General features: G+C 39.5%; 1 protein-coding gene and 2 non-coding genes across 3 annotated transcripts; all 3 read right to left on the reverse strand.

Annotated features, from left to right (window-relative positions):
• Positions 1–8,828: 8,828 nt before the first annotated feature.
• LOC130952480 (small nucleolar RNA R71) lies at positions 8,829–8,936 on the reverse strand. The gene has a single exon (XR_009074659.1). It is a non-coding gene; the product is annotated as a small nucleolar RNA R71 (small nucleolar RNA).
• Positions 8,937–19,917: 10,981 nt separating this feature from the next.
• On the reverse strand, positions 19,918–20,021 carry LOC130952158 (small nucleolar RNA R71). The gene has a single exon (XR_009074338.1). It is a non-coding gene; the product is annotated as a small nucleolar RNA R71 (small nucleolar RNA).
• A 10,265-nt stretch (positions 20,022–30,286) lies between these two features.
• On the reverse strand, positions 30,287–31,732 carry LOC130949823 (uncharacterized). Its single transcript, XM_057878444.1, has 2 exons — positions 31,450–31,732; positions 30,287–31,269 (listed from the first exon to the last, which is right to left on the reverse strand). Exons 1-2 carry the CDS (start codon positions 31,730–31,732, stop codon positions 30,287–30,289), a joined length of 1,266 nt encoding a protein of 421 aa, XP_057734427.1.
• Between the last annotated feature and the right edge of the window lie 22,815 nt (positions 31,733–54,547).

Raw genomic sequence — 54,547 nt, forward strand, 5'->3', positions numbered from 1 at the left:
CCCAAACATCAAACTTAAGTTTGGTGTTGGGCAGTCACCACCTACCAAGGAGGATAGTCCCAAGAGGAAGATGCATATGGGATGGAGAAACAATACAACCCCTACCCAAACAAGCAAGGAGAATCAAGCTCATCACAATACAAGAAAGCTTGTTAGGAGAAATTCAAATCCGAGGACACTAATCTCCTCCTCTTCTCCCATGGAGTCATTTCTGTTAACCAATTAGAAGAAGAGGAAGAAAGTCAGCAATCGAGTGTCAAACTAATGACATTAAAGAAGCACTTGTTGGGAGGCAACCAAACTATGAGTAGAGTATTTCTGTTCTTATTTCTTTTGTTTATTTTAGTTTATTTTTAGATTTTTCCCTTGTTTTTTAATGTTTGTGATCATGTGCAATAGTTAGAATAGAAACAAAAATAGTCAGAGTTGGAAATAGAACACCCTAGAACAGAGACCTTGCTGGCGTTGAACGCCAGACAAGGGGGCCAAAGTGGGCATTCAACGCCCATGAGGGGCAGTAAAGCAAGGATTGAATGCCAGCCAGGGAGCACATAGTTGGCATTGAACGCCATCCAGGAGGCAGAGACCTGGCGTTGAACGCCAGGAAGGAGCACCCCAATGGGCGTTCAACGCCCTATAAGGAGCATCAAGCTGGCGTTGAACGCCTGTCAGAAATAAGGGCTGGACGTTCAATGCCCACAAGAGAGCAGGGGATTCGGATTCCCTAGCCTCTCAAGACCAATGGGTCCCATTGAATCTCCACCTACACCACTTACCTCACCCTCTATCTCTGCCTCTTTCTTCTTCTTCTACTTTATTCTTCCCTCTTTGTTCTTATTTGCTTGAGGACGAGCAAAGTTCTTAAGTTTGGTGTTGCAAAATCTTTGCTTTTTGACTTCTACCATCCCTAAGTATGGCACCAAAGACTGGTGAAACCTCAAGGAAGAGGAAGGGAAAGGCACTTGCCTCCACTTTCCTTACCTCATTTGTCACCTATGCAATTCAGCTGGAATTGTCATAGAAGAGGACAAGCCCATCACAAAATGAAGGATGGAGCATGTTAGAGAGTCGTCACGTGAACCACAGTAAGAGCATGTAGAGCCACCTCAATAAGAAACCCATTGAGGTGCCTTAAGGGATGTATTTTCCTCCCCAAATTTTTTTTAGGATCAACTAAACACCTCTCTAGGAGAGTGGAGTTCAAACATGGATCAGCTGAGATTAGACCACCAAGAGTAGTCTACCATCCTCCATGAGATAAGAGAAGATTAAAGAACCATAAGGGAGGAGCAACAGAGGCAAGGGCATGACATAGAAGAAATCAGGCACTCCATTGGATCTTCCAGAAGGAGTAGTAGCCGCCATCACTAAGGTGGATTCATTTCCTTAATTCCCTTTGCCTATGTCATTTATCTGTTTTCCATGTATTTTATCTTATTGTCTGTTTCTACATGCATGATCATCTTTATATTGATGTCTTAAAGCTATCAAATATTCCATGTATCTCTCACCTTGCTTAAAAGAAAAAAATTTTTAATAGAAAAAGAAAAGTAAGATGCATAAATTTCGAGTTATATATTAAGAATAGTTGAATTATTTGATGTGGTGGCATTGCTTACATTTTTTGAATGCATGAATGAACAGTGCATATTTGATGTTGGACTTAAGAATGTTGGCTCTTGAAAGAATGATGATGAAAGTGAAGTGTTATTGGTAATCTGAAAAATCCAAAAATTGATTCTTGAAACAAGAAAAAGCAACAAAAAGCAATAAAAGAAAAAAAAGAAAAAGAAAGAAGCAAAAAAAAAATGCAAAAGAAAAAGAAAATGCCAGTAGCTCTTTAAACCAAAAGGCAAAAGCACGGGTCCAAGGCTTTAAGCATCAATGGTTAGGAGGGCCTAAAAGAAACAAAATCTTGACCTAAAAGTTCAAATGAGCTCCTTCCCTAACTATATGCTTGTGGTGTGAAGGTGTTAAGTGAAAAGCTTGAGACTGAGCAGTTAAAGTTGTGATCCAAAGCAAAATGAGTGTGCTTAAAAACTCTAGACACCATTGACTGGAGATTCTAGCAAAGCTGAGTCACAATCCGAAAGGGTTCACCCAGTTAAGTGTCTGTGGCATTTATGTATCCAGTGGTAATACTGAAAAACAAAGTGCTTAAGGCCACGGCCAAGACTCTAAAGAAGTTGTGTTCAAGAAAAAAAAGGAATTAAACTAGGAGAGTCAATAATATTGATGAGCGGATATTTTATATACTTTTTGGCATCATTTTCATATAGTTTTTGTTATGTTTTGTTTAAGTTTAATTATATTGTCATAGGTTCAAAAGTCTGATTCAAAGACAGAGAAAGCACTGCAAATGCTATTAGGATCTGACCTTCTTGCACTCGAAAGATCTTTTCTGGAGCTATAGAAGTCTAAATGAAGGGTTCTCAAAGCTAACATCCAGGGCCTTCCACAAATATATAATAGTCTATACTTTGCTTTAGAATAGAAGGCCCAAAACAGTCGTTCAACGCCAGCCATCTACCCTATTCCAGGCGTCCAATGCCCAAAGAGGACTGGCCAGCGTCCAACGACCAAAGAGGACCCCCAAGTAGAATTTCAATGCCCTAGAGCCATCCTAGCACGTGGCTTACTTTTTTACTTAGCCCAAACACTCTCCAAGTGGGCTCCAGAAGTGGATTTTTGAACTAAAAGACTATTTTACCCTTCTTATGTAATCCTTAGTCATTAGTTTAGTATTTATTTGAGAACTTTTACACTTTCTAAAGAGGACCACCACTTTTATGTTTCACATTGTATTTCCCTATCAATATGAGTTTCTAAACCTCCTAGGTTGAGGCTAGGCGCTTTGCTGAATTTTATGGATTAATAAAAGTACTTCTGTTCTATTCTAAATTTGTGTTTGATTCAATTCTAAGATGTATCTTCATTCTTCATCCTTATGAATGCATTGAACCGGCACAAGCTTATCTCATTCTACATGGGTTCAGAGTGAGTCTTTCATCAGACAATAATAAACCACTAGCTTGATTATGCATCTCTTAGATGGCTAATCCACGACTTTGTTGGGGACTTCTCGAGACACCAATTCAGTTGAGGCATGGGGGGATTAGAGTCTTTGCGGTAAAGGCTAGAACCACAAGGCACAGCATTCCCTGATCCAGAGGATTTGACCTTGTCTATGGCATTTTGAGTAGGATCATCAAGGGGAATGAACTGCAGGACCTTCACCCTCAATCAGACTGGATTCGCACTAACCCTAGGGTTCAACACTGGAGGAGAATCAGTGACCTCTTGATGAGTGGATAATTTATACGCTTTTTGGCATTATTTTTAGGTAGTTTTTAGTATGCTTTAGTTACTTTTTATTATATTTTTATTAGATTTCTTGAAAAAATTATATTTCTGGACTTTACTAGAGTTTCTGTATTTTTCTGTAATTTCAAGTATTTTCTGGCTGAAATTGAGGGATCTGAGCAAAAGTCTGTTTCAGAGGTTGAGAAAGGATTGCAGATGTTGTTGGATTTTGACCCTCCTGAACTCGACATGGATTTACTAGAGCTACAGAAGCCTAATTGGTGCGCTCTCAATTGCGTTGAAAAGTAGACATCTTGGGCTTTCCAGCAATATATAATAGTTCATACTTTGTCTGAGATTTGATGGCCCAAACTGTCATCCAAATGCCCACCAGAAACCCTTTTCTGGCGTAAAACGCCAGAACTGGCACCAAAGCTGGAGTTAAACACCCAAACTGGCACCCAAGCTGAAGTTTAACTCCAAAGATGGTGATGCCAGGGCATCTTGGCTAGTTTTACTAGCCATTTTTTGTATGCTTTAGGTTGGTTTCATGTATTTTCTTAAAAAATAAGCAAGTATTTGGTTGAAAATGCAATCATACCATGATTCAAGCTAATATTGTGAATTTTGAATGATTTTATGAGAATTATGCATAAATTGAATGATAAATTGGATGATGCATGATCCCATGATTAAGAGCAAGACTTTGATGTACTTTGTTTGATTGATTTCAGGCCAAAAGAAGAAGAGAAGAGCCACGTTAGTGGCTACGTTAGTTACACTAACGTGGGCACTAACGTGGAAGGAAGGAAGTGGGAACGTTAATGGCATTAACTTTGAAGAAGGGCCAACGTTAGTGGAAAAAGTGAGTGCCACTAACGTTTGCGAAGGTGCAAAAAGACCCACGTTAATAGCCACGTTAACTAAGTTAACGTGGTAGTTAACGTGGAAGGAAAGGGAGATGCCAACGTTAGTGGAAAAAGTGAGTGCCACTAACGTTGGCGAAGCAAAAAGACCCACGTTAACTTCCACGTTAACTAAGTTAACGTGGTAGTTAACGTGGAAGGAAAGGGAGATGCCAACGTTAGTGGAAAAAGTGAGTGCCACTAACGTTGGCGAAGCAAAAAAAGACCCACGTTAACTTCCACGTTAACTAAGTTAACGTGGTAGTTAACGTAGGCAAAAGTCCCACCTGGCAGCCTGACCATGCCTTCTTCAAACACGCATAACTTAAGCCACAAAGCTCCAAATGAGGTGATTCCAGTGGCATTGGAAAGTAGGATTCCAGAGCTTTCCAAGCATATATGGCACTACATGGTTGACACTAAATTTGAGGGAGAAAACCTGCCTCAAAAGTGCAAAGATGAACATGGTATCAACCTGTAGTAAGGCCAACTGACCTCTTCACCTTCCAAGAAGTATAACTCGAGCTGTAGAGCTCCAAATGATGCGCTTCCAAAGGCGTTGAAAAGTAGACATCCAGATATTTCCAAAATATATAATAGTATTGGTTGGACATTAAGTTTGAGCCCCTGATCGCTAGCGTTATTGTGACTCACATTTTCCATTAACGCTAGTCGCTAGCGTTAACGTGACTCATGTTTTCCATTAACGCTAGCGACTATGCCAGCGACCATGTCCACTTCAAAGGAGTATAACTTGAGTTACAGAGATCCAATTGTGGTGATTTCAGTTGCGTTAGAAAGATGACATTCAGAGCTTTCCAGAGATATATAATAGTCTATAGTGGGCATGAAATTGAAGCACAAACAAGAGGCATCTTCTAAGCCCCAAAAACACCAATTGGGCAGCATTTCACCATGGGCCTTGACGAGCGGATAATTTATACGCTTTTTGGCATTGTTTTTAGTATGTTTTTAGTAGTTTGAGTTGAGTTTTTAGTATATTTTTATTAGTTTTTAGTTAAAATTCACTTTTCTGGACTTTACTATGAGTTTGTGTGTTTTTCTGTGATTTCAGGTATTTTCTGGCTGAAATTGAGGGACCTGAGCAAAAATCTGATCCAGAGACTGAAAAGGACTGCAGATGCTGTTGGATTTTGACCTCCCTGCACTCGAAGTGAATTTTCTGGAGCTATAGATACCCAATTGGCGCGCTCTCAACGGCGTTGGAAAGTAGACATCCTGGGCTTTCCAGCAACATATGATAGTCCATACTTTGCTCAAGATTTGATGGCCCAAACCCTCAGAATTCCCAGCGTTAAACGCCGGAACTGGCACCAAAATGGGAGTTAAACGCCCAAACTGGCATAAAAGCTGGCGTTTAACTCCAAGAAGAGTCTCTACACGAAAATGCTTCAATGCTCAGCCCAAGCACACACCAAGTGGGCCCGGAAGTGGATTTTTATGTCATTTACTCATCTCTGTACACCATAGGCTAATAGTTCTCTATATATAGGACCTTTTACTATTATATTTTAAAATCTTCTGATCTTTGAAAACTTTTGTTCTTTAGATCTTTTGATCACTTTGGGAGGCTGGCCTCACGGCCATGCCTAGACCTTGTTCTTATGTATTTTCAACGGTGGAGTTTCTACACACCATAGATTAAGGTGTGGAGCTCTGCTGTACCTCGAGTATTAATGCAATTACTATTGTTCTTCTATTCAATTCCGCTTGTTCTTTGTCCAAGATATCACTTGTTCTTCAACTTGATGAATGTGATGATCTGTGACACACATCATCATTCTCACCTATGAACGTGTGACTGACAACCACCTCCGTTCTACCTTAGATTGAGTGAATATCTCTTGGATTCCTGATACACGATGGATGGTTGATCGCCTGACAACCGAGCGCTCGCCTGACAAACGAGCCAGCCATTCCGTGAGATCAGAGTCTTCGTGGTATAGGCAAGAACTGATGGCGGCATTCAAGAGAATCCGAAAGGTCTAACCTTGTCTGTGGTATTCTGAGTAGGATTCAATGATTGAATGACTGTGACGTGCTTCAAACTCCTGAGGGCGGGGTGTTAGTGACAGACGCAAAAGAATCAATGGATTCTATTCCGGCCTGATCGAGAACCGACAGATGGATAGCCGTGCCGTGACAGGGTGCGTTGAACATTTCCACTGAGAGGATGGGAGGTAGCCACTGACAACGGTGAAACCCTTGCATAAGCTTGCCATGGAAAGGAGTAAGAAGGATTGGATGAAGACAGTAGGAAAGCAGAGAGACGGAAGGGACAGCATCTTCATACGCTTATCTGAAGCTCTCACCAATGATATACATAAGTATCTCTATCTTTATCTTTATGTTTTATTCATCATCTATACCCATTTGAGTCTGCCTGACTAAGATTTACAAGGTGACCATAGCTTGCTTCATACCAACAATCTCCGTGGGATCGACCCTTACTCGCGTAAGGTTTATTACTTGGACGATCCAGTGCACTTGCTGGTTAGTTGTGCGGAGTTGTAGTGATCACAATTTCGTGCACCAAGTTTTTGGCGCCGTTGCCGGGGAATTAAATGTCCTAACTACAGTTTCGCATTTGTTCCCTGCAATAACAGTGCCGTGTTTTGATCCGGCAACAACACCAAGTTTTTGGCACCGTTGCCGGGGATTGTTTTGTGTATGGACAACTGACGGTTCATCTTGTTGCTTAGATTAGGTATTTTTCTTCAGAGTTCTTAAGAATGAATTCTAGAGTTTCATGATGATCTGTTGAAATCTGGCTGGCTGAGAAGCCATGACTAATCTTATTGGACCGAGGTTTCAACTGATCGTCACAATAGCTTGTTGATTTCTATCAATCTTGCTATTGGAGCAATGATCTGCTAAGGCTTGGCTGGCCATTGGCCATGTCTAGTGTTTTGGACCGAAGCTTTCTTTGAAAGCTTGGCTGGCTGTGAAGCCATGTCTAATTCCTGGACCGGAGTCTTAGACTAGCATTGCAATGATTCCTGGAATCCAAATTAAGAATTCTGAAACCTTTATTTTCCATTTTCATATAATTTTCGAAAAAAGCACAAAAAAATTACAAAATCATAAAAAACCAAAAATTTTTTATGTTTCTTGTTTGAGTCCTGTGTCTAATCTTAAGTTTGGTGTCTTGCATGTATTGTTTATGTGATCTTGGTTCTACTCTCAAGTCAATAGTACAGGGAACTGAAGATTCAAAACATGCAGCAGAGGAATTGCACAGAAAAAGCTGGGCGTTCAAAATGCCCAGTGAAGAAGGACAGACTGGCGTTTAAACGCCAGCCAGGGTGCCTGGTTGGGCGTTTAACGCCCAAAAGGGTAGAGTTTTGGGCGTTAAACGCCAGAATGTGCACCATTCTGGGCGTTTAACGCCAGGATGGCACAAGAGGGAAGATTTTGTTTTTCAAATCAATTTTCTCTTAGTTTTCAAAATCTTTTCAAAATCAAATCTTTTTCAAATCATATCTTTTCAATCAAATGTTTTCAAAATCAATTTCTTTCCTTTTTCAAAGATACTTGCTAACAATTAATGATTTGATTGAACATTTCAAGTATGTTGCCTTTTCTGTTGAGAAAGGTTTAATGTTTGAATCATATCTTTTCTTGTTAGGCAAGTCATTCATTTTTAAAATCAAATCATATCTTCTCAATCACATATTTTTAAAAGACCAATCATATCTTCTTAACCACATCTTTTTTAAAATAGTTTTCAGTCAAATCTTTTTGATTTCTAATTTCAAAATCTTTTTCAAAAATCACTTGATCTCTTTCCCACTCTTGGTTTTCGAAAATTAATTAGTGTTTTTTCAAAATGTTTTTAAAATCTTTTACTTAATTTTTGAAAATTACTTCCTTCTTCTCACATCCTTCTATTTATGGACTAACACTATTCCTTAATGCAAAATTCGAACTCCATCCTCTTTGATAAGTTCGAATTTTCTACTTCTGCCTTCTATTTTTCTGTTCCTCTGACACCTCAAGGAATCTTTATACTGTGACATAGAGGATTCCATATTTTCTTGTTCTCTTCTCCTTCATATGAGCAGGAACAAAGACAAAGGCATTCTTGTTGAAGCTGACCCTGAACCTGAAAGGACCTTGAAGCGAAAGCTAAGAGAAGCTAAGGCACAACTCTCTGTTGAGGACCTGACCGAATTCTTCAAAGAAGAAGAACCCATGGCAGCCGAAAACAACATCAATGCCAACAATGCAAGGAAGGTGCTGGGTGACTTTACTGCACCTACTCCCGACTTTTATGGGAGAAGCATCTCTATCCCTGCCATTGGAGCAAACAACTTTGAGCTTAAGCCTCAATTAGTTTCTCTAATGCAACAGAATTGCAAGTTCCATGGACTTCCATTGGAAGATCCTCATCAGTTTTTAGCTAAATTCTTGCAAATCTGTGACACTGTTAAGACTAATGGGGTTGACCCTGAGGTCTACAGACTTATGCTATTCCCTTTTGCTATAAGAGACAGAGCTAGAATATGGTTGGACTCACAACCTAAAGAAAGCCTGGATTCATGGGAAAAGCTAGTCAATGCCTTCTTGGCAAAGTTCTTTCCACCTCAAAAATTGAGTAAGCTTAGAGTGGAAGTCCAAACCTTCAGACAGAAGGATGGAGAATCCCTCTATGAAGCTTGGGAAAGATACAAACAATTGATCAGAAAGTGTCCTTCTGACATGCTTTCTGAATGGAGTATCATAGGTATTTTCTATGATGGTCTATCTGAACTGTCCAAGATGTCTTTGGATAGCTCTGCTGGAGGATCTCTTCATCTGAAGAAGACGCCTACAGAAGCTCAAGAACTAATTGAAATGGTTGCAAATAACCAATTCATGTACACTTCTGAATTACCAAGATATTGACTCAACAAGTCAATTTGATTTCTCAAAGTCTGTCTGGAATGCAAAATGCACCAAGCAGTACTAAGGATGCTTCATCTGAAGGAGAAGCTTATGATCCTGAGAACCCTTCAATGGAAGAGGTGAATTACCTGGGAGAACCCTATGGAAACACCTATAATTCTTCATGGAGAAATCACCCAAATTTCTCATGGAAGGATCAACAGAGACCTCAACAAGGTTTCAACAACAATAATGGTGGAAGAAACAGGTTTAGCAATGGCAAGCCTTCTCCATCATCTTCTCAGCAACAGACAGAGAGTTCTAAGCAGAACCCCTCTGACTTAGCAACCATGGTCTCTGATCTAATCAAAACCACTCAAAGTTTCATGACTGAAACAAGGTCCTCCATTAGGAACTTGGAGGCACAAGTGGGACAGCTGAGCAAGAAAATTACTGAAATCCCTCCTAGTACTCTCCCAAGCAATACAGAAGAAAATCCAAAAGGAGAGTGCAAGGCCATCAACATGGCCGAATTTGGAGAGGAAGGAGAAGCAGTGAACGCCACTGAGGAAGACCTCAATGGGCGTGCACTGACCTCCAACGAGTTCCCTAATGAGGAACCATGGGAATCTGAGGCTCAAAATGAGACCATAGAGATTCCACTGGACTTACTTCTGCCTTTCATGAGCTCTGATGAGTATTCCTCCTCTGAAGAGGATGAGTATGTCACTGAAGAGCAAGTTGCTAAATACCTTGGAGCAATCATGAAGCTAAATGACAAGTTATTTGGAAATGAGACTTGGGAGAACAAACCTCCTTTGCTCACCAAAGAACTGGATGACTTGTCTAGGCAGAAATTACCTCAAAAGAGACAAGATCCTGGGAAGTTTTCAATACCTTGTACCATAGGCACCATGACCTTCAAGAAGGCTCTGTGTGACTTAGGGTCAAGTGTAAACCTCATGCCCCTCTCTGTAATGGAGAAGCTAGGGATCTTTGAGGTACAAGCTGCAAGAATCTCACTAGAGATGGCAGACAATTCAAAGAAACAAGCTTATGGACTTGTAGAGGATGTTCTGGTGAAGATTGAAGACCATTACATCCCTGCTGATTTCATAGTCCTAGAGACTGGGAAATGCATGGATGAATCCATCATCTTTGGCAGACCCTTCCTAGCCACAGCAAAGGCTGTGATTGATGTTGATAGAGGCGAACTGATCATTCAAGTGAATGAAGAATCCTTTGTGTTTAAGGCTCAAGGATATCCCTCTGTCACCATGGAGAAGAAGCATGAAGAGCTTCTCTCAAATCAGAGTCAAGCAGAGCCCCCACAGTCAAACTCTAAGTTTGGTGTTGGGAGGCCACAACCAAACTCTAAGTTTGGTGTTGAACCCCCACATTTAAACTCTAAGTTTGGTGTTGGGAGGTTCCAACATTGCTCTGAGTATCTGTGAGGCTCCATGAGAGCCCTCTGTCAAGCTACTGACATTAAAGAAGCGCTTGTTGGGAGGCAACCCAATGTTATATTTTATCTATTTTCTTTTGTTATTTTATTTTATTTTGTAGGTTGATGATCATGAGAAGTCACAAAATCAATTGAAAAAGCAAAAACAGAATGAAAAACAGGAAGAAAAACAGCACACCCTGGAGGAAGAACCTACTGGCGTTTAAACGCCAGTAAGGTTAGCAGTTGGGCGTTTAACGCCCAGTCTGGCACCATTCTGGGCGTTTAACGCCAGAAAGGGGCACCAGACTGGCGTTAAACGCCAGGAAAGGGCAAGAACCTGGCGTTAAACGCCAGAAAGGGGCACCAGCCCGGCGTTTAACGCCAGAATTGGCTCATAACGTGATTTTGCATGCCATTTGGTGCAGGGATGACTTTTTCTTGACACCTCAGGATCTGTAGACCCCACAGGATCCCCACCAACCCCACCACTCTCTCTCTTCTTCACCCATTCACCAATCACCTCAATACCTCTTCCCCAAAAACCCTTCACCTGTCAAATCCCATCTTTCTCCTCACCACTCACATCCATCCATCATAAAACCCCACCTACCTCACCATTCAAATTCAAACCACTTTCCCTCCCAAACCCACCCATACATGACCGAACCATGAGCCCCCCTCTCCTATATAAACCCTTCTTCACTCCTTCATTTTCACACAACCTAAACACCACTTCTCCCCCTCTTTGGCCAAAAACAAAGCCATTACCTTCTTCCTCATTTCTTCTTCTTCTACTCTCTTCTTTCTTCTTTTGCTCGAGGACGAGCAAACCTTTTAAGTTTGGTGTGGTAAAAGCATTGCTTTTTTGTTTTTCCATAACCATTTATGGCATCCAAGGCCGGAGAAACCTCTAGAAAGAGGAAAGGGAAGGCAAAAGCTTCCGCCTCCGAGTCATGGGAGATGGAGAGATTCATCTCAAGGGTGCATCAAGACCACTTCTATGAAGTTGTGGCCATTGAAGAAGGTGATCCCCGAGGTCCCTTTTTCACTCAAAAAGAGTGAATATCCGGAGATCCGACATGAGATCCGAAGAAGAGGTTGGGAAGTTCTCACCAACCCCATTCAACAAGTCGGAATCTTAATGGTTCAAGAGTTCTATGCCAATGCATGGATCACCAAGAACCATGATCAAAGTGTGAACCCGAATCCAAAGATTTGGCTTACTATGGTTCGGGGGAAATACTTAGATTTTAGTCCGGAAAATGTGAGGTTGGCATTCAACTTGCCCATGATGCAAGGAGATGAACATCCTTACACTAGAAGGGTCAACTTTGATCAAAGGTTGGACCAAGTCCTCACTGACATTTGTGAAGAGGGCGCCCAATGGAAGAGAGATTCAAGTGGGAAGCCGGTTCAATTGAGAAGGCATGACCTCAAGCCTGTGGCTAGAGGATGGTTGGAGTTTATCCAACGCTCAATCATTCCCACTAGCAACCGGTCCGAAGTTACCCTAGACCGGGCCATCATGATTCATAGCATCATGATTGGAGAAGAAGTGGAAGTTCATGAGGTTATAGCCCAAGAACTTTATAAGGTGGCAGACAAGTCCTCTACCTTAGCAAGGTTAGCCTTTCCTCACCTCATTTGTCACCTCTGTTATTCAGTTGGAATTCACATAGAGGGAGACATCCCCATTGATGAGGACAAGCCCATCACTAAGAAGAGGATGGAGCAAACAAGAGACCCCTCTCATCATGAGATCCCTGAGATGCCTCAAGGGATGCACTTTCCTCCACAAAACTATTGGGAGCAAATTAACACCTCCCTAGGAGAATTGAGTTCCAACATGGGACAACTAAGGGTGGAGCATCAAGAACACTCCATCATCCTCCATGAAATTAGAGAAGATCAAAGAATCGTGAGAGAGGAACAACAAAGACCAGGAAGAGACATTGAGGAGCTCAAGCACTCCATAAGACCTTCAAGAGGAAGAACAAGCCTCCATCACTAAGGTGGACCCGTTCTTTAATCTCCTTGTTCTTTATTTTCTTGTTTTTCGAATTTTAATGCTTTATGTTTGTCCATGTTTGTGTCTTATGATCATTAGTGTCTTAGTGTCTATGCCTTAAAGTTATGAATGTCCTATGAATCCATCACCTTTCTTAAATGAAAAATGTTCTTAATTGAAAAAGAGAAGAATTGCATGAATTTAAAATTTTATAACAGATTAATTATTTTGATGTGGTGGCAATACTTTTATTTTCTGAATGTATGCTTAAACAGTGCATATATCTTTTGAATTTGTGGTTCATGAATGTTAGCTCTTGAAAGAATGATGAAAAAGGAGACATGTTACTGAGGATCTGAAAAATCATAAAAATGATTCTTAAAGCAAGAAAAAGCAGTGAATACAAAAAAAAAAAAGAAGAAGAGAAGCGAAAAAAAAAGAGAAGCGAAAAAAAAAGGAAGGAGAAAAAAGAAAAAAAAAAGGGGGGGAGAAAGAGAAAAAGAAAGAATTAAAGTTGTGATCCAAGGCAAAAAGAGTGTGCTTAAGAACCCTGGACACCTCTAATTGGGGACTCTAGCAAAGCTGAGTCACAATCTGAAAAGGTTCACCCAATTATGTGTCTGTGGCATGTATGTATCCGGTGGTAATACTGGAAGACAGAGTGCTTTGGGCCACGGCCAAGACTCATAAAGTAGCTGTGTTCAAGAATCATCATACTTAACTAGGAGAATCAATAACACTATCCGGATTCTGAGTTCCTAAAGAAGCCAATCATTCTGAATTTCAAAGGATAAAGTGAGATGCCAAAACTATTCGGAGGCAAAAAGCTAAAAGCCCCGCTCATCTAATTAATACTGATCTTCATAGATTTTTTTGGAATTCATTGCATATTCTCTTCTTTTTATCTTATTTGATTTTCAGTTGCTTGGGGACAAGCAACAATTTAAGTTTGGTGTTGTGATGAGCGGATAATTTATACGCTTTTTGGCATTGTTTTTAGTATGTTTTTAGTAGTTTGAGTTGAGTTTTTAGTATATTTTTATTAGTTTTTAGTTAAAATTCACTTTTCTGGACTTTACTATGAGTTTGTGTGTTTTTCTGTGATTTCAGGTATTTTCTGGCTGAAATTGAGGGACCTGAGCAAAAATCTGATCCAGAGACTGAAAAGGACTGCAGATGCTGTTGGATTCTGACCTCCCTGCATTCGAAGTGGATTTTCTGGAGCTACAGAAGCCCAATTGGCGCGCTCTCAACGGCGTTGGAAAGTAGACATCCTGGGCTTTCCAGCAATATATGATAGTCCATACTTTGCCCAAGATTTGATGGCCCAAACCGGCGTTCAAAGTTACCCTCAGAATTCCCAGCGGTAAACGCCGGAACTGGCACCAAAATGGGAGTTAAACGCCCAAACTGGCATAAAAGCTGGCGTTTAACTCCAAGAAGAGTCTCTACACGAAAATGCTTCAATGCTCAGCCCAAGCACACACCAAGTGGGCCCGGAAGTGGATTTTTATGTCATTTACTCATCTCTGTACACCCTAGGCTAATAGTTCTCTATATATAGGACCTTTTACTATTATATTTTAAAATCTTCTGATCTTTGAAAACTTTTGTTCTGTAGATCTTTTGATCACTTTGGGAGGCTGGCCTCACGGCCATGCCTAGACCTTGTTCTTATGTATTTTCAACGGTGGAGTTTCTACACACCATAGATTAAGGTGTGGAGCTCTGCTGTACCTCAAGTATTAATGCAATTACTATTGTTCTTCTATTCAATTCCGCTTGTTCTTTGTCCAAGATATCACTTGTTCTTCAACTTGATGAATGTGATGATCCGTGACACTCATCATCATTCTCACATATGAACGTGTGACTGACAACCACCTCCGTTCTACCTTAGATTGAGTGAATATCTCTTGGATTCCTGATACACGATGCATGGTTGATCGCCTGACAACCGAGCGCTCGCCTGACAAACGAGCCAGCCATTCCGTGAGATCAGAGTCTTCGTGGTATAGGCAAGAACTGATGGTGGCTTTCAAGAGAATCCGGAAGGTCTAACCTTGTCTGTGGTATTCTGAGTAGGATTCAATGATTGAATGACTGTGACGTGCTTCAAACTCCTGAGGGCGGGGCGTTAGTGACAGACGCAAAAGAATCAATGGATTCTATTCCGGCCTGATCGAGAACCGACAGATGGATAGCCGTGCCGTGACAGGGTGCGTTGAACATTTCCACTGAGAGGATGGGAGGTAGCCACTGACAACGGTGAAACCCTTGCATAAGCTTGCCATGGAAAGGAGTAAGAAGGATTGGATGAAGACAGTAGGAAAGCAGAGAGACGGAAGGGACAGCATCTTCATACGCTTATCTGAAGCTCTCACCAATGATATACATAAGTATCTCTATCTTTATCTTTATGTTTTATTCATCATCTATACCCATTTGAGTCTGCCTGATTAAGATTTACAAGGTGACCATAGCTTGCTTCATACCAACAATCTCCGTGGGATCGACCCTTACTCGCGTAAGGTTTATTACTTGGACGACCCAGTGCACTTGCTGGTTAGTTGTGCGGAGTTGTAGTGATCACAATTTCGTGCACCAGGCCTCAATTTGATCACTTCTCTTTCAAGGACCACCCAACCTCAAGGAAGCAAGTCCACAAGTGTCAACCAATCAAGGCCACAAGAAGCATCTAGAATAGGAATTTTCATTTAATTGTAATTTGCTTTAATTTCATTTTGTAATTTAGGAGAGCCTATATAAAGGCCTTAGTTTGTACATTCAAGAGAGAATTGAGAATTGGAAATTGGGGATTGAAGAGGGGTCTTCGGACTCCCTCCCTTCACACTCTTTTCCTTCTCTTCTTTTCTTTGTACTTTTCATTTATGAATTTGGAAGTTTCAATGTTAGATTTAATCTTCATCTTTACTTTTCTGCACTTTCTTCTTTTCTATTTTGGTAGAGCAATGATCAACTAACTCTTTTCATTGGGTTAGAGAGCTCTATTGTGATTCAATGGATCAATTGTAGTTTTCATTCTTCTTCTTCTATCTTTTCTCTTGATTTTACTAGAAAGCTTTCAATCTTAATTCAATTGGTTAGTTGTCTTGGAAAAGAAACTCTCCATAATTGGATCTCTTCGGAACTTTGGAAGAGGAATGAAGAGATCATGCTAGAAATGCTTTCTCATGCTGGACCAATTTGGGTTTGGATGGATATGTGACTATAATCCTACCAATACTTGATTTGGGAAATGTATGTGGTATAATCAGTGACCATACTTCATCTCTTCTCATGAGCAATTGACCAAGGAATTGGCTATTGATCAAGATTTGAGAGATTGGATTACCAAGGAATTGGAATCCAATCACTTAAGATTGCCAAGGAGATCAATGAATGCATTGATTGAGGAAGAGATGAGAATGAACTTGATCCGGAGGATTGCAATATCTCTTGATCCCAATGTTAATATTACTTTTAGTTCTTACATTTACTTTTCTTGCCATTTTACTCTTCTGCACTTTATAGCTTTTCTTTACTTTTATGCCATTTACATTTCCTTGTTACTTATCATTCCAATATGATTCGTCTAACTAGGATAATCAATTAACCATTGATTGCTTAATCCGTTAATCTCTCTGGGATTCGACCTCACTCTATTGTGAGTTTTACTTGACGATAATTCGGTATACTTGCCGAAGGGAAATTTGTTGAGAGACAAGTTTCCATGCATCAGATGGCCTATGCATGTGAAAGCTTCAAAGCACAGTCCAAACACACACCAAGTGGGCCCGGAAGTGGATTTCTGTACTATCTACTCATTTTCTGTAATCCCTAGTAACTAGTTTAGTATAAATAGCACTTTTTACTATTGTATTCATATCTTTAGACTTATCTTTAGATCATTTTGCAAGTTTAGGGTAGGCTGGCCATTCGGCTATGCCTAGACTATTTATTCTTATATATTTTCTACGGTGGACTTTCTACACCTCATAGATTAAGGCGAGGAGCTCTGCTGTTCCTTATGAATTAAAGCAAGTAGTATTGTTTTTCTTTCAATTCACGCCTACTTCTTCTCCAAGATATACTCTCGTACTTAATTCAGTTAAGTCAGAATAAAGGGGGTGATCCGTGACAATCACCCACTATCTTTGTTACTTGCTTAGCCATGATCCGCGTGCCTGACAACCACAAGCAGTCTACATGATGTTCAACAAAGTCAATGGATGACAGCCAGAATATATTCTCTTGGGTCTCTAATCCACAATTCGCATAGTCTCTCCTAACAACAGAGCATCCGAATCTAAGATTAGAACTTTCATTGTATAGGCTAGAACAATTGGCAGCATTCCTAAGATTCGGAAAGTCTAAACCTTGTATGTGGTATTCCAAGTAGGATCTGGGAGGGGATGACTATGATGAGCTTCAAACTCGTGACTGTTGGGCGCAGTGACAGTGCGCAAAAGGATCAACGGACCTTATTTCGACACAAGTGAGAACCGACAGCTGATTAGCCATGCGGTAGCTGTGCCTAGTATTTTTCATCCGAGACTAGAAATTGGACAGTTGATTAGCCGTACAAAAACCGTAGAGGACCATTTTCACTGAGAGGACAGATGGTACCCATTGACAACGGTGATCCACCAACTTACAGTAACAAAGCATCTTCAAACGCTTATCTGAAATTCCCACCCATGAATTACATAAGTATCTTTATTTTAATTTACATTTTATCTATCTTTTAATTGTCAATCCTCATAACCATTTGAATCTGCCTAACTGAGATTTACAAGATGACCATAGCTTGCTTCAAGCTGATAATCTCCGTGGGATCGACTCTTACTCACGTAAGGTATTACTTGGATGACCCTGTGCACTTGCTGGTTGGTTGTATCAGAGTTGTGAAAGGAATGATCACGATTTTGTGCACCAAGTTTTTGGTGCTGTTGTCGGGGATTGTTCGAGTTTAAACAACTGACGGTTCATCTTGTTGATTAGATTGGGTAATTTTATTTTATGTTTAAGATTTTTATTTTTGATTTCGAAAAACATATAAAAAAATTAATAAAATCATAAAACCAAAAAAAATTTTGTGTTTCTTGTTTGAGTCTTGTGTCAAATCTTAAGTTTGGTGTCAATTGCATGTTGTAATTTTTCTTAATTTCGAAAACTCATGCATTATGTTCTTCATGATCTTCAAGTTGTTCTTGGTGATTATCTTTGTTTGATCTTTACATTTTTCTTGTTTGGTGTTTTATGTTGTTTTTCATATGCACTTTCGAATTCATAGTGTCTAAACATTCAAAGTTTCTAAGTTTGGTGTCTTGCATGTCTTTCTCTTCTCAAAAATTTCAAAAATATGTTCTTGATGTTCATCATGATCTTCAAAGTGTTCTTGGTGTTCATCTTAACATTCAAAGTGTTCTTGCACGCACTCTTCATTTTAATCTTAAAAATTTTATGTTTTGCGTCATCTTGTGTTTTTCTCGCCCCTCATTAAGAATTCAAAAGTCAAAACAGAGGAATCACAGAGAAAAAGAGCTCACTGGTGTCAAAACGCCAATAAAGAGGCATTCTGGGCGTTAAACGCCGGAATGGCTATCATTCTGGTCATTTAACGCCAGTGAAGGTAGCATTCTGGGCGTTAAACGCCAGAATGGGCAGCATTCTGGGTGTTAAACGCCAGAATGGGCAGCATTCTGGGCGTTTTTCTGAACGCCCAGTAAAAAAGGATTCCTGGCATTTAACGCCAGCCAGGGTATCTGGCTGGGCGTTAAACGCCCAAAATGGCAGTCAATTGGGCATTAAACACCAGAATGGATAGCATTCTGGGTGTTTAACGCCAGGATGACAACAGGGAGGTAAGTTCGTTCCCAATTCAAATTTTTTCAAATTTTCATGTTTTAATTCATAATTTTCTGCATAAAAGTGTTTAAAATCTGATCTTTTTCATATCATGTTTATCTTTTGTCAATCATATCTTTCTATCTTATCTTCTTCATCTTGTTTTTTTTTTTATGATTTTGAAAATTTTCAAACTAATTTTTCAAAAATCCTTTTCTTAATTTCATTTCACATTTTCAAAAATCCTTGCTAACAATAAATGTTTTGATTCAAAATTTCAAGTTTGTTACTTTCTTGTTAAAAAATGTTCAATCTTTGAATTTTAGAATCATATCTTTTAGTTTCTTGTTAGCCAAGTCATCAATTTTAATTTTAAAAGTCAAACCTTTTTAATTTCTTTTTCAACTCTTTTTCAAAATAAATTTTAATCATATCTTTTTAAAATTTCAAAATTCAAAATCTTTTTCTAACTTCTTATCTTTTCAAAATTTCTTTTCAAACCTTTTTCAACTAGTTGCTTGACTTGTTTGTTTTAATTTTAATTTTATAATTTCTTATCTTTTTCAAAACCACCTAACTACTTTTTCACTTCTAATTTTCGAAAATCACCCACCACTTTTTCAAAATTCTTTTTAATTAACTAATTATTTTAAATTCTAATTTTATTTTAATTCTTTTTTCAATTTTTCAAAACTAACCTAATTAATTAAATAAGAACAAAAATATTTTTTTCCTTATTTTAAATTAAAATTTGAATACTCTCTCTCTCTCTCTCTCATCTCTTTCTATTTGTTTAATTGCTAACACTTCTCCTCCACTCATAATTCGAACCTCTCTCTCTCCTCTCTATTCAAATTTGCTCTTCTCCTCCCTCTTCTCATTCTTCTCTTCTTCTATTCTTATACTCACATAAAGGAATCTATATATTGTGACATAGAGGATTCCACTACTCCCTTTTGTTCTCTTCTTTTTCATATGAGTAGGAACAAGGATAAAAACATTCTTGTTGAAGCTGATCCTGAACCTGAAAGGACTCTGAAGAGGAAGCTAAGAGAAGCTAAAGCACAACACTCCGGAGAAGACCTTACACAAAATTTCAAAAAAGAAACAGACATGGCAGCCGAACCCAACAACAATACTAGAGATGTAAGGAAGATGCTTGGTGATTACACTGCACCAACTTCCAACTTCTATGGAAGAAGCATCTCAATTCCTACCATTGGAGCAAATAACTTTGAGCTTAAGCCTCAATTAGATTCTCTAATGCAGCAGAATATAAGTTTCATGGACTTCCATCAGAAGATCCTCATTAGTTCTTAGCTGAATTCTTACAAATCTGTGATACTGTTAAGACCAATGGGGTTGATCTTGAGGTCTACAGACTTCTGCTTTTCCCCTTTGCTGTAAGAGACAAAGTTAGGATATGGTTGAACTCACAATCTAGAGAAAGCCTGAACTCTTGGGACAAGTTGGTCAATGCTTTCTTGACCAAATTCTTTCCACCTCAAAAGAGGAGCAAGCTTAGAGTGGAGGTCCAAACCTTCAAACAGAAGGAAGGTGAATCCCTCTATGAAGCTTGGGAAAGATATAAGCAATTAACCAAAAGGTGTCATTCTGACATGCTTCCAGAACGGAACCTCATATGTATATTCTATGATGGTCTGTCTAAATTATCCAAGATGTCATTGGACCATTTTGCTGGTGGATCTCTTCATCTGAAAATGCCTGCAGAAGCCCAGGAACTCATTGAGATGGTTGCAAATAACCAGTTCATGTACACTTCTGAAAGAAATCCTGTGAATCATGGGATGACTCAAAAGAAAGGAGTTCTTGAGATTGATGCTCCGAATGCCATATTGGCTCAGAATAAAATATTGACTCAATAAGTCAATATGATTTCTCAGAATCTGACTGGATTGCAAGCTGCATCCTATAGTACTAAAGAAACCACCTCTGAAGGAGAAACTTATGACCCTGAGAATCCTACAATGGAAGAGGTAAATTACATGGCAGAACCCTATGGAAACACCTATAATCCTTTATGGAGAAATCACCCAAATTTCTCATGGAAGGATCAACAGAAGCCTCAACAAGGCTTCAATAATAATAATGGTGGGAGAAACAGGTTTGGCAATAGCAAGCCTTTTCCATCATCTTCTCAGCAACAGACAGAGAATTCTGAGCAGAGCTCCTTTGGCTTAGCAAACATAGTCTCTAATCTATCTAAGGCCATTCTCAGTTTTATGACCGAAACAAGATCCTCCATCAGAAATTTAGAGGCACAAGTGGGTCAGCTGAGCAAAAGAGTTACTGAAACTCTTCCTAGTACTCTCCCAAGTAATACAGAAGAGAATCCAAAAAGAGAGTACAAGGCCATTAATATAACCAAAATGGCCAAACCCATAGAGGAGGAAGAGGTAGTGATTTCCAGTGAGGAAGACCTCAATGGACGCCCACTAGCCAATAAGGAAGTCCCTAATGAGGAACCAAAGGAATCTGAGGCTCATATACAGACTATAGAGATTCCACTAAAGTTCCTATTACCATTCATGAGCTCTGATAAGTATTCTTCCTCTGAAGAAGATGAAGATATTGTTGAAGAGCAAGTTGCTCAATATCTAGGAGCAATCATGAAGCTGAATGCCAAGTTATTCGGTAATGAGACTTGGGAAGATGAACCTCCATTGCTCATCAATGAACTGAATACCTGTGTTCAGTGGACATTACCTCAGAAGAAACCAGATCCTGGAAGGTTCTTAATACCTTGTACCATAGGCACCATGACCATTGAAAAGGTTTTGTGTGACCTGGGGTCAGGTGTAAACCTCATGCCACTCTCTATAATGGAGAAACTATGAATCTTTGAGGTACAAGCTATAAGAATCTCACTAGAGATGACAGACAAATCAATGAAAAAGGCTTATAGACTTGTAGAGGATGTCTTAGTGAAGGTTGAAGGCCTCTACACCCCTGGTGACTTCATAATCTTAGACACTGGGAAGGATGAGGATGAATCCATCATCCTTGGAAGACCCTTCCTAGCCACAGCAAGGGCTGTGATTGATGTGGACAGAGGAGAGTTGGTCTTTCAATTGAATGAGGACTAACTTGTGTTTAAGGCTCAAGGATCTCCTTCTGTAAACATGGAGAAGAAGCATGAAAAGCTTCATCCAATTTTCTCCGTACAGAGTCAAATAGAGCCCCCACATTCAAACTCTAAGTTTGGTGTTGGGAGGCCACAATCATGCTCTGAGCACCTGTGAGGCTCTGTGAGAGCTTTCTGTCAAGCTATTGACATTAAAGAAGCGCCTATTGGGAGGCAACTAAATTTTATTTATCTATGTTAATTACTTTTCCATTTCATTTTCCATTGTTAGTTTATAATTTCTATAGGTTGATGATCTTGTGGAGTCACTAAAATAGCTACAAAATTAAAGCAGGAATAAAAAATAGCATAAAAAATAGCACACCATGGAGGATGAGCTTACTGGCATTTAAACGCCAGTAAGGATAGCAAATTGGGCGTTTAACGCCCAAAATGGCAGCATTTTGGGCATTAAACGCCAGAATGGGTAGGCAGATTGGAGTTTAACGCCAGAAATGGGTGTCTGGTGTCTGGCTGACATTAAACGCCAAGAAGGGCAGCAGAAGGGCGTTTACACGCCAGAAAAGTGCAGGGATGTGAAATCCTTGACACCTCAGGATCTGTGGACCACACAGGATCCCCTCCTACCCCAACTCGCTCTCTCTCCTCTTCACACCTTTCCATAACACTCTTTCCCAAACACCATTCACCTATGAAATCCTACCCTCTTCCCCATAATCCCTCCACCACTCACATCAATCCACTCTTCCCCAAAAACCCCTCATAAAACCCCACCTACCCCCACCCACTCAAATTCAAACCATTTTCCTCCCAAACCCAACCCCTATCACACAGATTCCCTCTCTCCCTTCCCCTATAAATAGCCCTTCTTACTCCTTCATTTTCACACATCACAAACACTTCCAACCCCCTTTGGCCGAACCACTCCTACACCTCCATCTCCTACATTTTTTCTTCTTCTCCTCCTTTCTTTCTTCTTTTGCTCGAGGACGAGCAAAGCTTTTAAGTTTGGTGTGGAAAAAAGCGTTGCTTTTTGTTTTTCTATAACTATTAATGGCACCTAAGATCGGAGAAACCTCTAGAAAGAGAAAAAGGAAGGCAGTTGCTTCCATCTCCGAGTCATGGGAGATGGAGAGATTCATCTCAAAGGTCCATCAAGACCACTTCTATGAAGTTGTGGCCAAGAAAAAGGTGATCCCCGAGGTGCCCTTCATGCTCAAAAAGGTTGAATATCCAGAGATCCGACGTGAGGTTCGGAAAAGAGGTTGGGAAGCTCTCACCAACCCCATTCAACAAGTCGGACTCTTAATAGTTCAAGAGTTCTATGCTAATGCATGGATCACTAAGAACCATAATCAAAGTATGAACCCGAACCCAAAGAATTGGCTCACAATGATTCAGGGGAAATACTTGGATTTTAGTCTGGAAAATGTAAGGTTGGCATTCAACTTACCAATGATGCAAGGAGATCCTCATTCTTTTACTAGAAGAGTCAACTTTGATCAAAGATTGGACCAAGTCCTCACAGACATCTGTGTGGAAGGAGCCCAATGGAAGAGAGACTCTAAAGGCAAGCCGGTTCAACTGAGAAGGCCTGACGATTGCTTGTTAAACCCTGTGAATTGCGTGAAAGTAGGATACTCCAAATTCGTGAGTCCAAGAGTTTTATAAAACTCTCTTGATGGAAAAAAAATGTGAATGAAAGATCCCGCTCAAACCCGTGGCTAGAGGATGGTTGGAGTTCATCCAATGCTCTATCATTCCTACTAGCAACTGGTCCGAAGTTACTGTGGATCGAGCCATCATGATCCATAGTATCATGATTGGAGAGGAAGTGGAAGTTCATGAGATCATACCTCTAGAACTGTACAAGGTGGCTAACAAGACCTCTACTTTGGCAAGGTTATCCTTTTCTCATCTCATCTGTCACCTATGCAATTTAGCTGGAATTGTCATAGAGGAAGACATCCTCATTGAAGAGGACAAGCCCATCACTAAAAAGAGGATGGAGCAAACAAGAGAGCCCACTTATGGACCTCAACAAGAGAATAAAGAAGTCCCCTATCAAGAAATTCCTGAAATGCCTCAAGGGATGCATTTTCCTCCACACAACTATTGGGAACAACTCAACACCTCTTTAGGAGATTTGAGTTCCAATATGGAGCAACTAAGGATGGAGCACCAAGAGAACTCCATTATCCTCCATGAAATCAGAGAAGACCAAAGAGCCATGAGGGAGGAGCAACAAAGGCAAGGAAGAGATATTGAGGAGCTAAAGCACTCCATAGGATCTTCAAGAGGAAGAACTAGCCGCCGTCACTAAGGTGGACCCGTTCTTTAATTTCCTTGTTATTTGTTTTTCTGTTTTTCGGTTTTTAGCATAAAGTAGTTGTGTTCAAGAATCAACATACTAAACTAGAAGAATCAATAACACTATCTGAATTTTGAGTTCCTATGGATGCCAATCATTTTGAACTTCAAAGGATAAAGTCAGATGCCAAAACTGTTCAGAAGCAAAAAGCTACTAGTCCCGCTTATCTAATTGAAACTAAGCTTCATTGATGTTTTGGAATTTATTGTATATTCTCTTCTTTTGATCCTATTTTGTTTTTGGTTGCTTGGGGATAAGCAACAATTTAAGTTTGGTGTTGTGATGAGCGGATAATTTATACTCTTTTTGGCATTATTTTTAGGTAGTTTTTAGTATGCTTTAGTTACTTTTTATTATATTTTTATTAGTTTTCATGAAAAAATCACATTTCTGGACTTTACTATGAGTTTGTGTGTTTTTCTGTAATTTCAAGTATTTTCTGGCTGAAATTGAGGGATCTGAGCAAAAGTCTATTTCAAAGGCTGAGAAAGGACTGCAGATGTTGTTGGATTCTGACCCTCCTACACTCGACATGGATTTTCTAGAGATACAGAAGCCCAATTGGCGCGCTTTCAATTCCGTTGAAAAGTAGACATCTTGGGCTTTCCAGAAATATATAATAGTCTAAACTTTGCCCGAGATTTATGGCCCAAACTGGGGTCCAAACACCCACCAGAAACCCTTTTTTGATGTAAAATGCCAGAACTGGCACCAAAGCTGGAGTTAAACGCCCAAACTGGCACCTAAGCTGAAGTTTAACTCCAAGGATGGCCTATGCACGTGAAAGCTTCAAAGCTCAGTCCAAACACACACCAGGTAGGCCCCCGAAGTGGATTTCTGCACTATCTACACATTTTCTGTAATCCCTAGTAGCTAGTTTAGTATAAATAGCACTTTTTTCTATTGTATTCATATCTTTAAACATATCTTACAAATTAAGGTGAGGAGCTCTGCTATTCCTCATGAATTAATGCAAGTACTATTTGTTTTTCTTTCAATTCACGCCTACTTCTTCTCCAAGATATACTCTCATACTTAATTCAGTTAAGTCAGAATGAAGGGGGTGATCTGTGACAATCACCAACTATCTTTGCTACTCGCTTAGCCAAGATCCACATGCCTGACAACCACAAGCGGTCTACATGATGTTCAACGTAGTCATTGGACAACAACCAGAGTATATTCTCTTGGGTCTCTAATCCACAATTCGCATCGTCTCTCCTGACAACAGAGCATCCAAATCTAAGATTAGAATCTTCGTGGTATAGGCTAGAACAATTGGCAGCATTCCTAAGATCCAGAAAGTCTAAACCTTGTCTGTGGTATTCCGAGTAGGATCTAGGAGGGGATGACTGTGACGAGCTTCAAAATCGCGACTGTTGTGTGCAGTGATAGTGCGCAAAAGGATCAATGAATCTTATTCTGACACGAGTGAGAACCGACAGCTGATTAGCCATGTGGTAGTTGTGCCTGGTATTTTTCATCTGAAACGAGAAATCTGACAGTTGATTAGCCGTACAGAAATCGTAGAGGACCATTTTCACTGAGAGGACGGATGGTAGCCATTGACAACTGTGATCCACCAACTTATGGCTTGCCATAGAAGGAATGACGCATGATTGGATGAAGACAATAGAAAAGCAGAGGTTCAGAAGTAACAAAGCATCTCCAAATGCTTATCTGAAATTCCCACCCATGAATTATATAAGTATCTTTATTTTAATTTACGTTTCATTTATCTTTTAATTATCAATCCTTATAACCATTTGAGTCTGCCTGACTGACATTTACAAGATGTCCATAGCTTGCTTCAAGCTGTGGGATCGACCCTTACTCACGTAAGGTATTACTTGGACGACCCAGTGCACTTGTTGGTTAGTTGTATCGGAGTTGTGAAAGGAATGATCACAATTTAGTACACCACCTCTCAAGAAAGGCATTGATCACATACAGCCTGCCATAGAAGAAATCATTCACAGTTGGAGTAGACAGTAGGATCGGAGTAATACAGAAGAATAAAGAATCTCGGAAGTCTTAACCATCTTCTTATCACTGCATTCACCATCAACTGAGTAACATTTTATTTATTTTACTTTTATGCATTCAAACAAACAAACAACTTTTCTATCCACCTGACTAAGATCTACAGGATAACTAGTGCACGAAATTGTGATCATCAATGGCGCCATCAACATGGTACACTCAATTGCAATCTCAACTCTTTATCACAACTTCGCACAACTAACCAGCAAGTGCACTGGGTCGTTGATGCAGGTGGAAATTGTCTCTCAACAAATTTCCTTCGGCAAGTGTACCGAAATTGTCGTCAAGTAAAAACTCACAATAGAGTGAGGTCGAATCCCACAGGGATTGATTGATCAAGCAACTTTAATTGGAAGAATGTTCTAGTTGAGCTCATTCAGAATTTGGGTTGAGAGTTGCAGAAAATAAAATGGCGGTAATGTAAATGACAGGAAGAGTAAATGCTAGAATTAAAGAGCTGGAAGTAAATGACTGAAATTAAATTGCAGAATTGTAAATGGGAATGGGGTGTTTGCTCATGAAAATAAACGCAGAAATTAAAGAGAATGGGTGAGATCAGAATTGGGAAGTTCATTGGGCACAGGAGAAATTGCAATTCTCCGGATCAAGTTCATTTTCATCTCTTCCTCAATCAATGCACTCATTGATCTCCTTGGCAATCTTAATTGATTGAATTACAATTTCTTGCAATTCAATCTCTCAAATCTTGATCAATAGCCAATTTCTTGGTCAATTGCTCATGAGAAGAGATGAAGTGTGGTCACTGATTATACCACATGCATTTTCCAAATCAAGTATTGAGAGGATTATAGTCACATATCCATCCAAACCCAATTTGGTCCAGCATGAGAAAGCATTTCTAGCTTGATCTCTTCATTCCTCTTTCAAGGTTCAGAAGAGATCCAAGTTTGAATAGTTTCTTTTCCAAGATAACTACCCAATGGGATGAAGATCGAAAGCTTTCAAGTAAAATCAAGAGAAAAGATAGAAGAAGAATAAAGAAAACTAATATTGATCCATCAAATTACAACAGAGCTCCCTAACCCAATGAAATGGGTTTAGTTGTTCATAGCTCTAGAAAATGAAAACAAAGATGGAGAATACATCCCGGAACTAGAAGGGCAGAAAAAGTAAAATATAGAGAGTAATGCTCCCAATTTCCCAGCTTCCAGAACTCCTTAAATAATTCAAAGCTACTCCTATATATACTACTCTTCTCAGCTTCTAGTTGGTTCTTCAAGTCTTGGGCCTTTGGATTTTGAGTTTGAAGCAGTTCTTTTCTTCATTTGGGCTTGGTTTCACTTGCAGAGAGAAAGTGTGAAGTCGGCAGAGACTTTAGCTCAGGACGTTAGGGGTGTTAACATTTAGTGAAAGTTTGAGTTTGAGAACATTAGTGACACTCAACATTGTCACTAACGTTCCAATGTACCCCTTTTGCTTCACGTTAGAACTCACGTTAACTAGGTTAACGTGGCTTCTAACGTGGCCTTGCTAACCTTCGAGAACGTTAGTGACATTCAACATTGTCACTAACATTCCAATGTGCCCTTATGTCTCACGTTAGAGTCCACGTTAACTAGGTTAACGTGGCATCTAACGTGGCCTTGCCAACCTTCGAGAACGTTAGTGACACTCAACATTGTCACTAACGTTCCATTGTGCCCCTATGTCTCACGTTAGAGTCCACGTTAACTAGGTTAACGTGGCTTCTAACGTGGCCATTCTTAGCCATCCCCAACGTTAGTGACAATGTTGAGTGTCACTAACGTTGGCTCATCATTCACTCATCATCGTTAGCTTCCACGTTAACTAAGTTAACGTGGCTCCTTGGGGTTTTGTGGTTGCTTCCAACGTTAGTGACAATGTTGGGTGTCACTAACGTTGTCGACCACCTTTGCCTCTTACGTTAGCTCCCACGTTAACCAAGTTAACGTGGAAGTTAACGTGGTACATTGCATCTTAGGCCAACGTTAGTGACAATGTTGAATGTCACTAACGTTGGCTTCCTTCCCCCTTTTAACGTTAGAGGTCACGTTAACTAAGTTAACATGGACTCTAACGTGGCCACTTATGATCATTGGCCAACGTTAGTGATAATGTTAAGTGTCACTAACGTTGGCTCAAAGTTCCTTCTTCACGTTAGAGTTCACGTTAACTTAGTTAACGTGACTCTTAACGTGGGCAATGATGGCTTCGAGAGCGTTATTGGCAATCACTTTTCTCATTAACTTTGCAAGTTACCTCCCATTCCACGTTAGTGGCCACGTTAATTAGATTAACGTGACTGCTAAGTGGTTCTTCCTTGCTTCCTTTGGTCTTGAAATCAAGCAATAGAGTGCATCAAAGTTCTAGTCCAAGTCATGGGTAATGCAACATACAATTTGTCACTAAATTCATGCAAAATCCTCATGAAATCATGTAAAATGCACAATGTATGCTTGAATCAAGGTGTAAGTGAATATTTACCCAAAACTAGCTTATTTCCTAAGGAAATGCATGAAACTACCCTAAAAACAGTAAAGAAAAGGTCAGTGAAACTGGCCAAGATGCCCTGGCATCACAACACCAAACTTAAAGCTTGCTTGTCCCTAAGCAAGTACTGGAACAAGAGAATGATGAATGGAATGCCAAGAGAAATGAGTCATTCTTGTGGAAGTCATGTCACTGATTTTATGGTGGTTTCATGCATAGCAACTTAGGTTCATTCCTGGCTTTCAGACCTTTATCATGTCCTAGAATACTTACTGTGATTGCATCCCATGAGACCTTTATTCACTGATCCTTATGTTGTTATTTCAGGGCTTATTTTTGTTCTTAAGCTAAGTGTTCTGTAAGGGGGCAACTCTTTAAGGTAAGCTTTCAGCCAGCACTCCTGAACCAGTTGGTTCAAGGTGCTAGGTGTTGAAGCACCCCTAAGGACTTACTTGCTCAAGTCTCTCCCCCATACATACACACTACATGCACATAGTTTATTTATTTTCTTTTCTTGAGACCTTAGTGTCCAGTACCTCTTTGGGTTACTAAATGCTCTGTAGTGAGGGTTACTCTTGATAGTGGACTTTCAGCTGATAATCCCGAGTTAGTTAACCCAAGTTACCAAGTAATAAGGCACCCCTAAGAGCTTATTCATCCAAGTAGATCCCTCACACAGGAACACCACAGACACATGCCTCAAGATTAAAACCATTGGTGCCTAGCCTTATTGCTTACTCTTTTTCTTTTGTTTTTCACTTTAAGTGTTCTTTCCCTTTCTCTTATTAGGATCTTGCTATTTACATAGTCTCATGGGTGTATTCAAAGCAAAGTATTCAAGACAGATAGTTGTCTTCCCCCCTCATGGTTGAACCAACTTAGCTAACTTATGATCACACCAAAGATTCAGAAAATTACTCCATATTATGAACTCCACTCTGGTCTTTTGAAACATAAACATTCTCTTCTTCATTTGATTTTAAAGACAAGCATACAATAAGCAAAGATATGATGCAGTGACACTTAAACCAGAAATCATAGACCTAAGCAATAAAACTTAAAATGCAGAATTGAAAAGGTTCAAACTAACATGGAAGCATGTTCTATTTCATACAAGATCTTCCTTATTTCAAAATGGAAAAAGAGAAACCAAAGAAGGAGCTCCACCACCTTTTACTCATGTGGTTGCCCATGCTCTCCTTCTTGCTTGTCCTCTTGATGTTTTTCTTGAGTGCTTGTGCTCCTACTTCCTTTGCCTTTCCCAAGCAGTTTCTTCCAGAAGCCAACATCTTCCATCTTCTTCTTTAGTGTGTCCTTCTGCTGTTTCACCTTCCTTTCTTCTTGTTCAACAAACTCTTTTTGGACCTCATCATATGTGGGAATGGCATAATGTAGATGATGCATATTGTTGGACATATAGTTCAACCTGGCCTGAGTGTTTACGTTGAACTCCTCCCTATGTAACTGCCTTCCTTCATTCAGCACATTAAACTCATTGAATGATTTCATTTGAGCTAGTTGCCACTGGTTGAGTTCTTGAAGGCGTTTATCTTGACGCTCTTGCCTCTCAGTAACTTGGTGGATGGCTTGAGTCAGTTGGGAGTATTGCTCCTATTGCTGCTCCATGTGTTGTTTCTGCCACTCTTCTTGTTACCTTCTTCCTTGTGTCCTTTGATATTGTCTTGCTCTTGATGACTTCTTTTTCTAAGGGATTTGTGATGTTGTCTTCACATGCCTCTAGAGGTTTAGGTTCTTCTAACTTTTCCTTGAGCTGTGGTAGTTGTTGTTTCCCTTGTTTATCAACCAAAGGAGTCTCCAGATAGGTTGGGTGTGCTTCAGTGCTTGCTTCCTCCTTCAGCATCTCATCATGATCTTTACTTGGTTCTTTGTGCTCTTAGTCTGCTTCTTGGGAAAGTTTGAAGACATTAAAGCTGAGCCGTACATCATGGATCCTTAATATTAGCTCCCTTTTCTCCACATCTATGAGTGCTCTGGCTGTAGCTAGGAATGGTCTTCCCAATATGATTAGGTGAGTGTGACTCTCTTTCATGTCCAGGATGACAAAGTCTGTTGGGAGAAAGTATTTCGCAACCTTTAGTAACACATTTTCCACCACTCCTATTGCTTGCTTTTGAGTCTTGTCAGCCAGTCTGATGACCACATCTGTGGGCATTATCTCATTGATCTGCAGCCTCTTTACCAAGGATAATGGCAGTAAGTTGATGCTTGCCCCCAAGTCACAGAGTGCTCTATCGAACAATGTTTCTCCTATGGCACAAGGGATGTGAAAACTCCATAGGTCTTTTCTTTTTGCAGGCAACTCAGGTTGGATAAGGGCACTACATTCCTTGTTTAACACTATAGTTTGGCCTCCTTTGAGTGAGCTTTTCCTGGGAAGAAGTTTCTTCATATACTTGATGAATGCAGGCATTTGTTGTATGGCCTTGATGAATGGTATGTTCACATGCAGAGATGCAAACAAGTCTAGGAACCTTGAGTATATTCTCTTCCCCACAGCACCATTGAGCAGTTGGGGAAATGGTGCATAGAGCTTTAACAACTCTTGTTGTGAGATTTCTGGTTCTTGGTGATCTCTATCCTCCTCCTCTGTTGAGTTATTTTCAGGCTGTTGGGAGAGTTTGCTTTGCTTGTCTTCATCCTCTTGATCACTTGTAGTGACCATTTTGCAATCTTCCCATCTTACTTTCTTTGCTTCTCCTCTTGGGTTTTTCTCCGTGTCACTTGAGAAGCCATCAGTAGGTTTGGGAATCTTCTCAGCTAAGCATTCCACTTGGAATTCCAACTTCTTGATGGTCTCTCCTTGGTTCTTAATGTTGGCTCGCACCTCCTCTTTGAACACCTTGTCTTCTTGAATCTCTTGGCATATTCCTTCAAGTAAGGTTTCAAGCTTAGAGAGTCTGTCATCAATTGATGGTAGATTGGGAGTAGAGGTATTGTTTTGGTTTTGATATAGTTGTGGAGAAGTGTTGTTGTGGGGGTGTTGATATGTCCTCTGTGTGAATTGTTGATGAGCTGCATTATTGTTGGAGTTGTAACGTCTCTGGTCTTGGCTTTGATCTTGCTGATTCCCCCACCCAAAGTTTGGGTGGTTCCTCCATCCAGAGTTGTATGTCTTGGAGTACGGATCATGGTTCTGTCTAGGTGAATTCCCAATGTAGTTGGCTTGCTCAAGGTCCTCTTCTTCAACTCCTTCTTGGGTTGTTGATGAGGTGGTGATTGCTGCCACTTGGTTTCTCTCCATCATCTTGGTGAGGTCAGCTAGCTGCTTGGTAATGAACTTGTTTTGAGCCAGCAGAGCATCTACATTGTTTAGCTCCATCACTCCCTTAGTGTTCCCTCTTTCGGAAGCATAGAAGTAGTCATTCTCAGCTACAGTTTCAATGACATCTATGGCTTCTTCAATGGTCTTCTTCTTGTTCAAGGATCCTCCAGAGGAATGATCTACTACCTTCTTTGATTCATATGACAAGCCTTCATAGAAGATGTGCAACTGCACCCATTCATTAAACATATTGGGTGGACACCTCCTTGTTAGGTCTTTGAACCTTTCCCAAGCTTCATAAAGTGTCTCCCCATCTTGCTGTCTGAACGTCTGTACTTCAGTTCTCAGCCTATTGATCCTTTGCGGGGGGTAAAACCTTGCCAAAAACTTATTCAATACCTCCTCCCAATTTGTCAGGCTTTCTTTTGGGAAGGATTCGAGCCATTTGAATGCCTTGTCCCTGAGTGAAAAAGGGAACAAGAGCAGCCTATAGACATCCTGGTGAACTCTATTGGACTTCACTGTGTCACAAATCCTCAAGAAGGTGGTCAAGTGTTGATTCGGATCTTCTTGAGCACTTCCTCCAAATGAGCAATTATTCTGCACAAGAGTGATGAGCTGAGGTTTTAGCTCGAAATTGTTGGCATGTATGGTGGGCTTCTGAATGCTGCTCCCACAGTTGCCTGGGTTGGGGTTGATGTAAGAGCTTAACACTCTTCTATCCTCCCCAACATGATTTGCTCTACCTCCTCCCCCATGGTTATTAGCCTTTTCTTCATGTTGGTTTTCTATGTTGCCTTCCATGTTTCGTTCAAAGTGTTCCTCCTCCTCTTCAGCACCGATTGCACGTTTTCCTCTTGCTTCCCTTCTTAATCTAAGGAGGGTCCTCTCTGGTTCAGAATCGAAGGAAGTTGAAGCCCCGCTTCTTCTCCCTGTCATACAACCAACAAGTACAAGCAAGGAAAAAAATATGTGCAGATAGTATTGCTGTCAGAATTAGTGTTAATTGTGAGTGATGCAATATATCAAACAGTTAGTGGGTTAGCAAACTGAATTGTAAATAACAAAGAAACAAAAAAGTAGAGGGGGAAGGGAAGAAGTTAACTAAGACAGAAAGTCAATTACTCAAACAGAAAGTTAATTCATCAAAACAAAAATGCTCAATCTAGTGATCTTCCAATCTAATCATTGTTGATGCACAATCAATCTCCGGCAACAGCGCCATAAACGTGATGCAGGTGGAAATTGTCTCTCAACAAATTTCCTTCGGCAAGTGTACCAAAATTGTCGTCAAGTAAATACTCACAATAGAGTGAGGTCGAATCCCACATGGATTGATTGATCAAGCAACTTTAATTGGAAGAATGTTCTAGTTGAGCTAATTCAGAATTTGGGTTGAGAGTTGTAGAAAATAAAATGGCGGTAATGTAAATGACAGGAAGAGTAAATGCTAGAATTAAAGAGCTGGAAGTAAATGACTGAAATTAAATTGCAGAATTGTAAATGGGAATGGGGTGTTTGCTCATGACAATAAATGCAGAAATTAAAGAGAATGGGTGAGATCAGAATTGGGAAGTTCATTGGGCACAACAGATGTTGCAATTCTCCGGATCAAGTTCATTTTCATCTCTTCCTCAATCAATGCACTCATTGATCTCCTTGGCAATCTTAATTGATTGAATCACAATTTCTTGCAATTCAATCTCTCAAATCTTGATCAATAGCCAATTCCTTGGTCAATTGCTCATGAGAAGAGATGAAGTGTGGTCACTGATTATACCACATGCATTTCCCAAATCAAGTATTGAGAGGATTATAGTCACATATCCATCCAAACCCAATTTGGTCCAGCATGAGAAAGCATTTCTAGCTTGATCTCTTCATTCCTCTTTCAAGGTTCAGAAGAGATCCAAGTTTGAATAGTTTCTTTTCCGAGATAACTACCCAATGGGATGAAGATCGAAAGCTTTCAAGTAAAATCAAGAGAAAAGATAGAAGAAGAATGAAGAAAACTAATATTGATCCATCAAATTACAACAGAGCTCCCTAACCCAATGAAATGGGTTTAGTTGTTCATAGCTCTAGAAAATGAAAACAAATATGGAGAATACATCCCGGAACTAGAAGGGCAGAAAAAGTAAAATATAGAGAGTAATGCTCCCAATTTCCCAGCTTCCAGAACTCCTTAAATAATTCAAAGCTACTCCTATATATACTACTCTTCTCAGCTTCTAGTTGGTTCTTCAAGTCTTGGGCCTTTGGAGTTTGAGTTTGAAGCAGTTCTTTTCTTCATTTGGGCTTGGTTTCACTTGCAGAGAGAAAGTGTGAAGTGGGCAGAGATTGATAAACCACTATTTTATGGTTTATCTTGTGCTCAATTGAGTGGATTTTATCAACTCTTTACCCACTTATTCATACTATTTGCATGTTTTACATTTCCCTTCCTAATTATGTACTTTGATTAAAAACATGCTTCTTTGGACTTATATTTGCTTATTATTAATCCTCTCTTATTACCATTAGATGCCTTGATATGTGTGTTAAGTGTTTTTAGAGATTACAAGGCAGGAATGGCTCAGAGGATGGAAAGGAAGCATGCAAAAGTAGAAGGAATACAAGAAGTTGGAGAAACTGCAAAGCTGTCAACCTGTCCCTCTCGCACTAAAACGACCATAACATGAGCTACAGAGGTCTAAATGACGCGGTTCCAATTGCGTTGGAAAGCTAACGTCCGGGGCTTTGATTTGATATATAATATACCATAGTGGCCCTGAAGCTAGGCGACGCGACCGCGTGCTCCATGCGGCCGCGTCGCAACTGACGAAAATCAGCGAATTTGAATTCGCAGCCAGCGAATTCTGGGCTGTTTCTGACCCAGTTATCAGCCCAGAAAACACAGATTAGAAGCTATAAAGTGGGAGAATGCATCCATTCATTATCACTCACTCATAATTCACTTCTCATGATTTAGATTAGTTTTGAGAGGGGTTCTCTCTTCTCTCTCTTAGGATTTAGGATTTCTCTTAGTTTTAGGAGTGACTCTCAATCCCAGGTTCTTTATTTTTATTTATTTTTCCAATTAAATTTATAAACTCTTTCATGTTATGATTTTCTTTGAATTAATATTATTTGAGATATTTCAGTTATTATTGCTTTCTTTTAAATTACATGATTATTGCTTCCCATCTGAAGGCATTTTTATTTGAGCAGTTTCAATTTTCTTTCCTTTTGGCTTTGATTAAATAATTGGTGACTCTAGAGTTATCAAACTCATTGTTGATTGAAAATTGGAATTCATCCACTTAACTTACTTTCATAGTTAGAGGTTAACAAAGTGGGAGAAAAATCCAATTCTCATCACAATTGATAAGGATAACTAGGAAAGGACCTCCAGTTCTTATACCTTGCCAAAGGTTTATTTTACACCTATTATTATTTTATTTTACTTGTCATATAATATATTCGCACCTTACTTCCAAAACCCCAATTTTACCTTTTTCATAGCCAATAATAAGAACATACCTCCCTGAAATTCCTTGAGTAGACGACCCGAGGTTTAAATACTCGGTTAACAATTTTAAAGGGGTTTGTTACTTGTGACAACCAAAACGTTTGTATGAAAGGACTTTTGAAGGTTTAGAAACTATACTTGCAACGAGGATTTATCCGCAAATTTCTAGACCACGCAAAAGTTCTCTCATCAAAATGACGCCGTTGCCGGGGAATTGCAAACGTGTGCCTTCTTATTGGTTATTGTAAATATTTAAAAAAAAAATTTAAAATTTCTTCCTATCTTTTTCAAAAATTATATCTTTTTCAAAATATTTTCTTTTTATTAATTTTTGTTTTTATTTTCTCTAACTACTATGAATTCTCACCCCTCTCGCTTTGAGTTTGGTTCTAACTTTGTTGAAGGAAATAGAAACAACAGCAGGAATATGCACCAAGGTTAAACCAATCAAGGACGGATGGAGCCAAGAGGGTCTAATCAACCCTTCAGGCAACAACACCATCCTAGATATCATGGACAAAGACCAGGCTACAATGCATCCCAAGCTAATAGATATGGTGGACCACCTTGTAGCTACCAACAAGCCCACCCTATGCTCAGAGATCATCCTTTCAACACAACCTCAACCCACCACACTCACAAGCCCCTTTCCGACATTCACCTCCATATGATCCTAACCCTCAACCACCATATCAACCACCTTATAAGCCATATGAACCATATATAGAACCACCCCAATTCCAACCCAATTACTCACAAGAACCACCACTTCAATATTCACCATCTCCATATCCATCAATCCAAGAGCATTATGATCCTATTTATGAAAACCGAGTGCATCAAGAGGCAAAGGATCGTCTCAAGGAAACAGTGGATCGATGTCAGGCAACCCTTCATCAATTGGGGCAACTCTTAATGAGTCAATTAGCCTCCCGACGTTCGGACACTCAAGGAACCCCCATGGCTTCATGTGGACAATCTAATGAAGAACGTAGTATGAAGGAGATACTAGAAACTCCAGTGAATAGTATGGAGCATGACTTTGTACTGGAACAAGTAGAAGAAGCCGGAATTATTGAAGAAGAAGAAGTGGTTGAAGACTTAGGAGATGTAGAACCTCCATGGGAAAGTCAAGACATAGAGCCTCCTTCCAAGACGGTTGAAATTGATGCTGAGGAGGGTGTACAACCTCCAAAGCATATCATAGTTGAAGACTTGGAAGAGATTTATCAAGAGATGGAGATTCAAGAAGAAGAAGCACAACCTCCCATGCCCTTGGAAAGCAATGAAGAGATGATTGAATTGAAAGAGAGCTACCAAGAGGAAGAGGTTGAAATTGAAGAAGTTTACAAAGAGGTGGTAATTATCAGAGAAGAGCACAAGGGAGTGGAGCTTGCAATTTCATTAAAGATACCTCCCCCTAAGTCGCCATCATCCTTCACAACATTCAGGTGGGTAAAATTCATATCCCATAGCTTTCTAATTCCACTTGAATACGGGCTACTGGAGACGGATGGTCAACTTAGAGCTCTTTGTGACATTAAGAGTAAGCGGAAGATGGCCAGTGATAAGAATTGTCCTGCAAGGTTCATTATGGTTGGAAGCTTTAAGTTTAAACGCAAAGGTTGGTATAGAGCTCAACTGAATGGGTCTAGGAAGCTGTTTGGTCGCTGCAGTGAGAATTCAGATCACCTTTCACCCGGCTAGAAAAATGCAGATCAAGACAAAAACGGGTGTAAAGGTAAAGTTTGGGATCCTGGAATCTGTTTTGACATTTGTCACCCCGGGAGCCTAAGAATCTATTTGAAGCTTCGTAAAGGCTTTATGTGCTTAGTCTGGGACCCCGGATACAAACATTGGTGGGGATTCCTGGATCAGTACAAGCATAAGCCACCATGACAGGAAGCTCTTCAAATGTCCAACTTAAGGACTTCAACTAAAAGTGCTAGGTGGGAGACAACCCACCATGGTATGATCGTTTCTTTTTCAATTTTATTTCGTTTTGTTTGTTTTTATTTTATTTTATTTTATTGAACCTGGAGTTTTGTATCACATTCATATTAACACTGCATTCTGCATCTTTTCAGATAAAAAAAAAGCGAGCACGCGACGCGACCGCATCAGCGACGCGTCCGCGTCGCAAGGAGATGAGAGAATAATAAATTAAACAGAGAGTTATGCAGGAGCAAGGCTGGAGGCGCGCTATTAGCACAAATTGACTCCACGCGAACGCGTCGATGACGCGTTCGCATCATTTGGAAAAATAGCCTCCCACGCGACCGCGTCACCCACGCGGCCGCGTGACCTGAAATCGGCGAAAAAGGGTGTATGGCCGAAAGTTGAGCTGCAATTGGGCTGGACCCGTGCTAGCAGCACAAGCCTTGCCATGCGAACGCGTCACCCACGCATCCGCGTCATATTGGAAATAAGGCCACCCGCGCGATCGCGTCGACCACGCGACCGCGTCACCCTGGATTTTGGCAATACCAAGTTTCGAACAGAGAGTTGTGCGGCCGCGAGGCTGCACTCGCGCCACTAGCACAAATCGAGTCACGCGATCGCGTGCCCCACGCCTCCGCGTCGCCCAACCTTATCGCGCACCACGCGATCACGTCGCCAGCGTCGCACAACCTATCCAAATTAGTACCAATTTTCTTATCTTTTCTCTTCTAATCCTAATTTCTTCCTTCTCTCTCCTTTCTCACTTTCTTTTTCTACTTCTAATTCTTTTTTCACTTTCATTTTATTTTATTTAATTTATTTGCATACTTTCATTCATTGCATTATTTTCATTGGTGTTGGAATTTTATTTGGGTCATTGTGGATTGTTGCAAAACTGTTTGGCAATTATATTTTTAAAGGGTTGCTTGCATGTTCACTTTAATACTTTCTATACCATATTCACCATGCATGCTATGTGTTTGTGAAAAAGCCATATAGCATTATGCACTTCTCTATTTTACCTTATACTATTCAATGCTTGCTTTTCACAAATTCCCTTTACTATTTTATTAATTAAATATAATTGTTAATACAAACGTTATTGTTAGTTTCTCACGACTAACAATACATTAAAAGCTTTTGATGCTTGATCTATGCTACTCATGCCCTTGTCGGCATGCTAATAAACATCTTGCATCCAATACTCCTAATGCCTTGCTATATTTCCATTGATGAACTGATCACATGGAATCGCGACCATGTTTTTCATTCACTATTTCTTTTGCTTGGCATGATTATCACTCGTACCGCCCTTCTCTTTGCTCCACCTCATTGACTTCATGTGCCTTTCTCTTCTCTCTTTTTCAGGCTGGCCACCAAAACGGGTAAAGAGAAAGCCTCTCCAAGAGAGCACCAGCTGAGGAACCACAACCCCCATCCACCTGCACATCTCAGCATGCACCGAGGACAGTGCAATCTTTAAGTGTGGGGAGGTCAATACCGATCTCCATGGGTTAGTTACTTCTTGACTCAACACCAATATTTTATTTTATTTGTTTGTTCATTGTTGCATTTGCATGTTTGTTTGATTTTTGTGCATATTTTACTACTTGGTTAAAGTAATATTCTTCTTTTTCAAGAAATTTTTATAGTATTTCACTAATTTGAATAAAACTTTTTGAAAAACTTGTTTGAAAAAATATTATTTTGGAACATAGTTTATGTAGAACCTATGCACAATTACTCAAGAGGGGGGGGGGTGAATTGAGTATTGCAACAACAATGAATCTTTTTGCGAAAGTTAAAGACAATATACAAAAGTGTTATTGTACTAGTATTTTTCCAAGAGCTTAACTCAATTGCTAAGCATTTATAAGGAGCTTTTACTTTCCAATAGACACCAACTCAAATAAATTGATCAAGCTTTTCACCAATCGGACTTAAGCTATTCCTTAAGTACTTACGAAGCTACTTTTCGATCACAATTTATTTGCTCAAAGGTAAAAGACAATAATATTGAAGAGATGAGTTTGGAGAGATGCAAACACTATTTAGAGTGGTTCGGCACAATCCTTGTCCTACGTCCACTTTCTTTCTCAATCGCTATTGAGAAGTTCCACTATTGCCAAGCTTCAAGGTGCTCGCGCAAAACCTTTTACAATCCGAGTCCTTAGTTTCTAACACCTCACGGTATATGATCACCACTCGTATACTAACCCACTCCACTTAGAGATACCTTCTCTAAGATTTGCCTTGAGTACTTAGTATACCTCTTTGGTATCCTCACTGACTATAGTGTTTATAACTCTTGACTCAACCTTGGAGATCACACTCCAATTTACAAAGTGTACAAGAAAACAATTCTCAAAGAATTGTTGAGACGAAATGAGTACTCTCTAGAAGAGTGTATGATTACAAGTTTAGCACTATTGAACCAATTGATATTGCTCTCTCAAATTGTGTATTATAACACCTTAAAAAATGTGTAGAATGAAAGAATATGAACAAGATAATTTGCAAATACTCAAGTATATGAAATAAGGCTTCAATCCATCTATTTATAGACTCCCCAAACCTTAGAAATGTTGGGGAGTTAATGGGATGGAGCCTTTTTGTCAAAACTAGCCGTTTTTTTATGTTTTTGAATCATTTGCATCGATGCAAATGTGTCTTTGAAGCTGAAATTTGAATTTTCAGCTAGGTTGCATCGATGCAAACATCTTTGCATCGATGCAACAAGTCGTCGCATGCTTTGCATCGATGCAAGATGAGTGTGCATCGATGCAAACCTTAAAGAATGGCTTAAGATCACTTCAAAATACTTAGGATTGATCTCAAACTTGTTGGAGTCAATTCCTATGCTTTTGTACCTTTGAAAACAAGTTTTAAACCATTTGGCTAGCATCGAATTGCAGGATGTGCATCAAAGCATTTTGTGAGTGTGTGTTGAGAGATTTAGCAATTGGTTCTTAACAAGAAGTTACCTAAGTCCTAAGACACTATACTTGTCTTCAAATGTTGTGGACTTGAGTTTCTTGTTGTTGTTGTGTTGCTTTCAACTCTTCATTCCTCAACGTTGAATGTTGGTTGATCTTTCAACATGCTTGTTCATTCAAGTTGTTTGTTGGTTTGTCTTTCATGTCGTTTGTTGGTTTGTCATTCATCAAAACCTACGAATACAAACTTCGCATACAAGCAACATGATTTACAGTTTTGAGCTCGAACACACAAAACCTGTGAGATTTTTGAGCCTATTTGAATTGGTTGCATTTTATCAACCAAAAATTTTGTTTTAGTGTGTATTTTTCTCTCTAAAATTGTGATCTTTGTCTTGCTTAATTCTATATTTCCATAATTTGATGTATGCATGCACTTATATGATTGAGGCATTTGTTTCACTTAGCTTACATACCCATATGGCCTTACCTTTCATTATCCTATGCAAACCAATTTGAGCCTATTTTACCCCTTTGTTCTTTACTTTAGCACATCATTAACTCTAAGCGGAAAATAATAATGTCCTTAATTTGAATCCTTAGTTAGCTTAGACTAGTGAGAATGCTTATGAATTAAGTGTGGGAAAAAGTGGGTTTGGAAATATCTGGTTTGAGAATTGAGTATGTTAGAATTTTCTGAAAATGTGAAAGAAATGTTTAGGACATGTTCATGCATTCAATAAATTAATCATATGCATTGAGAAAATATATATATATATATATATATATATATATATAAGAGCAAAATAAGTGAAAGGGGACAAAATGCCCCAAAGTAAGTGAAAGCAATGCATATAAGTTATACTTGAAATTAGAATGCATGAATATGTGGAAAACATGGTTAATGGATGGTTAGATGTTGTATTATGATTACATGGATTGTTTAAGTTAGGTGGGAAATTTTAAGTTAATTAAGGATTCAGATTTTAGTTCACTTGGCCAAATACAATCCTACCTTGACCCTAACCCCATTACAACCCTTAAAAGACCTCTTGATATGTGTATTTATGCACTAAATTTATGTTGATTGTTAGATGAAGAGCAAGCCTTAGAAAGCAAGGTTAGTAAAGAATTAAGAGAATCGAACCTAAAACACTTGAGTGATTAGAGTGATATACACTACTAAGTGAGGGTTCGATGCTCGATTCTTTGTTCCCGACTTTCATGAGCTATTTTCTTCTACAAGTCTATTTGTACTTCATTTTTATGATATGAATTAGTGAAATCCAGTTCATATTTATTCTTGGGGATTTATTTGCTTTTAACCAAGTAAGTAGAAATATTTTTCATTCAGTTGCATTCATAGGTTGCATCTCATACATTCTATCATTCCTCTTCATCTTTATAGTTTCTCTTGAGCTTAGCATGAGGACATGCTTTTGTTTACCAACCCTATTCAACAAGTCAGAATCTTAATGGTTCAAGAGTTCTATGCCAATGCATGGATCACCAAGAACCATGATCAAAGTGTGAACCCGGATCCAAAGAATTGGCTTACAATGGTTCGGGAGAAATGCTTAGATTTTAGTCCGGAAAATGTAAGGTTGGCATTCAACTTGCCCATGATGCAAGGAGATGAACACCCTTACACTAGAAGGGTCAACTTTGATCAAAGGTTGGACCAAGTCCTCATAGACATTTGTGAAGAGGGCGCTCAATGGAAGAGAGATTCAAGAGGGAAGCCGGTTCAACTGAGAAGGCATGACCTCAAGCCCGTGGCTAGGGGATGGTTGGAGTTTATCCAACGCTCAATCATTCCCACTAGCAACCGGTTCGAAGTTACTATAGACCGGGGCTATCATGATTCATAGCATCATGATTGGAGAAGAAGTAGAAGTTCATGAGGTTATAGCCCAAGAACTTTATAAGGTGGCGGACAAGTCCTCTACCTTGGCAAGGTTAGCCTTCCCTCATCTCATTTGTCACCTCTGTTATTCGGTTGGAGTTAACAGAGAAGGAGACATCCTCATTGATGAGGACAAGCCCATCACTAAGAAAAGGATGGAGCAAACAAGAGATCCCACTCATCATGAAATCCCTGAGATGCCTCAAGGGACGCACTTTCCTCCACAAAACTATTGGGATCAAATCAACACCTCCCTAGGAGAATTGAGTTCCAACATAGGACAACTAAGGGTGGAGCACCAAGAACATTCCATCCTCCTCCATGAAATTAGAGAAGATCAAAGAATCATGAGAGAGGAGCAACAAAGGCAAGGAAGAGACATTGAGGAGCTCAAGCACTCCAAAAGATCCTCAAGAAGAAGAACAAGCCGCCATCACTAAGGTGGACCCGTTCTTTAATCTCCTTGTTCTTTATTTTTCTGTTTTTTCGAAAATTATGCTTTATGTTTTATTTATGTTTGTGTCTTATGATCATTAGTGTCTTAGTGTCTGTGCCTTAAAGTTATGAATGTCCTATGAATCCATCACCTTTCCTAAATGAAAAAATGTTCTTAATTGAAAAAGAGAGGAATTGCACGAATTTTAAATTTTATAACAGATTAATTATTTTGATGTGGTGGCAATACTTTTGAATTCTGAATGTATGCTTGAACAGTGCATATGTATTTTGAATTTGTTGTTCATGAATGTTGGCTCTTGAAAGAATGATGAAAAAAAGGAGACATGTTACTGAGGATCTGAAAAATCATAAAAATGATTCTTGAAGCAAGAAAAAGCAGTGAATACAAAAAAAACAAAATAAAAAACAAAAAAAAAGAGAAGGAAAAAGAAAAAGAAAAAATAATAAAGTCATGATCCAAGGCAAAAAAAGAGTGTGCTTAAGAACCCTGGACACCTCTAATTGGGGACTCTAGCAAAGCTGAGTCACAATCTGAAAAGGTTCACCCAATTATGTGTCTGTGGCATGTAAGTATCCGGTGGTAATACTGGAAGACAGAGTACTTTGGGCCACGGCCAAGACTCATAAAGTAGCTGTGTTCAAGAATCATGATACTTAACTAGGAGAATCAATAACATTATCTGGATTCTGAGTTCCTATAGAAGCCAATCATTCTAAATTTCAAAGGATAGAGTGAGATGCCAAAACTGTTCAGAGACAAAAAGCTAAAAGCCCTGCTCATCTAATTAATACTGATCTTCATAGATGTTTTTGGAATTCATTGCATATTCTCTTCTTTTTATCTTATTTGATTTTCAGTTGCTTCGGGACAAGCAATAATTTAAGTTTGGTGTTGTGATGAGCGGATAATTTATACGCTTTTCGGCATTGTTTTTAGTATGTTTTAGCATATTTTAGTTATTTTTTATTATATTTTTATTAGTTTTTAGTTAAAATTCACTTTTCTGGACTTTACTATGAGTTTGTGTGTTTTTGTGTGATTTCAGGTATTTTCTGGCCGAAATTGAGGGATCTGAGCAAAAATCTGATTCAGAGGCTGAAAAGGACTGCAGATGCTGTTGGATTCTGACCTTCCTGCACTCGAAGTGGATTTTCTGGAGCTACAGAAACCCACTTGGCGCGCTCTCAATTGTGTTGGAAAGTAGACATCCTGGGATTTCCAGCAATGTATAATGGTTCATACTTTGCCCGAGATTTGATGGCCCAAATAGGCGTTCCAAATCAGCTCAAGAATTTTGGCGTTTAACGCCAGAACTGGCACAACAATGGGAGTTAAATGCCCAAACTGGCACAAAAGCTGGCGTTTAACTCCAAGAAAAGTCTCTACACATGAAAGCTTCAATGCTCAGCCCAAGCAAACACCAAGTGGGCCCGGAAGTGGATTTTTATGTCATTTACTCATCTTTGTAAACCCTAAGCTACTAGTTCTCTACAAATAGGACCTTTTGCTATTGTATTTTCATCTTTTGATCATGTTTTTATGATTGAACCCTCTTTGGGAGGCTGGCCATTCGGCCATGCCTAGACCTTGTTCTTATGTATTTTCAACGGTGGAGTTTCTACACACCATAGATTAAGGTGTGGAGCTCTGCTGTACCTCGAGTATCAATACAATTACTATTGTTCTTCTATTCAATTCAGCTTATTCTTCTTCTAAGATATCACTTGTTCCTCAACTTGATGAATGTGATGATCCGTGACACTCATCATCATTCTCACCTATGAACGTGTGCTTGACAACCACCTCCATTCTACCTTATATTGAGTGGATATCTCTTGGATCCCTTAATCGGAATCTTCGTGGTATAAGCTAGAATTGATGGCGGCATTCAAGAGAATCCGGAAGGTCTAAACCTTGTCTGTGGTATTCTGAGTAGGATTCAAGGATTGAATGACTGTGACGAGCTTCAAACTTCTGAAGGCTGGGCATTAGTGACAAACGCAAAAGAATCACTGGATTATATTCCAACCTGATTGAGAACTGACAGATGATTAGCCGTGCTGTGACAGTGCGCGTTGAACATTTTCACTGAGAGGATAGGACTGTAGCCACTGACAATGGTGATGCCCAAGATACAGCTTGCCATGGAAAGGAGTAAGAAGGATTGGATGAAGACAGTAGGAAAGCAGAGAGACGGAAGGGACCAAGCATCTCCATACGCTTATCTGAAATTCTCACCAATGAATTACATAAGTATCTCTATCTTTATTTTATGCTTTATTCATATATCATCCATAACCATTTGAATCTGCCTGACTTAGATTTACAAGATGACCATAGCTTGCTTCATACCAACAATCTCCGTGGGATCGACCCTTACTCGCGTAAGGTTTATTACTTGGACGACCCAGTGCACTTGCTGGTTAGTTGTGCGAAGTTGTGATAAAGAGTTGAGATTGCAATTGAGCGTACCATGTTGATGGCGCCATTGATGATCACAATTTTGTGCACCAAAGAACAATAGTAATTGTATTAATACTCGAGGTACAGTAGAGCTCCACACCTTAATCTATGGTGTGTAGAAACTCTACGGTTGAAAATACATAAGAACATGGTCTAGGCATGGCCGAATGGCCAGCCTCCCAAAGAGGGTTCAATCATAAAAACATGATCAAAAGATGATCCGAAGATTGAAAGATTCCCCCAAATACAATAGCAAAAGGTCCTATTTATAGAAAACTAGTAGCCTAGGGTTTACAGAAATGAGTAAATGACATAAAAATCCACTTCCGGGCCCACTTGGTGTGTGCTTGGGCTGAGCATTGAAGCTTCCATGTGTAGAGACTTTTCTTGGAGTTAAACGCCAGCTTTTGTGCCAGTTTGGGCGTTTAACTCCCACTTTTGTGCCAGTTTCGACGTTTAACGCCGGGAATTCCGAAGCTGACTTGGAACGCTTGTTTGGGCCATCAAATCTTGGGCAAAGTATAGACTATTATATATTGCTGGAAAGCCCTGGATTATGTCTACTTTCCAACACAATTGAGAGCGCACCAATTGGGCTTCTGTAGCTCCAGAAAATCCACTTCGAGTGTAGGGAGGTTAGAATCCAACAGCATCTGCAGCCATTTTCAGCCTCTGAATCAGATTTTTGCTCAGGTCCCTCAATTTCAGCCAGAAAATACCTGAAATCATAGAAAAACAGACAAACTCATAGTTAAGTCCAGAAAAGTGAATTTTAAATAAAAACTAATAAAAATATAATAAAAATAATTAAAACAAACTAAAAGCATACTAAAAACAACGCCAAAAAGCGTATAAATTATCCGCTCATCAATAACCACAGCTTGATTCAAGCCAACATTCCTCGTGGGATCGACCCTAACTCACCTAAGGTATTACTTGGACGACCCAGAGGTTTAGTTGTAAGGAGTGTGGGAATACGTGCACCAAATATCATATGGATTTTGAGTTCCTAAAGATGCCAACTATTCTGAGTTTCAATGGATAGTGAGAATCCAAAACTATTCAGAAGCAAAAAGCTACTACTCCCGCTCATCTAATTGAATTTGAGCATCATTGAAAACTCTGAGATTTATTGTATTCTTCTCTTCTTTTTATCCTACTTTGTTTTTGGTTGCTTGAGGACAAGCAACAGTTTAAGTTTGGTGTTCTAATGAGCAGATATTTTATACGCTTTTTGGCATTATTTTCATATAGTTTTTATAATGTTTTATTTAAGTTTTATTATATTTTCATAAGTTTTAGTGCCAAATTCATATTTTTGGATTCTACTTTGAGTTTGTGTGTTTTATGGTGGTTTCAGGTATTTTCTGGCTGAAATTTATAAGCTTGAGCAAAACTCTGATTTAGAGACAGAGAAAGCACTGCAGATGTTGTTAAGATTTGACCTCCATGCACTCAAAAACGCTTTTCTGGAGTTACAGAAGTCGAAATTGCAGGCTCTCAATGGCTATGAAAATCTAACATCCAGGGCTTTCCATAAATAGATAATAGTCCATACTTTGCTTTGGAAATAAAGTCCCAAAACTGGCATTCAACACCAGCCACTTACCCTATTCCTGGCGTTCAATGCCCATGGGAGACACTCAAGCTCAATCCAAATACTCACAAAGTGGGCCCTAAAAGTGGATTTTTGCACTATCAACTTAGTTTATCTTATTTTTGTAATCATTAGTCATTAAATTAGTATATATAGACAAGAGTTCACACTTGTTAGATGACTCTTGCCCACTTTTACGTTTCTATTGTATTTTTCAATCAGCATGAGTCACTAAACCTCCTAGGTTAAAGTTAGGAGCTCTGCTGATTTTCATGGATTAATAAAAGTACTACTATTTTATTCAATTCATGTATGACTCTAATCTAAGATGTATCTTCATTCTTCAACCTTATGAATGGGATGATCTGTGATACTCATCCTCATTCTACAGGGGTTCAGTGTGAGTCTGTAATAGGAGACCACTGAACCAGAAGCTTGATTTTACATCTCTTAGATGGCTAATCCACGACTTCGTTGGGAACTTCTCGAGACACCAGTTCAGCTGAGGTATGGGGAGATTAGGGTCTTTGTGGTAGAGGCTAGAACCAAAGGCGCAGAATTCTCTGATCGTGTTGAAAGTATAGCTTCTAAACCAACAAAAATTCCTTTCGTACAGACGTTTTGATTGTCACAAGTAACAAACCCAATAAAATTTATAAACCGAAGTATTCAAACCTCGGGTCATTTTCTCAAGGAATTGCAGGGAAGTATGATTTATTATTGGTTATGAAAAATAGTATTTTTTGGGTTTTGAAAAGGTTTTGAACAAGAGAAATAAATTATAGGAATTAGTAAATTAATAACTAATAAAACTCTTGGCAAGGTATGAAAACGGGAAGTCCTATCCTAGTTATCCTTATCAATGATGATGAGAATTATATTTTTGCTCCGACTAAGTCAACCTCTAACTATGAAGGCCACTCAAGTGGACAAATCAATTTAACACCTTGAAGGGAGGGAGTTGAGGAGGAGAAGAAGGGAAGAAGGAAGAGAGGGGGTTGTCGCGGGGTGGTCTGGGTGGTTGGGGGTGGTATGCGCGGCGGTGGGGGTGGCTGGTCGGTGGAGGTTGGCAGTGGAGGGGGGTTGCAGAGAAGGAAGGAGAAGGGGGAATGGGGGCGCGACGGGTAGGGTTTCGCGTGATATGGGTTTAGTGGATTCAAATCCACGCGAACGCGTGAAGCATGCGATCGCGTGATTAGGGTAAAAGGAGTATGACTCGGTCGCGTGATTGACACGATCGCGTAAGTTGGTTAAAAGATGAGTAACGCGGATGCGTGAGGCACGCGAACGTGTCACTGTGAATTGTGCTAGATGCACAGTTCCAGCGTTGTTTTGGCGCAACTTTCTATTTCCATTTAGGGGGCCATAAAATCCACGCGATGCGGATGCATCGCTCACACTTTCACATGGGATGAGTGTTGTGCAAGCGATGCGTTCGCATTAGGGACGCGAACGCGTAGGCTATTTTGTGTTAAATGCACACCAGCCGCACGATTCCAGCCCAACTTTCTGGGTGTTGGATCTTTACGCCGATTTCCATTCCACGCCCACGCGTGGCCTGTGCGCTCGCGTGGGGAAAAAAATTTTTTATGCAGTATGCAGAATGCAATGAATGTTATGCACAATTCCAGGTTCAATTAAAATTCAAAAACAAACAAAGAAAACTAGAATTAAAACTGAAAAAGGAACGATCATACCATGGTGGGTTGTCTCCCACCTAGCACTTTTAGTTAAAGTCCTTAAGTTGGACATTTGATGAGCTTCCTGTAATGGTGGTTTGTGCTTGAATTCATCTAGAAATCTCCACCAATGTTTGGAATGCCAACAGCCTCCGAGGTCCCAAACAAGGCACGTAAAGCCCTTGAGCAGTATCAAACAAGTTTCAAGGCTCACGGGGTGTTGAATGTCAGAATAGATTCCAGGATCCCAAACTTTACTTTTGTACCCATTTTTGTCTTGATCTACATTTTTCCAGGTGGGTGGTGAGTAATCTGAATTCTCACTGTGGGGACTAGTAAGCACTGAAACCCTTGCATGAGCATATAATTTAGAGTTCACCCCACTGTCACTTAATCACTTCACTCACATGATAGCACATATTATTCTTTAAATCCATTCTGATTGAAAGAACCTTTGAGCATAATTCTTTTCTTGCTTGGGGACAAGCAAGTTTTAAGTTTGGTGTTGTGATGACAAGTCATCTTAGCCTAGTTTCACTAGTCTTTTTCTTTATTTTCATTAGGTTTTATGCACTTTCTTGCATTCTAAGTAAGTAATTTGGAATGAAAATGCATGACTTCTTTAAATCAAACAACCACCATTTAATTGATGCTAAATCATGAGGTTTGGGCTAAAAATTAATTGATTTTCAATGATTTATAAACCTTGTGAATTTGGTGATACTTTGATTGGTTGTTTTGATTTCTTGTAGGTGAAGAAAAGAAGAAAAGAAGAAAGCGTGGCTTAAGAAGTGTGGTTCAAGGAAAAGAAAAGTGTGGCAAAGAACATAAGGAAGTGTGGCATATGAAAGGAGCACAAAGGAAAAATCCAAGGAGGCAATGTTTCAATGCTCTGCTCACTTTGTGAGCTGAGCACAATTTGAAGCAAAGAAACAAGGAAGGGAAAAACAATGCTCAGCTCACCAAGTGAGCATTATCGGGAATTCATCAAAATAAAATCAAAGGAAATAAGTTGCCAATGCTTGCTCCAAGGTTTGAACCCATGACCTAAGGGAAGGGGGGAAGCGCTCCTCAAAAAGAAAACAAGCCAAAAAATGGCCAAATGCATCCTCCAAGGTTCGAACTCAGCACCTTGAGGAAGCAAGGATCAAGGGCACTACAAGGAACCCAAGGAAATTCCACCAGCGCATGCTTCCCTCAAGTTTCGATCCAAGGACCTCCCTTGGAAGAGCCAATGCTCAGCTCACTTAGTGAGCAGAGCACTACACTTGGTGCATCACTCAACACAAGACACGAACCAAGGGAGGGCAGTGCGCAACAAATGACACGGTCCAAGGAAGGAACGTGCACACAAGGTCTCAATGCTCAGCTCAACTTGTGAGCTGAGCATTCCCCTGGTACCTGATGTGCAGAAAACGTTCCGACACAAAACTCACCGGCAAGTGCACCGGGTCGCATCAAGTAATAATAACTCACGGGAGTGAGGTCGATCCCACAGGGATTGAAGGATTGAGCAATTTTAGTTTAGTGGTTGGTTTAGTCAAGCGAATCAAGAATTGGTTGAGAGATTTGTGATTAACAGAATTTAAATTGTATGGAAAGTAAAGGGAATGGGTAAATTGCATGAAATTAAAGAGAACTGAAATTTAAAGTGCTGAATCTTAAAGAACAGGAAATTAAATGGCAGAAACTTAGAACGCAAGAAATGTAAATTGCAGAATCTTAAATTGCAAGAAATGTAAATGGCTTGAATTATAAAGGGAATTGGGAATTGGATTTGAAGAAATTAAACAAGGAAAAGTAAATTGCCACAAACAGAGAAGTAGAAGATAACTTGGATTGAATCGGATCTAAAAACAGAAATGTAAAAGAGATTGAAAAGCATTAAATAGAGAATGTAAAATTGGAATTCAGATCTCAAGACCCAAGAGACTAGATAACCAAGTCTAGATCTCAATGCCTTCCTAGATCCACCAAGAACAATTTCAAAGGAAATGAAGATTGTAGAGAAAGTAGATGAAGAAGCAATTAACCAAAACGGAAATTCAATTGTGCAGTAAAATTAAACAAGATCCCAAGGTGAGATTGAAACAGAAGTTCTTCAATTCTCCACCCAAGATCCGAAGCAAGAAAAGTAAAGAGTATTCAAGCAAGAACAAGGAAGAAGAGAGATCAATTCTCTTCCCAAATTCCCTTGAATTAAAACAACAATGCTAAAATGTAAAGTGAGCTCTCTACTAAATGTACTACGAATTCTCCAAGGGAAAACTCTCTATGAAAACTAAAAAGAAAAGCTCTCCTTAAAACTTAAATCCTAAGCTATTTATACACTTTCTTCAAATGGTCTTCAAGCCTTGAATTGGGCCTTTGCTCTTGATGGAATTGGGTTGATAGAGGCCTTGGTTGATTGCTCTTGGAGTTGGGGAGAGAACCAAAGTGAACCGGGTTTGGAATCATGAAAGCTTGAGTAAAGTTTGAGTAAAAGTTTGAGGCAAACTTTACTCAAACTTTTTACATCAGCCACCCCATCCTTGCTGCTACCAACGTTTGAGCCAAAGTTTGGGGTCAAACTTTTGCTCAAACGTTGGCCCCCTTATGCACACTCATGGCGCCAACGTTTGCCAAAAAGTTTGAGGCAAACGTTGGCGCAAACTTTTGCTCTCCAGGGTGTTGATTTGTGAGGCCAACGTTTGCCAAAAAGTTTGAGGCAAACGTTGGCTCAAGCTTTTCTCCCAAAAGTTTGAGCAAAAGTTTGACGCAAACTTTTGCTCAAGCTTTTTGCTCCCTGGTTCATTTTCACTTATTCCAAAAGTTTGAGCTAAAGTTTGAGGCAAACTTTTGCTCAAACTTTTTGTTCTCTCTTCCTCCTAGCCATTCCTTCTTGCTTCAACCTTTCTCAAAGCTTTCTTCACCTATCATTAATCAACCAAACACATCAAAGCTATGCTCAAAATCATGAGATATTCATTCTTTCATAATATATGATAATAATGGCATAAAACCTCATGAAATTGCATTAATTCATCTATGGTTGATTAAATCAAAGGACACATAAAAATCTACCCAATTGGCTTGCTTATGGCTCAAGAAAGTGCATAATTCAATTGAAAACAAAAGAAAAAGGCTAGTGAAACTAGGCTAAGATGACTTGTCATCACAACACCAAACTTAAAAACTTGCTTGTCCCCAAGCAAGAAAGATTTATTGAGAAGAAAGAATGAAATGGAAGAGGATGTTCATGCTAGCAGAGTATTATTGGTAGTTCATGGGGTTTTATGTGGGTATGCAAACACTCACTTCTTATTGACTCTTAAGCCTAGAAAGTCTCCTTCAAGCTTCAAGTAACATACTGCTATGACCTCTCATTATTCCTTTATCCTTGGCTATTATTTTGTTCATAAGCTTTATTTGAGTGTCATGTGTAGCAAGTTCATTTTCTTTTCTTTATACTTGACACATTATTCACTATAGACACTTGGCTCACATTCCTTCTTAAAACATTGATGCCCAACACCTCTTTGGGTTACTAAATGCCTTGTAGTTAGGTTGCTCTTGATAGTGGACTTTCAGCTGATGATCCCGGGTTAGTTAACCCAAGTCACCGAGTGTTGATGCACTCCAAAGAGCTTACAAATCCAAGCAGATCCTAGTACAAAGACACCACAGGCATATATTCTAAGGTTCAAGCTATTGGTGTCCAGCTTTGTTTCTTTTTTTCTTTTGTTCTACTGCCACTCTTTGGCTATTTCTGTTTCTCCCCTTTTTTTCTTTCTTTTTGTTTTTCTTTCTAACCAGGGATTTTTATTTGATTGAGATTCATAGACAGTAGGCCACTTTATACTTATAAGGAGATATCCTAGTTTTTTTTTTTTCACTAAAAGTGAGCTATTATACAATCATACACACATACCACCACTTACTTTTATTATACTTCTATCTAACAAAGAACTATTTCACTTCACCTTCAAACATTTCTTTTATTGAATTAAAGATGCAGGGGACAAAACATGCTTTTTGTTAAGTGAAAGTAAACACACAAGCACACACATAGACTAGCTTACTTATTTTAAGAGAAACAAACATAATGCAAAGACTATTAATTAAAATAACTACTTAAAGATGCAAAGACACTTCAAACAGATACAATGCATGCTTTTTCTTTGTAGTGATGAACAAGGAGCAAGTCCACCTTTCATTTGTCATGCTTTTTCTTTCTTCTTTCATATACTTGGTTGCTGGTGTTCCCTGTGTCCATGTTTGTTGTCTGTTGACCCCGCCAGAACCCAGCTTTATTCATCGCCTCCTCTACTCTATCTTCAAGTCTCATAGCATTGCTTACTTCTACCTCACTTCTCTTTTTGAAGAATTCATCAAAAGTTGGGAATGCCGGATCCATGTTGTGCAGATGTTCTCCAATATAGTTCAGTTTGATTTGACTATTAATGTTGTAATCGGCTTGGACTTCATATCTTGCTTCTTGGAGGGTTGTAAACTCATTGAGAGCCCTCATAGTTTCGGCTTGCATTTGTGCCAACTTTCCAAATGCTTCGTGAGATTGAAAAGCATGCTCTTCTTGCATCACAAGGAATTTTGACTCAAACTCACTTTGTTGGTTCATCATTTTCAGCTACCATTCTTCTTGCTCTTGTTGATGTTTCATGTATTGTGAATGGTACTCCTCTTGCCTTTCTTGAATTCTCATGTACTGTTGTGATAATCTTCCAATTGCTTCCTGCATTTGAGTCATATCCATATTGTTATGTAGGGGAATGTATTGATGTTCCTCTTCCTCTTGTGGTTCTTCTTCCTCTTGTAACTCATCTTCCTCCATTGGTTCTTCTCTTTGCCTTCTTCCGTGTGGTCTTCGGCCTTGATGCACTTCGGGTGCCATCATCATTCTTTCAATGGTTATAGGCATGCCTTGGCTCAACCATGTTGGGTTCTCCTCATCCATTGGCACTTTAGCTTTTGCACACAACCTCCAAATGGTACTTGGGTAGTACAACCAAGACCCGGCCGAATTCTTCTCGGCAAGCTTTTGAATGTCTTTTACAAGGATTTCATGAACTTTTACCTCTCCTCCCACAATGATGCAATGCAACATAACAGCTCTCTTCCTGTTAACTTCTGAAGTGTTTACTGTTCCCAGAATTGATCTTTTCAATAACTTATACCATCCTTTTGCTTCCGGGGTAAGGTTACCTCTCTTCAGATACTTGTATTTGTTCTTGTCATCTCCTTCCCATTCTGAGTTCTCCATACAAATATCTCTAGCAATCCCATCATAATCCGGATCACCATTTACCCTTTGGTGGTATCCCGGTTCACTAAAGCGGACTGATTTTAGTCCCAAGACTTTCTTGATTGCATCCGAGCTAAAGTCTACTTCCACTCCCCGCACATAGCTCTTGTACGTTGGGGCCTCACGCATGTCAAGCCTTGAGACATTGGCGTAGAACTCTCTTATGATATTGGCATTGATTCGGGTGATTGGTGATATGAGTTCCTCCCACCTCCTCTTTCGAATTTTGTCATTCATTTCTTGGCATCCATCATCCGGCAGCAAGAGTGGAACTTCAGGATATATCTTCTTCTCGTTCATCCATTCAATTTGCATCTGATGGTACCAAGATTTGAATCTCCATCGGTCATACTCAGGGGTGCTCTCCTCCACCACGGGCTCTTTGCCTTTTCTTCGTTTGGTTCTTGAGGAAGAGGCCATGATCACTTAATTGGTTGAGCCTCTTGAAGTTAGAGGGAGTGTGAGGAGTGTTGGAGATTTTGATGTGTGTTTGAAGCAAGAAGAAGTTTGAGGTTGAGCTTATTATGTTGAGAAGTGATGAAGGGAATGGAGTTTAAATAGTTGGAGTGCAAGGATTCGGTCATATGCATGGCTTGAAGGTGGTGTGTTATTTAAATGAACAATGAAGGGCTAGGATGCAATTAGATACTATGTGAATCAAAGGTGTGCATGTAAGGATGAATGGAGACAAAGCTTGCTTCTTCAATTGTCTTTGCCGTTATCATCTCAAGGAGTGGCAGATTCTCTTTTTGAGGCATGTGATGAGATTTTGTCCTCATGCTATGCTTTCCTTTGTCTTGTCTCTTTCATAGAGTGTTCTTTGACCACCTAGTCATCACAACAAGACAACACACATTAGCTTTATCAAACCATGGCAAGAGTGTTTCTTTCATTAACACTATATGAATCATCAATCCTTATATCCATTTGAACCGTGACTTTCTTTAGAGGACACCAAACTTAATGTTTGGTCATATAGTGAGAAAAATATGTGTTTCTTCCTCCAACTAGTGAAATCCCAATGTCACTCTTAGTTAAATGTTTATAGGAATTGCTTTCATCATAATTTTCTTTTTC

Source organism: Arachis stenosperma, chromosome 9, assembly GCF_014773155.1.
Source record: "Arachis stenosperma cultivar V10309 chromosome 9, arast.V10309.gnm1.PFL2, whole genome shotgun sequence".
In the NCBI taxonomy this organism is placed as follows: Eukaryota; Viridiplantae; Streptophyta; class Magnoliopsida; order Fabales; family Fabaceae; genus Arachis; species Arachis stenosperma.

Excerpts from the sequence above, each read along its gene's own strand:
- LOC130949823 (XM_057878444.1), bottom strand. The coding sequence starts at position 31,732 with ATGGAGCTAAACAATGTAGATGCTCTGCTGGCTCAAAACAAGTTCATT. Across the intron at positions 31,270-31,449 it reads TCAAAGCCAAGACCAGAGAC|AGATTCAAGAAGACAAGGTG; the intron begins GTTACAACTCCA and ends GAATATGCCAAG.